The sequence below is a fragment of the Arachis stenosperma genome, chromosome 9 (assembly GCF_014773155.1).
Source record: "Arachis stenosperma cultivar V10309 chromosome 9, arast.V10309.gnm1.PFL2, whole genome shotgun sequence".
NCBI classification, from domain to species: Eukaryota; Viridiplantae; Streptophyta; class Magnoliopsida; order Fabales; family Fabaceae; genus Arachis; species Arachis stenosperma.
In genome coordinates, this window is record NC_080385.1 from 61813681 (window position 1) to 61885769 (window position 72089).

Genomic DNA, 72089 nt, shown 5'->3' on the forward strand with positions numbered 1-72089 from the left:
GTGGGTTCGAGAACGTTAGTGACGATCACCTTTTCCACTAATGTTCCAACCCACTAGTGATCCACGTTAACTTCAACGTTAGTGGCACTAACGTGACCACTAACGTTGCCACCTTGGTCCTTCACAAACGTTATTGGCGTTCACCTTTTTCAATAATGTTGGCTCTTGGGTTTTCTCCCCACGTTAGATTTCACGTTAGTGTAACTAACGTGACCCTTAACATGGGCATGCCTAAGCTTCGAGAGCATTAGTGACACTTACCTTTGTCACTAACGCTACAAACGCCCATCCTTCCCACGTTAGAGTTCACGTTAATTGGATTAACGTGACCCCTAACGTGGTGGTGATTGCCATCTCCAACGTTAGTGACAAAAGTGAGTATCACTAACGTTGGCCCATCATGCTTAGCTCCATGTTAATCTTCACGTTAGTGGTCTTAATGTGACCACTAACGTGGGCACCCTTGGCTTAGTCCAACGTTAGTGACAAAGGTGAGTGTCACTAACGTTGGCGATTGCTTTCTTTTCCCATGTTAGAGTTCACATTAATTAGATTAACGTGGCTCTTAACGTGGCTAAATGTGCCTTGTGGAACGTTAGTGGCATTCACTTTTACCACTAACGTTGGAGCTTCTCTTTTCCTCCACGTTAGCTACCACGTTAATGTACTTAACGTGGCAAATAACGTGGGCTATGATGGCGTCGAAGGTGTTATTGGTGATCACTTTTTCCATTAACGCTACAAGCTTGTCCCCATTCCACATTAGTGGTTACGTTAATTAGCTTAACGTGACAACTAATGTGGCTCCTTCTTGCTTTCTTTGTCCTGAAATCAAGAAATTAAAGTGCATCAAAGTTCTGTACGAAGTCATGAGATTATGCATCATCAATTATATCATTCAATTCTTGCCTAATTCTCATGAAATCATGTAAAGTTCACAATGTTTGCTTGAATCAAGGTGTAAGTGTATTTTCGTCCAAAACTTGCTTATTTACTAAGAAAATGCATGAAACTATCCTAAAACAGTAAAGAAAAGGTCAGTGAAACTGGCCAAGATGCCCTGGCATCACAAGTCTCTTGACCCCTGAAATCTTTACTCTCTTAGTGAGAGTCTGCAATCTAAGTTTGGTTCATTTGCTGTTTGCTTCTTCAAGCAATTTTACTCTTCTGTTTGAGATCTTTTTCAATTCAAGTCATCTTCTATTCTTCTGCTAATTGCTGTTTACTGTCTTTTGTTTAAATTCTGCATTCCCAGCTCCCTGACCCCTTTATGATTCAAGCAATTTACATTTCTTGCGATCTAAGTCACTGTCATTTACTTTACTTGTTCTTTAAGATTCAACTCTTTAATTCTTCTGCACTTTAAATTCTTGTCAATTTTTCCTCTCCCTTTACATTTCATGCAATTTAGCTTCTGTCAGATACAAATCACTCAAACCAACTTCTGTCTGCTTGACTAAATTAACCACTAAACTAAAATTGCTCACTCCTTCAATCCATGTGGGATCGACCTCACTCACGTGAGTTATTATTACTTGATGCGACCCGGTACACTTGCCGGTGAGTTATGTGTGTTGGAAATCTAATTTTCTAAAAATACAGTTGTAGCTGAGGGTTATATACTCTTGGAGTTGAATGCGACTCTGCATGGATTACCGACGGTTGAACAAAGTGACTGTGAAAAATAAGTATTCATTGTTGAGGATAGATGACTTAATGGATCAGTTGCAAGGAGATGGAATGTTTTCCAATAATTAATTTAAGATCCAATTACCATCAAATAAGGGTGAAGGAGGATGGCAATGGGAGTCCTAATACGAGAGAGATTACCAACGAATGCGTGAGAGCCGATCTGTTTTTCTTTTGTAACCCAAAGTGAAGTACTTTTTCCATGATCCTTTTTTATAATTAATTTGAATATTCCCTAATCCTATCCTTTGCTCACATGTATCCTCGCCCGAAATTAGTAGCCCTTGACATGAGCCTAAACCTGCTTTGACCCAATAAAGTGTGAGGGAGATTACTGTTGAGATAAATCATCTATATTCACGGAATTGTGATTTTTGTTTTAATCATCAACACAGACATATTTTGATTTAATGTGCTTTAGTGTTTCCACCAAAAATTATTAATTTGAAATTTCTTCCTTGAGGTGCACTCTAATTCTCTTTTTAGTGCATTTTCTTATTTTCTACAACCTTGTTTGATCACAACCCAGTATATCTTTTCAATTTCTTACGGATACCATTTGAAATTGTTTGCTTTCTTTTAAGTTTAGTATCCCTACAGATAACTTGAACTCATTTCGACATCGCATGCAATTCTTAGACACAACCATCGATACATTATTTTCCTTAGGACACGAAATATGAACACGGAGGACAAAACTTGTAAGCATGCGACATCACGAGAAATTATGAAGCCTTGTTTTTGTAAATGGCGTTACCTATGAATGAATTGCCGCACAAGGATATCTCGTTGGTACGGATGTCAATTATGGGAAAAATTTTGAAAGAAAGATTAACCACAGAGCTAATGTTTGTGTTGCTGGAACCCCATGAACCAGTTGGAATCTACGGTGATGCTTCGTGGGAAATGTTAGAGTGCGTTCCAATATAACATCTGGTACCTAGTGAATTATTTAAGTGTAGAGAGGTACATAGAAAAGGAGAAAAATAAGTGGGTATGAATTTAGGCTTGAATTTTGATTGGGTTTGACATTGAGTGGAATTTGATTTAGTTATGATAAGTGAAAATTCATTGGTTGTTTAGTATGTTGGGTTGTAGTATTGCACTTAAAGTAAAGATGAATAACCGAAATAGATACTCTATTTGTTATTGAGGTCCTAGGTTATACAAGTATTGAGATTGAGGATTTAATGAGACTTTGAATTAGGCATAGGGATGCTATAAGGCCCTAAGTTATGACTTAGTCTTAGGATGAGCGTAAAATCCTATTTGGATCAAGTTGAGGAAGTTCAAAAGTAAGACTAGGTTTTGTAATCTGATAATGATATATGACTTGATTGAATAATTGGATTAGTTAATTAATTAGTGGTAGAAAAAAAATCAGAGTGGCACATCAGAAGCTTGTGGAATGCAATAGTACATGATAGTTGTGAATAGAAGTAGTAGAATGGTGACTGAAAATATTTTAGCCTTGAATACCGGAAGAGTTTGGTGGGTTAATGTAAATAATGATTACCTAGAGACTAAGTTTGATTGTGGCTATAAAATTAGAATGATTTGGGATAGGTTGTGGACATGAGGGTAGGTGAATAAACTAGATTTGGGTGATAAGTGACTGTAATTGTCGAGTTTGGAAGATAAGGATTGCGATAATTGATCATAGTGACTTTGGGTTTAGATTGAAATGGGAAATGATTTATTTAAGAGATGGATTTGGAATATATTGAGTTGAAATACTGATGTAGTATTGAATTTGAATTGAGGAAAGCTACGAGTAAGAAGGTTGAGTACAACATAGGCTTGAATTCGGTTAAAATAGGGCGTTTATAAATGAGAATAAAGGATGTAGCTAGGAATTTAAGCTGACATGGATGAATGGAAAGATGAATGGTGAGAGGTAGGTTAAAGTTAAGAGAGCATTTAATAAAGATGATGGGTGAACTAAATTTTGAGGGCAAATTTTCTTATTTAGTAGGGAGAATGTAACAACCAGAAATAATTAACCGATTAATTAACGTAAAATAGTAATAGATTAATGGTCCCAAAATAGGTTCCAAAATTTTAGAATATTAATTAGAAAAAATAAATATGATAATTGCACTCAGTAGATTTTTTTGAGTTGGAAAATGTAATTTTCTTCAAAAAATTACATAAAAATGCGTACCAGTAAATTAATTGGCAGTACTGGCTTAAATCTGTCTGGTACTGTGCGAGAATAATAAAAATAGTAGAAAAAATTAGGAAAACATTTAGAATTGAAATCTGGGCATTAATATTAAAGGTTTTGCCCAAGGTTGGATCAAACGGGCCAAAAATGTTAATGGGTTAGACTGGGCACAAGCTGGGCCAAAGCCCAACATATATAAGTTCATTAATGAAGGCCATTCAGCCTCATTCATCATCAAACACAGCCATAGCAGCGGCAAGTAAGAAGACAGGAGAAGAGAGAAAAGCACTCTTCACATATAACTTCCGGTGGCTATAACTCGAGCTACGGTGCTCCGATTCGCGTGCTGTCAGCGGTTACACGAATCTCTCGCCGAGCCCGTTAGTTCTATCTAACTTGTGTAGGTAAGATTTTAAAATTTTTTCTTCTTTCCTTTGTCCTAAGAAATTCAAAAATTTAGGTTTTAGTTTTGAGTAAATTTTTGTGTTTTGATTGATTAGGTGGTATTTAAGGTTGGGCTATTGGTAATTTGTGCCCCAAATACCATCAGGAAAGGTAAGAAAACTCTTTGTCTTGTGAAATTGTGATTTGGTAACTCTAGGTTGATTTATGGTAATTGATATGGCTTTAGTTGAGTTCTTGCAATTGTTGGAGTTGATTTGGAGATTTGAAGGTGAGATTGGTGATTTGTTGGTGATTGAAAGCTTGTTTGGACTCAAAGTGGTGTTTTGTGCATATTGAGAATCGGCCAAGGTACGGTTTCAGTTTTCTCTATGCAATATGTAATGTTTCTGGACGCTTAGGCTAGTAGACCATAGGATTGGGTTGAAATTGATTGTTGATAATTGTGATGTATAATGATTTTGATGTTTGTGATGATTATGGTGGATGATGATGTTGAATTATGAAGTTGGGTGGAACAATGATAATTGTGTGGGAGGATAATAAAATATTATGTTTGTTGATGTTGAGATAGGATAAGCGATGCTTATGAGTAGTGAGATTATGTAAAGTTGTTGATATTGGAATATTGATATACAAATTGTGAAATTGTTGAGTTTTTGAAGGAGGAATTGATTGATATAGATGTTGAATTTGTTGAATTGTGATGAAGAGGTAAAGTATAGCATTTGGTAATGTTATATGGTGAAATTAAATCGGCTTTGAATTCGTTTGATTGTGAATTTTGAAGTTTTGAGAACTTAGTGAACTTTTGGTAAAAACTAGTTTTTTGTGAACTTTGATGGATCATATCTTGAGCTACGATTTTTAAAATTAAGTGAATCTTATATCAAATTAAAGATAATTCAAAGAGATTTAAAAGAGTATAGATTTTGTATAAACCTGAATTTTGTAGAGAAAGATATGATCGTTGGAAGTTAGTGTCAAAAATTTGAATTCTGTGATGTTGCAAAATTTATGATTTCTGGTTTTTGTGCACATGCACACTTCTATGCGCGTGCTCTGAACATTGGATACATTTTGATTTCTGCTTACACATAACCTTGTGCGTATGCACTCCCTGTGATTTTCAAAAAACGTGCATACGCACAACATCGTGCACACGCACACGATGGAAAGTGCATTCTGTTGAGGGCGTTTACACGTATCTATGCGTGCATTTAAAATGAAAACTTTTATCTTCTGTGCGTATGCACACTTCTATACATACACACACTTTGTGGAAATTCTTCTAGGAGCGCATACGCACAACCCTATGCGTACATACACTGCCCTATTTTTCAATGAAAACCTTGTTTTAACTGTTTTACCTTCCCGGCAAGCTTGTAAACTCTCGTAGCACTTCTCTAAGATTCTTTAGCTTGTTTTTACATGTCAAAAACTAGAAAGTTCTTTAGGTAAGTTTAATTAAGAATTTTCTAGCAGAAAGCTTAGAATACGGAGGCTTAGGTTTTTGAAGCTTGCGAGTGGACCGTTGGAGTATTATGTTGATGATGATTATGGTTAGCTGTGGAAGTAAGAATTAATGATGGTTGAGAGGAGTCTAGAACTCGGAGTGGACTGAATAATAAAAATGATTTCTGAAAACTACTAAATTACTGTTTTATACTTAGACTATTGAGACGCTATGCGCCTGGCAGGGACGGAAGGATAATCCTGCCTGTCGAGGTCGCAGTGGCAGCGTAAGGGTGGTGGTTAGTCACGCTTACGTTAAGATGTGAGGTCTGTGGCAAGAGTATCTTGCTCGCTTCCTTTCAGAATCAGTAGAGTTTGCAGGCACTATATCCTGGACCATGTTCTGGGCACGATATCTCGGGGGTTTGCATTTTGGGACCGAAAGGCAACATCTCCATAGGGATGTGGCAGATTGGCAGTTGAACCGATGATGTGATATCACAGCCAATAGGGCAGGCATTCATCATGTTCATTTTCTATGTGGTTGCTTGCTTTGTCTACTTGCATACTATGCCTAATTGTATAACATGCCTAATTGCTTCTTGATTTACTTGCTATACTTGATTATTTCTTGTGTATTACTTGTATGTAATTATTTGTGCTTTCTACTAAGATTGAGGAGGCTCGGTAGGCGGTGGCGATGGGATCGTATGGCAGTTAGTCTAGTGAAGGCTGTGGAACAGCGGTGTGAATGTTAGTTTAGAAATTCCCTAAGTTAGATTACCCCTTTTTACCATGGTTTTAAAGTTGTGGTCTTAAATTTTAGTTATGCTTTAAGCTTGAATCCCATGATTGATATGAAGCTCTAGGATTGCCTCTGGCGTCCAAGAGTCTTATATCTTATATTATTGGGCACTGTTACCATATTGAGAACCTCCGGCTCTCATTCCTTACTTTGTTGCTGTTTTTCATATGCAGGTCGCAACCCACCTGGGTGAGTTGCTTGATGGTGACAGAGCGGAGGACCTATATTTTGGAATCTTTTGGTTATTTTGATTTAGTTCTATCACTTTTGTATTTATATTGGCTTAGAGGCTTACTTTGAGAGAGATATTTTGTATAAATTATTTTACTTTCAAAACTCTATATGTCGGTATATACTAGTCAGCTTAAACTCCGCGGGCTGTGGCTAGTTCTCTATGTCTAATATACTCATATATATATATATTGAATCTTGGGAGCTGAAATTCAATTGGTGAGGAGTTGGAGCTTTGGAGCTTAAGGAGCGGTGGATAACTGATGTGTTCTGAGCTTAAGGATGAATGGCCATTGTATGGTTTTGATTTCTCGTAGTTAATGTTTAATGTCATGTGAAAACTTAGGCTAGAAGGCCTTAAGATAGGAATGAACTGAATGAATTATTGATGGATTGTGATGTGTGATTCAATTTTGTAAATGGTTTGCTATTAGAGTTGGTTGGTTTTTTGGAAAAAAATTAATATTGAAATTAGTTTGATTTTGAAATAATTTGATACTGAAAATGATTTGAATGACCGAGAGGTGTTTGGTTTGGTGGTTGAGACCCTTGAGGGGTGGCAAAAGTTCAAGTTTTAGAGGAGATGCTGTCGAAATTTTTATGAAAATAGGAGGCTTCATTTGAGGTGATTATTTAGAAAGATTTGGATTTGGATTATTCGGAAAAGGATTACGTTCTGAGTTTAATTTATTTAAAAATGAATAAATTGTGTTTTGAGTATGAGTTATTGATAAACGAAATGGGAGGTGTGATAATAAGGAATGAAGGATGATGAGAATTAATTTTTAAGTCTACTATTGCATGAATATGAATAAATTATAATGATAATGAGATATGTGTGACAGGGTAAGAGGTAGTGGCGTTGTCCATTTACTCTGGAAAAGAGATGAGGAAGAAGAATGATGAGAACTGAGTTTGATTATAAAAGTGAATGAATATGAATGAATTGTAATGATAATGAGAATGAATTTTTGAATGTGACTCTGGGTAAAATACAATGGTGTTATCCACTTGCTCCAGGTAAGAGTTCAATAAGTCGGGTAAGATGTAATGGTATTATGCACTTGCTTCATGTAAGAGTTTGAGACTTTGGGTAAGATGCAAAGGTTGAATTCTATTTCCTTTTGCTCCGAATTGAGAATTGTAACACCACCTGGGTAAGAGACAAGGGTGATGTTGTCCCCTGCTCTGGGTACGCGGGTAAGATGCAAGGGTTGCAGCATTGTCTCACTTGCTCCATGTTAGGTATTCTCTCCAGGGTTAATTACCGAACATGTCAGGTTTGGCTTTATAACCAACAGATGAGACTCGTCAGCCATAGGACAGGCATATATCATATGCATATGTGTGTTTTGTTTGATTATGTATTAATTGAGCTTGACTAAGTGATTATTATGCTTACTTGCTATATTTGCTATTTACTGTATCTGTTATCCTACTTGTATTTGCTTTGTCTGTATTGCTTGTCAGTGCACTAGAGTTTTGGGGGAATAGAGGAAATGAAAAGTGAAGGATTGGATCACAATTAGATTGGAGGAGACAAAGAGTGAATTGTAGGGTTAGAGTTTAATGAGACGGAAAGTGAATTATAGAATTAAAGTTAGGTTAAGACTTGGATACCTTAGACAGTTTTTACCAAATTTATGGTTTAATTTATTCCTTTAAGTTTAATTCTCAGTGGAATTTCTAGGAATGCCTTTGACTTTTCCGGGACCTTATATATTAACTACATGGGCACCTTTACCATTCTGAGAACCTTCAATTCTCATTCCATACATATATTATTGTTTTTAGATGTAGGACGCTAAGCACCGTACTGAGCATTCTAGATACTCTTGGGAGCGAAGTACTATCTTGGGACTTGGTGTTTGTATTTGATTTTTGTTTATATATGTGTATAGATTCTACATCTTGTATATATTATGTTTTGACCCTCTTAGAGGTTGACTTGGAGAAACAGGATTTATATTTATCTGTTGGATTATTTTTTTGGGGTTGTATATATATATATATATAACCTTTGCTTCACAGGTCAAGTCTAGATCTTGATTATATAACTATCATTTGGAACTATACTTTTATATATCTATCTTTTGGTTTTCTGTATAAGCTTTCCATTTTTCCATTTTCTCGTCAGCGTTGTACCTTCGATTTTATTTTTGTCGTACCCCTTTTCTCTCAAGGCTCCTAGATATATTATCCTTTTTATGTATATATTTTTACTTTTAGAGGTTGTAGCGCCTCGCTACCTCTGTTTTACATCTTAGGCGTAAAGCTCTGTATGGTAGGGTGTTACACTCCCTATGAGTTTCCCTTGTCCTGGCTTCACCCGAATGCTTTAGGCCACCCTTTTCTCAACAAACCTGGATATTCATTCGTAGCCCAGCCACTGAACCTGGCGGCACCTAAGCCTGAGTACCTGAAGAGCCAGTATTTATTCATGACTACATCCCTGTGATTCCTCCAGAGCAGGACTTTCCTTCTGAGACGATAGTTCTAACAGGTCAGCCAGATGATAAGTCGATACTTCCCGAGGATAGAGCTCCCATATCCTTGCGAACGGACCTGTGCTCGCTAACAGATTTGTGAGTAGTGATAATAGTGCTACTAGTGGTTCAGGGGATATTAATGTGGTTCCTGATGATGAGGAGGAGGAGGACCCTGACATGGAGTTCGAGTAGGAGGAATTACTCTTTTCAGGCAGTGATTAGTTGATGGCCGAGCCTCACGACGACTTGTCTAATGGTGATGTTTGACGACAAATAGTCAGTTTTAAGAGCATTCTCTTAATGACACTCCAGCTTAGCATTAACTTTTGGTTAGTGATGAATCCATATGTTACGATATATTTTGGTTTGATTTGAGTGGATTTCATCACATAAACCCACATTTATTCATCTAAATAGCATAGTTTTGGAATTCTCCCTAAATTTGTGCTTAATTGTAAAAATATGATTTTTAGTCCTTAAAATAGCTAAAATTAATTCACTTTAATCCCATTTGGTGCCTTGATGTATTTGTTGAGTGATTTTAGATTTCCAAGGCAAGTATGGGATGGAAGAACTGAAGAGAAAAGCATGCAAAAGGGAGAAATCATGAAGAAAATGGAGTTTGGAAGCTGCTGCAAAGATGCGTACGTACAGTGACGCATGTGTACGCACAACGGTGACTTCGTGCAAGGATGCGTACTACCCAAATGTTGTGCGTACACACGATGGAATTTTTGTGCGAAGATGCGTACGCACCATAGGTCCTGCGTACGCACGACTGCATGCACGTGAGCTCATTAATGCAAATCGTTGGGGGAAAATTCTGGGCCTCCAAAACCCAATCCAACTCATTTTCCGAAGCTATTTATGGCCAAATTGAAGATGGATGAAGGGGGAGCACTTAGGTTTAGGTTTTTACATGTTTTTGTTAGTTTTCTAGAGAGAGAAGCTCCCCCTTCTCTCTAGAAGCTAGGGTTTTTAGTTTAATTTCCTTGTAATTGCTACCTTTAATTCTTGTTTTAATCTAGTTTCTTCTATCTTTCTTTGTTCTATTGTCTTAATTTCTTTACTTTATCTTGTCATTTTCTCCATTTTTTCCACTTTTATGTATTTGCACTCTTGTTACTTTAATTTACATTTAATGCAATTTTATGTTTCATGCCTCTTTTATTGCCTTATTGAGTTGCTATCTTTATTATCCTCGCTTGGTAGTTGTAGCATTTATTATTTCTTGTCATTTACCATGCTTTCTTTTCATACCCACCAAGTGTTTGATAAAATGCTTGGTTAGGTTTTTACATAGTTTTTCTCACTCTTGGTTGAGAAATTGAGTGGTTTGGGTGAATTTGAGTGGTGGATGTCCATTCCACATTGTGTGAGGGTTATTAATTAACTTGGTTTCCACTAACGCTGGCCTTTTACTAACTTAATTAGTGAGTTGGCTAGGACTTGTGAATTGAGGTTAATTATGCCCTTTTGACTTATCCTCGATGTAGGGTTGACTAATTGGGATTAATTCACACACAATTACCATGTTTGTGGTCCACTACTAGGATAGCAAGCCCTAATTACCCAATCCTCACCAAGAGCTCTTTTAGTATTTAAATTCTATTTTCATTGTCTTTACTTGCCTTCATTTAATTTCTTGCATGTTAAGTTACCTTTTTGCCTTTTAATTTTCTTGTCAGTTAGTGATGCGGATTTTATAAAACCACAAACAATCGGTAAGTGCACCGAGTCATACCAAGTAATACCATAGGAGTGGGTTATTGTTCTCATGAGGATTAACGAATTATGTAAGTAATAGTTTCATGATTATTCTATTCAGACAAACACAAACTTAGGATTTCAATAGCAAATAGCATGAAAACAGAGAATTAAACAAGAGTAAACTAAAATTGGTTTAGAAAGTAATATGATTAAAAGAGTTAAGATTTTAGAGATGTTGAGACTTCCGAAAAAATACTTTTCACTTTCTACCTTGATCATGCAAAGATGTATCTATAACAAATCATTAGTAATCAAACTCCAATCCATTGGTAATTCAATTTCTCTTTAACCTAATTAATCTCTAATCTTTTAGTCAATTATTTAAGAAAAAAGGTAAAACACTCCTACTAATTTAAAGACCACATAATTCACAAGAATTATTCCTAGTTGATTCGATGTCACTTATCAAGTCTAGTTTTCAAACTTAAGAATTGTGAGAAGAATTTTTCAAACTTAATTCAATTAATTAACTTTTTCAAGATATTAAAAGAATTCAAGTACGAAAAGAATTGTTTCCCAACACATTTAAATCCTTTGGATGAAGAACGAAAACTTTTTCTTAATAAAACATTAATGCATTAATCAAAGGTAGAAAAGCTATAATATTAGTCCATAGGAATCAGCAGACCTCTTAACCTTAACCGAGGAGATTAGTGGCTCATGCTTTAAGAGAAAACCTAAAAATTCTCAATTGTAAAAACTGTCGAAGAAGAGAAGCTAGTCCAATCATGTGTGTGGCTCCTCTCCTATTTATACTAACCTTAAAAACTACTTCATAATTCAAACTAATTCCAAAAAAAATTAAAATCAAATCTAATCTAATTAATTAAGTTTTAATGACTCTTAGTTAGCTAATGATCTTTCTTGTAATTAAAATTCAAAACTTGGAGCGTTGCTTAGTTGAAATCATGGGCTTGAAACTTCAATCTTGGGCCAATAAAACACTTGAATTTTGAGAGATTAATGAAGGATTATGAAGGATTAGAGAGGTATTGAATGTCCTCAAAGGTGGCCCATTTGTGCGTGGGACACATGGCCTTGGTCGTGCAATGTGTGGCCAAGTTTTGGGGAGTGTGGCCTCTGTTTTAAGCTAGCCGTCCCATGGCTAAGTTTTTTGCCTCAATTGGCCCTCTGTTTGCTTCCAGGCATCCCATGGGTGGATCCCCACGTCTTACGGCAACTTTCGTAGGCTCTAATTTTCTCTCTCTATTTGCTCCCAAGCGTCCCACAGCTAGATTCCCACGTCCCATGGCTGGTGAAATCGTGCATAAGTATGCTAGATGCATATGCATAATGTTCCTTGTGGCGCTAGTCGTGCGTACGCATGTTAGATGCGTATGCATGATACCCTTTGATTACTCCCAATTCTCTCTTCACGTTGCATGGCTAGGTTCCTACATGCAAAGACTAGCGTTATTGTGCATATGCATGCTAGATGCGTACGCATGAAGTGCTTAATGTCGCCAGTTGTGCATACGCATGACACACTCTCTTTGCATCCTTGATTTTTGTTTTTTTTCTTTTGCTTCTCTTTTCCTCCTTGATCTTTCTTATTTTTAACACTTTTCTACACATACCAAAGATCAAAGCAACTCCAAGAAATTTGATTAAAAGTATGAGAATCTTAATAAAAATAACGAAATCACTAACTTTATTCAAAGAAATAATAACTAAAAATAACTAAAGATGCTCATGCATAAGTTAGACTTTCACTTGCGTTAGTACACCAGAGAGGCTAGGAGCTTCAGTGTTGCTAGACTAGCCTGGGAGTCAGTTTGGTGGCCTTTGTATGGGCCAGGACCCAAAATGTTGTGTATTAAATATGTATATATTTTCTATGTAGAGGCTGATAAGGGTGTACACTGACTAGATCTTTTGTATAACACTATAAGTGTTGTATATGATGTACATTAAAAGTTTGGATATATATTTCTTATGTTCTTTATATTCTAGTTCTTGTATGTTTTGTCTATTTTATTCTCTTAAATGTTTAAAAAAATTACCCATAAAAATGATGATGCTCTAACAAGGCTGGTGCACAAAATTGTGATCTCAGGCGCCAACAACTTGGTATGCACAATTGTAATCTCAACTCTTTTTCACAACTTCGCACTACTAACCAGCAAGTGCACTGGGTCGTCCAAGTAATAAACCATACGTGACTAAGGGTCGATCCCACGGAGATTGTTGGCTTGAAGCAAGCTATGGTCATCTTGTAAATCTCAGTCAGGCGGATTCAAAAGGTTATGGAGTTTTAATAATTTAAAATATAAATAAGCATAAAATAAAGATAGAGATACTTATGTAATTCATTGGTGGGAATTTCAGATAAGCGTATGGAGATGCGTTATTCCTTCTGAATCTCTGCTTTTTTATTGCCTTCATCCAATCCTTCATACTCCTTTCCATGGCAAGCTGTATGTTGGGTGTCACCGTTGGCAATGGCTACTTCCCATCTTCTCAGTGAAAATGGTCCTCTACGGTTTCTGTACGGCTAATCAACTGTCAGATTTCTCGTCTCGAATGAAAAATACCATACACAGATATCGTATGGCTAATCAGCTGTTCGTTCTCGATGGTGTAGGAATAGAATTTACTATCCTTTTGCGTCTGTCACTAAGCCTTACATTCGCGAGTTTGAAGCTCGTCACAGTCATTCCATCCCAGATCCTACTCAGAATACCACAAACAAGGTTTAGACTTTCCGGATCTCAAGAATGCTGCTAATGGATTCTAGCTTATACCATAAAGATTCTAATCTCGGATTTAGATGCCCCATTGTCAGAGGGAAGTCAGTGTGAATCGTTGATTAGAAACCCAAGAGATATACATTCAAGCTTGTTTTCATGTAAAACGGAAGTGGTTGTCAATCACGCGTTCATGAGTGAGAATGGTGATGAGTGTCACATAATCATCACATTCATCATGTTCTTATGAGCGAATGAATATCTTAGAATAAGAATAAGCATGAACTGAATAGAAGAACAATAGTACTTTGCATTAATACTCGAGGAACAGCAGAGCTCCACACCTCAATCTTTGGTGTGTAGAAACTCCACCATTGAAAATACATAAGTGATGAAGGTCCAGGCATGGCCGAATGGCCAGCCCCCAAAATGTAATCAAGAGATCAAAAGATGATCAAAGGATCCCAGCATCCAAGATGATAAATTCCAAAAGATCATCCAAAGATGTTTAATACAATAGTAAAAAGTTCTATTTATACTAAACTAGTTACTAGGGTTACAGAAATAAGTAAATGATGCAGAAATCCACTTCCGAGCCCACTTGGTGTGTGCTTGGGCTGAGCATTGAAGCTTTCATGTGTAGAGGCCTTCTTTGGAGTTAAATGCCAATTTGTAACTTGTTTTTGGCGTTTGACTCTAGCTTGCAACTTGTTTCTGGCGTTTAACGCCAGTTTGCATCGTCTAAACTCGGGCAAAGTATGGACTATTATATATTGCTGGAAAGCCCTAAATGTCTACTTTCTAACGCAATTGAGAGCGCACCATTTGGGTTTCTGTAGCTCCACAAAATCCATTTCGAGTGCAGGGAGGTCAGAATCCAACAGCATCAGTAGTCCTTTTTCAGCCTCTGAATCAGATTTTTGCTCAGGTCCCTCAATTTCAGCCAGAAAATATCTGAAATCACAGAAAACACACACAAACTCATAGTAAAGTCTAAAAATTTGAATTTTGCTTAAAAACTAATAAAAATATACTAAAAAGTAGCTAGATCCTACTAAAAACCAAGGTTTTGAAAATCGGACCGGTCATCAAACCGTTCTAGTGACTGGTTCACTGGTTTATTGGTCCAACCGGTCTAACCGGTGGTTCAACTGGAAAAAACGTTTTAGAATAAAATAATAAATAAATTATAAACAATACATAAAATATCTGTTCCTATACTTTGCATTGTTCTGTTCTTGTATGATATGTGCCTTTTTCTTCGCTTGTGGATCATTGCCACTGTGTGTGAGATGATTGTTGTCATCAGAATTATTACAAGAACCATGATTGAAAATACTTCATCGCCCAATACCTACATACATACATAATGAATCGAATCAATAATATGCATGATGGGTATACGTAAATTAATTTATAAAAAGTTAAAACATGCATCATATAAATATACCTTTTGTTCCCAGCCAATGTTAAGCACTATAATTTCAATGAAGCCTTTTGTATTCATAATCACACCAAGAATTACACCTTCCATGACAGGTATTTGTTAGAAGAACCTTGTCATTGACTATCGTTAGCAGCATCATTCGAAATAGGAGGATTGACGGGCAAATTATTATTCACAGATGCACAGATGCATTATTATCAGCAATTGCTTCTTGATTAATATTATTATCCATAACTAAAATTAATAAGCAGATACGAAATCAAAAACAATAGCACAATGAAAAATCAATTTCTTCATCAACAAGACCATATCTAAAATCTACCTACAGCATTCAGCAACAAACAAACCAAAAGTCCAAAACAGAGTAACAAAAAAAGCTTCACCCAAAACATTTCAGCAAAACCAGCAAAACCAGCAACTACAAAACACTAAAATCTTCCTACAGCATTAAGCATTTAGCACATTATGAAACATTCCAAAACACTAAAATGTTCTATACAGTAAAAAACCTAATAAGACACACTAACAAGCTCTTCTCTTTTCCGCCACACAAAAACAAAAAAGAATTCTCAAATGACTTAAATTCGCGTCATGCTATTACAGTAATTGCAGTTATGCATTTTCTCATAATCATTTCCACAGATTCATATTGTATCCACATGCAAAAAATTAACATCACAATCACATGGAAACATAAACCACTTACCTCTATCATCAGAATTTAAATCCCCAGTAGCATTTCCATTGTTTGCATACTCTTATTGTGCCACTGTTTATAGGGGCGGAAAAATGGCAAAATTAAATAAAAAATGAATAAATAGCAAAATCGCATCAAACCGAAAAATAAATGAATAAACATCTGAACAAAAAAATTGAACAAAAAAATTTGGAGCCATCAGCAACTAGTAAACCAGAGTAACAAACTAACAAAGCCATTAGTAAACTAACAGAGCAATCGAGCCATTGAGCAATTATAAAACAGTCACACTAAAACAGAGTAACAAACTAATAGAGGGAACGAGCCATCAGTAAAGAAGAAGAAGAATGAAGAAGAAGACCGAAAACTGAAAACAGTCACACTAAAAATGGAACAAAAATTGAACAAGAAGACCAAAGAAGAAGAGCAAAGAACAACAATTTCAAAACTTCAAAGTTCAAACCATGAAGAAGATCGAACAATCAGTTAAGATGAAGACGAGAAGCCACTAACCTTAGTTCCATGCCGGGAAGCACGTGGAGATGAAGACAACATGCCGCGCTACTAGGTTCCGGACACAGGGGAGAGGAAGCAGCAGCGGCGCTGACGACCTGGGGACGGTGGCGGCGCTGTGGACCTGGGAACGGCGGCGGCGATGAAGGGCTAGGGTTTCCCTTGGCTTGAGAGTTCTCGAGGATTAGGATGATTCACGAATGATTGGGGAAGAAGGGGGGTTGGCTCACGAAGACTTGGGCCTGCTTCAGTTTTTTTTTTAAATAACAAACGACATCGTTTTATTCGAAACTGGTCGGTTACCGGTCCGGTCCAACCGACCGGTTTTTGGCCGGTTTGACGGTTTACAAACGGTTTTTCTTCCAGTGGTTATTGACAGCGGACCAAACCGTTTTTAGTGCCGGTCCCCAGTTGAACCGGTTCGACCGATCGGTCCGGTCCGGTTTTGAGAACCTTGCTAAAAACTACCTATAAACAATGCCAAAAAGCGTATAAATTATCCGCTCATCACAACACCAAACTTAAATTATTGCTTGTCCCCAAGCAACTGAAAATAAAATAGGACAAAAAGAAGAGAATATACAATGAATCTCACAATATCAGTAAAACTTAGTCCCAATTAGATGAGCGAGGCTAGTAGCTTTTTGCTTCTGAACAGTTTTGGCATCTCACTTTATCCTTTGAAATTCAGAACGATTGGCATCTATAGGAATTCAGAATTTAGATAGTGTTATTGATTCTCCTAGTTCAGTATGTTGATTCTTGAACACAGCTACTTTATGAGTCTTGGCCGTGGCCCTAAGCACTTTGTTTTCCAGTATTACCGCCAGATACATAAATGCCACAAACACATAACTGGGTGAACCTTTTCAGATTGTGACTCAGCTTTGCTAAAGTCCCTAATTAGAGGTGTCTAGAGTTCTTAAGCACACTCTTTTGCTTTGGATCACGACTTTAACCACTCAGTCTCAAGCTTTTCACTTGGACCTTCATGACACAAGCACATGGTTAGGGACAGCTTGATTTAGCCGCTTAGGCCTGGATTTTATTTCCTTGGGCCCTCCTATCCATTAATGCTAAAAGCCTTGGATCCTTTTTACCCTTGTCTTTTGGTTTAAAGGGCTATTGGCTTTTTCTGCTAGCTTTTTCTTTTTCTTTCTTTCTCTTTTTTTGCCATTTTTTCGCTAATTTTTTTCACTGCTTTTTCTTGCTTCAAGAATCAATTTCATGATTTTTTAGATTATCAATAACATTTTTCTTTGATCATCATTCTTTCAAAAACCAACAATTTTAACATTCATAAACTTCACTATAAAAAATATGCACTGTTCAAGCATTATTCATTCAGAAAATAAAAAGTATTGCCACCACATCAAAATAATTAGACTAATTTCAAGATAAAATTTGAAATCCAAGTACTTCTTGTTCTTTTGTATTTAGGCACATTTTTTCATTTAAGAGAGGTGAAGGATTCATGGAGTTATTCATAGCTTTAAGACATAGACACTAGATACTAATGATCATGTAATGAAGACACAAACATAGATAGCACATAAAGCATAAAAATCGAAAAACAGAAAAAATAAGAACAAGGCAATTAAAGAACGGGTCCACCTTAGTGATGGCGGCTAGTTCTTCCTCTCGAAGGTCCAATGGAACGCCTAAGCTCCTCTATGTCTCTTCCTTGCCTTGGTTGCTCCTCCCTCATAGCTCTTTGATCTTCTCTAATCTCATGGAAAATGATGGAGTGCTCTTGGTGCTCCACCCTTAGTTGGTCCATGTTGTAACCAAAGCCTTCCAAAGAGGTGTTGAGTTGCTCCCAATAGTTGTGTGGAGGAAATTGCATCCCTTGAGGCATCTCAGGGATTTCAAGAGGAATTTTCTCATGCTCTTGTTGAGGTCCATGAGTGGGCTCTTTTGTTTGCTCCATCCTTTTCTTAGTGATGGGTTTGTCCTCTTCAATGAGGATGTCTCCTTCTATGTCAATCCCAGCCAAATTGCATAGGTGACAAATGAGATGAGCAAAGGCTAACCTTGCCAAGGTGGATGACTTGTCAGCCACCTTGTAGAGTTCTAGAGGTATGATCTCATGAACTTCTACTTCCATCCTAATCATGATACTATGGATCATGATGGCTCGATCCACAGTCACTTCAGATCGGTTGCTAGTAGGAATGATAGAGTGTTGGATGAACTCCAACCATCCTCTAGCCACAGGCTTAAGGTCCGATCTTCTCAATTGAACTGGATTGCCTCTTGAGTCTCTTTTCCATTGAGCTCCTTCCACACATATGTCCATGAGGACTTGGTCCAACCTTTGATCAAAGTTGACCCTTCTAGTGTAGGAGCGTGTGTTTTCTTGCATTATTGGCAAGTGGAACGCCAACCTTACTTTTTTTGGACTGAAATCTAAGTATTTTCCCCGAACCATTATAAGCCAATTCTTTGGATTCGGGTTCATACTTTGATCATGGTTCCTAGTGATCCATGCATTAGCATAGAACTCTTGAACTATTAAGATTCTGACTTGTTGAATGGGGTTGGTGAGAACTTTCCAACCCCTTCTTCGGATCTCACGTCGGATCTCTGGATACTCATTTTTCTTGAGCATGAAAGGGACCTCAGGGATCACCTTTTTCTTGGCCACAACTTCATAGAAGTGGTCTTGATGGACCTTTGAGATGAATCTCTCCATCTCCCATGACTCGGAGGTGGAAGCTTTTGCCTTCCCTTTCCTCTTTCTAGAGGTTTCTTCGGCCTTAGGTGCCATAAATGGTTATAGAAAAACAAAAAACAATACTTTTACCACACCAAACTTAAAAGGTTTGCTTGTCCTCGAGCAAAAGAAGAAAGAAAGAAGGGGAAGAAGTAGAAAATGGAGGAGATGGAGGGAGATAGTGAATTCGACCAAGGGGGTATAAGGTGTTTGTGATGTGTGAAAATGAAGGAGTGAAGAGGGGTATATATAGGGAAAGAAAGGGAGAGTGGCCAAATGAAATTGGGTGGGTTTGGGAGGGAAAAAGTGTTTGAATTTGAAAGTGAGGTAGGTGGGGTTTTTGGGGAAGAGATATGGAGGTGATTGGTGAAGAGAATATAGGGAAGAGGATAGAATTTGATTGGTGAATGGTGTTTTGGGTAGAGTGTTATAGAGATGTGTGAGGGAGAGAGAGAGAGAGGTGGGATAGGTGGGGATCCTGTGGGGTCCACAGATCCTGATAGGTCAAGGATTTCTCATTCCTGCTCCTTTTAGGCGTGCAAAACGCCCCTATTGTGCAATCCTGGCGTTTAACGTCATGCTGTTGCTTGTTTCTAATGTTAAAAGCCAGCTTTTATTCATTTTCTGGCATTAAACGCCAAGCTGCAACCTGTTTCTGGCGTTTAACACCAACTTATTGCTTCTTTCTGGCGTTTAATGCCAGTCTGGTGCTTCTTTCTGGTGTTTAACACCCAGAATGGTGCCTGACTGGGCGTTAAACGCCCATTCTGCTACCTAAGTTTCTCCTCCAGGATGTGCTATTTTTAATGCTGTTTTTTATTTTTCTTGAATTTTTACAGTTGTTTTTGTGACTCCACATGATCATCAACCTAAAAAAAAAGGAAAATAACATAGAAAAATAAAATTGAGTTGCCTCCCAATAAGCGCTTCTTTAATGTCAATAGCTTGACAGTGAGCTCTCATGGAGCTTCACAGGTGTTCAAAGCATTGTTGGGACCTCCCAACACCAAACTTAGAGTTTGAATGTGGGGGTTCAACACCAAACTTAGAGTTTGGTTGTGGCTTCCCAACACCAAACTTAGAGTTTGACTGTGGGGGATTTGTTTCACTCTGCATTGAGAGAAGCTTTTCTTGCTTCCTCTCCATGGTTACAGAGGGAGATCCTTGAGTTTTAAACACAAGGTAGTCCTAATTCAATTGAAGGATCAACTCTCCTCTGTCCACATCAATCACAGCTTTTGTTGTGGCTAGGAAGGGTCTTCCAAGGATGATGGATTCATCCTCATCCTTCCCAGTGTCTAAGATTATGAAATCAGCAGGGATGTAAAGGCCTTTGACCTTTACTAGCACATCCTCTACCTATCTATAAGCCTTTTTCATGGATTTGTCTGCCATCTCTAATGAGAATTTGGCAGCTTGTACCTCAAAGATTCCCAGTTTTTCCATTATAGAGAGTGACATTAAGTTTATGCCTAACCCCAGGTCACACAAAGCCTTCTCAAAGGTCATGGTGCCTATGGTACAGGGAATTAAGAATTTACCAGGATCCTATTTCTTTTGAGGTAATGTCTGCCTAGCCAAGTCATTCAGTTCATTGGTGAGCAAAGAAAGTTCATCCACCCAAGTCTCATTACCAAATAACTTGGCATTCAGCTTCATGATTGCTCCAAGGTACTTAGCAACTTGCTCTTCAGTAATATCTTCATCCTCCTCAGAGGAAGAATACTCATCAGAGCTCATGAATGGCAGAAGTAGGTTCAATAGAATCTCTATGATCTCTAGATGAGTCTCAGATTCCTTAGGTTCCTCAACTGAGAACTCCTTTTTTGTCCAGAGGACGTCCCATAAGGTCTTCCTCACTGGGATTCACGTCCTCCTCCTCTTCTCTAGGTTCAGCCACACCAAGTATGGTTATGGCCTTGCACTCTCTTTTTGGATTTTCTTCTGTATTGCTTGGGAGAGTACTAGGAGGAGTCTCAGTGACTCTTTTACTCAGCTGGCCCATTTGTGCCTCCAAATTTCTAATAAAGGACCTTGTTTCATTCATGAAACTTAGAGTGACCTTTAGATAGATCAGAGACTATATTTGCTAAGCTAGAGGGATTCTGCTCAAAATTCTCTATCTGTTGCTGAGAGGATGATGGAAAAGGCTTGCTATTGCTAAACCTATTTCTTCCACCATTATTAAAGCCTTGTTGAGGCTTTTGTTGATTCTTCCATGAGAAATTTGGATGATTTTTCCATGAGGGATTATAGGTTTTTCCATAGGCTTTACCCATCTAGTTCACCTCTGCCATTGCAGGGTTCTCAGGATCATAAGCTTCTTCTTCAGAAGATGCTTCTTTAGTACTGTTGGATGCATTTTGCAATCCATTCAGACTCTGAGAAATCATATTGACTTGCTGAGTCAACATTTTATTCTGAGCCAATATGGCAATCCGAGCATTAATTTCAAAAACTCCCTTTCTCTGAGGCATCCCATTACTCACAGGATTCCTTTCAGAGGTGTACATGAACTGGTTATTTGCAACCATTTCAATAAATTCCTGAACTTCTGCAGGCATTTTCTTCAGGTGAATAGATCCACCTACAGAATGGTTCAATGACATCTTAGACAATTCAGACAGACCATCATAGTATATATCCAGGATGGTCCATTCTGAGAGCATGTCAGAAGGACACTTTTTGGTTAGTTGATTGTATCTTTTCCAAGCTTCATAGAGGGATTCACCTTCTTTCTGCCTGAAGGTTTAAACATCCACTCTAAGCTTGCTCAGCTTTTGAGGAGGAAAGAACTTGACTAAGAAAGCCGTGACCAGCTTATCCCAAGAGTTCAGGCTATCTCTAGGTTGAGAGTCCAACCATATTCTAGCTTTGTTTCTTACAGCAAAAGGAAAAAGTATAAGCTTATAGACCTCGGGATCAACTCCAATGGTCTTAATAGTATCACAGATCTGCAAGAATTCAGTTAAGAACTGAAAAGGATCTTCTGATGGAAGTCCATGAAACTTGCAATTCTGTTGCATCAGAGAAACTAATTGAGGCTTTAGCTCAAAGTTGATTCCTCCAATGGCAGGGATTGAGATGCTTCTTCCATGGAAGTTGGAATTTGGTGCAGTAAAGTCACCAAGCATCTTCCTTACACCTCCACCATTGTTATTGGGTTCGGCCATCTCTACTTTTTTTTCGAAAAATTCAGTAAAGTCCTCTTCAGAGTGTTGTGTTTTAACTTCTCTTAGCTTCCTCTTCAGAGTCCTTTCAGGTTTCGGATCAGCTTCAATAAGAATGTTCTTATCCTTGCTCCTACTCATGTGAAAAAGAAGAGAACAGAAAAGAAGAGAAATCCTCTATGTCACAGTATAGAGATTCCTTTATGTGAGTAGAAGAAGATAAGAATAGGAGAAGGAGAAGAGAAGAATTCGAACACAGAGAGGAAGAGAGGGTTCGAATTATAAAAAGAAGAGAAGAGTGTTAGTGATTAAACAAATAAATAGAAGAAGATGAGAGAGAGAGAGAGTTTTCGAAAATAATTAAAAAAAGGAAAATATTTTTGTTTTTATTTTAATTATTAGTTAAAATTCGAAAATTAGGAGAAGAAATGAAATTAAAATTAAAATTTAAAATAATTAGTTAATTTAAAAGAATTTTGAAAAAGAGTGAAGAATTTTCAAAAATTAGAGAGAGAAAAAGTGGTTAGGTGGTTTTAAAAAAGATAAGAAATTGTAAAACAAACAAAAAGTCAATTAGTTAGTTGAAAAAGATTTAAAAATCAATTTTGAAAAGATAAGAAGTTAGAAAAGATTTTGAAATTAAAGTTTGAAAAAGATATGATTTGAAAAAGATATGATTAAAAAGGTATGATTGGAATTTATTTTGAAAAAGATTTGAAAAAGAAATAAAAAAAAGATTTGATTTTGAAAATTGAAGTTAATGACTTGACTAACAAGAAACTAAAAGATATGATTCTAAAATTTAAAGATTGAACATTTCTTAACAAGAAAGTAACAAACTTGAAAATTTTTAATCAATCACATTAATTGTTAGTAAAGTTTTTGAAAATTTGAAATAAAGATAAGAAAAAGATTTTGAAAATCAAATTTTTTAAAAAAAATTTCGAAAAACATGAAAAAAATGAAAAAGATTTGATTTTTAAAAAAGATTTTGAAAAGATAAATTTTTGAATTGAAATCTTGAATTGACTAACAAGAAACAACTTATTTAAAAAAATTTTGACTAAGTCAACCTAAAGATTTCGAAAATTATGAGTAAAATAAGGAAAATATATTTTTTGTTTTTGAATTTTAATAAGGAGATAGAAAAACAACTAAAATGACTCAAAACATAAAAATTTTGGATCAAAACCAATGATGCATGCAAGAACACTATGAATGTCAAGATGAACACCAAGAACACTTTGAAGATCATGATGAACATCAAGAACTTATTTTTGAAAAATTTTCAAGAAAAGAAAAACATGCAAAACACCAAACTTAGAAATTTTTAATGCTTAGACACTAACAAACTAAAAATGCATATGAAAAACAAGGTAAGACACAAAACAAGAAAATATGAAGATCAAACAAGGAGACTCATTAAGAACAACTTGAAGATCATGAAAAACATATGCATGAATTTTCGAAAAATGCACAAATTTTAAAAACATGCAATTGATACCAAACTTAAAAATTGACACTAGACTCAAACAAGAAACACAAAATATTTTTGTTTTTATGATTTTATTAAATTTTTTTGCATTTTTTTCGAAAATATCTTTTTGGAAAAACGAAAACAAAGAAAAAATTTTTGAAAGATTTTTGAAAACTTTTTGAAAAGAAAATAATAGTTAAAACAAGAAGAAAATTACCTAATCTAAGCAGCAACAAGATGAACCGTCAGTTGTCTGAATTTGAACAATCCCCGGCAACGGTGCCAAAAACTTGGTGCACGAAATTGTGATATCAATGGCGCCAACAACTTGGTACGCACAATTGTAATCTCAACTCTTTTTCACAACTTCGCACAACTAACCAGCAAGTGCACTGGGTCGTCCAAGTAATAAACCATACGTGACTAAGGGTCGATCCCACGGAGATTGTTGGCTTGAAGCAAGCTATGGTCATCTTGTAAATCTCAGTCAGGCGGATTCAAAAGGTTATGGAGTTTTAATAATTTAAAATATAAATAAGCATAAAATAAAGATAGAGATACTTATGTAATTCATTGGTGGGAATTTCAGATAAGCGTATGGAGATGCGTTATTCCTTCTGAATCTCTGCTTTTTTATTGCCTTCATCCAATCCTTCATACTCCTTTCCATGGAAAGCTGTATGTTGGGTGTCACCGTTGTCAGTGACTACTTCCCATCTTCTCAGTGAAAATGGTCCTCTACGGTTTCTGTACGGCTAATCAACTGTCAGATTTCTCGTCTCGAATGAAAAATACCATGCACAGATATCGTATGGCTAATCAGCTGTTCGTTCTCGATGGTGTAGGAATAGAATTTATTATCCTTTTGCGTCTGTCACTAAGCCTTACATTCGCGAGTTTGAAGCTCGTCACAGTCATTCCATCTCAGATCCTACTCAGAATACCACAAACAAGGTTTAGACTTTCCGGATCTCAAGAATGCTGCTAATGGATTCTAGCTTATACCATGAAGATTCTAATCTCGGATTTAGATGCCCTATTGTCAGAGGGAAGTCAGTGTGAATCGTTGATTAGAAACCCAAGAGATATACATTCAAGCTTGTTTTCATGTAGAATGGAAGTGGTTGTCAATCACGCGTTCATGAGTGAGAATGGTGATGAGTGTCACATAATCATCACATTCATCATGTTCTTATGAGCAAATGAATATCTTAGAATAAGAATAAGCATGAATTGAATAGAAGAACAATAGTACTTGCATTAATACTCGAGGAACAGCAGAGCTCCACACCTCAATCTATGGTGTGTAGAAACTCTACCGTTGAAAATACATAAGTGATGAAGGTCCAGGCATGGCCGATTGGCCAGCCCCCAAAATGTGGTCAAGAGATCAAAAGATGATCAAAATATCCCAGCATCCAAGATGATAAATTCCAAAAGATCATCTAATACAATAGTAAAAAGTTCTATTTATACTAAACTAGTTACTAGGGTTACAAAAATAAGTAAATGATGCAGAAATCCACTTCCGGACCCACTTGGTGTGTGCTTGGGCTGAGCATTGAAGCTTTCACGTGTAGAGGCCTTCTTTGGAGTTAAACGCTAGTTTGTAACTTGTTTCTGGCGTTTAACGCCAAAATAGGGTAGAAAGCTGGCGTTGAACGCCAGTTTGCGTCGTCTAAACTCGGGCAAAGTATGAACTATTAAATATTGCTGGAAAGTACTGGATGTCTACTTTCCAACACAATTAAGAGCATGCCATTTGTGTTTCTGTAGCTCCAAAAAATTCATTTCGAGAGCAGGGAGGTCAGAATCCAACAACATCAGCAGTCATTTTTCAGCCTTTGAATCAGATTTTTGCTCAGGTCTCTCAATATCAGCCAGAAAATACCTGAAATCACAGAAAAATACACAAACTCATAGTAAAGTCCAGAAATATGAATTTTTCTTAAAAACTAATAAAAATATACTAAAAAGTAGCTAGATCTTACTAAAAACTACCTAAAAACAATGCTAAAAAGCGTATAAATTATCCGCTCATCAAAGGCACAGGCTCATATATTAAATACTAGTTATAAATTAAGGAAGCAAGTTGGTGACACTCGACTATCTGGTATGATCATGACATATCAGAAATTGGGTCGTTACATCGCCCATGGAGTCGATTGGAGTCGTCGCTGCTGCTGCTACCATTGTCGTCGCCACTGCCGAAGGCTCCGCAGTTGCTATCGTAAAGAGGGAGGAAGAGATGCGCAAGATAAGAGAAATACAATAGAGGATGAGTTGTTCCTCCACCGCTGCTCATCATTTCAAACTGCTCCGCCACTAATGTGTCCTGTCGTAGCACTGCCATCGATTGGAGCTCGCTGTTGAGCTGCTGCGCTGTCTCTGGGCTATTGCGCTGCCATAGGTGCTGACCAAAGCAACTACTGTTGCTATTCTGCCTTGCCCTAGCTTTGCATTGTTTCTGTTGGTGAGCTAATTTAAGGTAGGAACTTTTTCTTAAACCCATTTTATTTCATAAAATTGTTATAAATTGATATCGATGTGAAAAACATATTTTTAGTGATTGCGTGAGTCTTATAAATTAAATTAGACTATTTTAGAGAAATAAAATGGAATGAAATGGATAATAGATTAAAATGAGATTAAATGTTCTAATAATAAAATTAATTAGTATCAATGCTTAAAGCCTCTTGGTGGGTGGGTGATGAGCGGATATTTTATACGCTTTTTGGGGGTAATTTCATGTAGATTTTAGTATATTTTAATTGGTTTTTAGTAGAATATTATTAGTTTTTAGGCAAAAATCATATTTCTGGACTTTACTATGAGTTTGTATGTTTTTCTGTGATTTCAGGTATTTTCTGGCTGAAATTGAGGGAGCTGAGCAAAAATCTGAGTTAGGCTGAAAAAGGACTGCTCATGCTGTTGGATCCTGACCTCCCTGCACTCGAAATAGATTTTCTGGAGCTACAGGAGTCCAATTGATGCGCTCTCAACGGCGTTGGAAAATAAACATCCAGGGCTTTCCAGCAATATATAATAGTCCATACTTTGCGCGAAGATAGATGACGTAAACTGGCGTTCAACACCAGATTCATACTGCTGTCTGGCGTCCAGCGCCAGAAACAGGTTACAAGTTGGAGTTCAACGCCAGAAACAGGTTACAACTTGGCGTTGAACGCCCAAAACAGCCCCAGGCACGTGAGAAGCTTAAGCCTCATCCCCAGCACACACCAAGTGGGCCGCATAAGTGGATTTCTGCATCATCTATCATAGTTTACTCATTTTCTGTAAACCTAGGTTACTAGTTTACTATTTAAACAACTTTTAGAGACTTATTTTGTACCTCATGACATTTTCAGATCTGAATTATATACACTTTGACGGCATGAGTCTCTAAACTCCATTGTTGGGGGTGAGGAGCTCTGCAGCGTCTCGATGAATTAATGCAATTGTTTCTATTTCACTCAAACGTGTGTGTGTTCCGATCTAAGATGTTTATTCGCGCTTAATTATGAAGGAGGTGATGATCCGTGACACTCATCACCTCCCTCAATCCATGAACGTGTGCCTGACAAACACTTCCGTTCTACATCAGACTGAATGAGCTTCTCTTAGATTCCTTAATCAGAATCTCCGTGGTATAAGCTAGAATTGATGGCGGCCACTCTTGAGAATCCGGAAGGTCTAAACCTTGTCTGTGGTATTCCAAGTAGGATTCAAGGATTGAATGGCTGTGATGAGCTTCAAACGCGCGATTGCTGGGCGTGATGACAAACGCAAAAGGATCAATGGATCCTATTCCAACATGACCGAGAACCAACAGCTGATTAGCCGTGCTGTGACAGAGCATCTGGACCGTTTTCACTGAGAGGATGGGAGGTAGCCACTGACAATGGTGACACCCTACATACAACTTTCCGTAGACGGGCTTTACAAACAATTGAGTTGAATATTACATTGCAGAAATTCAGAGGACAAAGCATCTCCAAAACTCCAACATATTCCCCATTACTGCACAACAAGTAACGATTTTATTCTCTTTTATTTTTTTCCCAATCTAATAATTCCCATTGATAATTTTGATTGATATCCTGACTAAGAATAATAAAATAAACATAGCTTGCTTCAAACCAATAATCTCCGTGGGATCGACCCTTACTCATGTAAGGTATTACTTGGACGACCCAGTGCACTTGCTGGTTAGTTGTGCGAAATCATAAGAAATCTTGATTTTGATATTGAGTTATTAATTTCGTGCACCAAGTTTTTAGCGCCGTTGCCGGGGATTATTCGAGTTTGAACAACTAAAGGTTTATTTTGTTGCTTAGATTAGGAAGAATTTATCCTTTCTTTTTACTAGAATTGCATCTTTTATTATCCCTTTTTTAAAAAATTTTTCAAAAATATTATTTTTCTTTATCAATTTTTAAGTTTTCCGTGAGTTTAGTGTCTTGTTCTAAGTTTGGTGTCAATTACATATTTGATATTTTTCTTTAAAATTTTCGAACTTGTGTTCTTTGTTCTTCATTGATCTTCAAGTTGTTCTTGTTTATTTTTCTTGTTTGATCTTGAGTTTTTCTTGTTCTGTGTCTTTTCTTGTTTTTCTTGTACTATTCCAAAGCATTAGTCTTCCAAAAAGAAATATACCTGTTGGTGCACGAAATTGTGATCACTACAACTTCGCACAACTAACCAGCAAGTGCACTGGGTCGTCCAAGTAATACCTTACGCGAGTAAGGGTCGATCCCACGGAGATTGGTGGTATGAAGCAAGCTATGGTCATCTTGTAAATCTCAGTCAGGCAGACTCAAATGTATAATGGTGATGAACGAAAATAACATAAAAGATAAAGATAGAGATACTTATGTAATTCATTGGTAGGAACTTCAGATAAGCGCATGAAGATGCCTTCCCTTCCGTCTCTCTGCTTTCCTACTGTCTTCATCCAATCCTTCTTACTCCTTTCCATGGCAAGCTCGTGTAGGGTTTCACCGTTGTCAAGGGCTACCTCCCATCCGCGCAGTGAAAGCTAATGCTCATACACTCTGTCACAGTGCGGCCAATCACCGGTTTGGTTCCCTCCCCTACCGGAATAGAATCACTCTTTTGCGTCTGTCACTAACGCCCAGTAGGTTACAGGTTTGAAGCACGTCACAGTCATTCAATCATTGAATCCTACTCAGAATACCACAGACAAGGTTTAGACCTTCCGGATTCTCTTGAATGCCGCCATTAGGTCCTGCCTATACCACGAAGATTCCGATTAAAGAATCCAAGAGATATCCACTAAGCCTCAGATGCTTGTAGAACAAGAATGGTTGTCAGTCACCTTGTTCATGAGTGAGAATGATGATGGGCGTCAATCATCACATTCATCAGGTTGAAGAACAAGTGATATCTTGGAACAAGAACAAGCGGAATTGAATGGAAGAACAATAGTAATTGCATTAATACTCGAGGTACAGCAGAGCTCCACACCTTAATCTATGGTGTGTAGAAACTCCACCATTGAAAATACATAAGCATAAGGTCTAGGCATGGCCGAATGGCCAGCCTCCCAATGATCTAAGATAGCATAAAACTCAAAGATAGCTACCCAGATGTCAAATACAATAGTACAAGGTCCTACTTATAGAAAACTAGTAGCCTAAGGTGTACAGAAATGAGTAAATGACATAAAAATCCACTTTCGGGCCCACTTGGTGTGTGCTTGGGCTGAGCAATGAAGAAATGTCGTGTAGAGACTTTTTCTGGAGTTAAACGCCAGCTTTTAATCCAGTTTGGGCGTTTAACTCCCATTTAGGTGCCAGTTCCGGCGTTTAACGCTGGAATTTCTGTAGGTGACTTTGAGCGCCGGTTTGGGCCATCAAATCTTGGGCAAAGTATGGACTATTATATATTGCTGGAAAGCCCAGGATGTCTACTTTCCAACGCCATTGAGAGCGCGCCAATTTGGCTTCTGTAGCTCCAGAAAATCCACTTCGAGTGCTGGGAGGTCAGAATCCAACAGCATCTGCAGTCCTTTTCAGTCTCTGAATCAGATTTTTGCTCAGGTCCCTCAATTTCAGCCAGAAAATACCTGAAATCACAGAAAAACACACAAACTCATAGTAAAGTCCAGAAAAGTGAATTTTAACTAAAAACTAATAAAAATATAATAAAAACTAACTAAAAGATACTAAAAACATACTAAAAACAATGCCAAAAAGCGTACAAATTATCCGCTCATCACAACACCAAACTTAAATTGTTGCTTGTCCCCAAGCAACTGAAAATCAAATAAGATAAAAAGAAGAGAATATACTATAGACTCCAAATTATCAATGAAACATAGCTCCAAATTAGATGAGCGGGACTAGTAGCTTTTTGCCTCCAAACAGTTTTGGCATCTCACTTTATCCTCTGAGGTTCAGAATGATTGGCTTCTTTAGGAACTCAGAATCCAGATAGTGTTATTGATTCTCTTAGTTAAGTATGATGATTCTTGAACACAGCTACTTATTGAGTCTTGGCCGTGGCCCAAAGCACTCTGTCTTCCAGTATTACCACCGGATACATACATGCCACAGACACATAATTGGGTGAACCTTTTCAGATTGTGACTCAGCTTTGCTAGAGTCCCCAATTAGAGGTGTCCAGGGTTCTTAAGCACACTCTTTTTGCCTTGGATCACAACTTTATTTCTTTCTTTTCCTTTCTTTTTCTCTTTCTCCCTTTTTTTTTTCGTTTTTCTCCTTCTTTTTTTTTTCACTTGCTTTTCTCTTTTTTTTTTTGTATTCACTGCTTTTTCTTGCTTTAAGAATCATTTTTATGATTTTTCAGATCCTCAGTAACATGTCTCCTTTTTCATCATTCTTTCAAGAGCCAACAATTTTAACATTCATGAACAACAAATTCAAAAGACATATGCACTGTTCAAGCATACATTCAGAAAACAAAAGTATTGCCACCACATCAAACTAATTAAGCTAGTTTTAAAGATGAATTTGAAATCCTGTACTTCTTGTTCTTTTGTGATAAAAACAGTTTTCATTTAAGAAAGGTGATGGATTCATATTGATAGCTTTAAGGCATAGTCACTAAGACACTAATGATCATAAGACACAAACATGGATAAACATAAGCACTAAAATTCGAAAAACAGAAGAATAAAGAACAAGGAAATCAAGGAACGGGTCCACCTTAGTGATGGCGGCTCTTCCTTCCTCTTGAAGATCCTATGGAGTGCTTGAGCTCCTCAATGTCTCTTCCTTGCCTTTGTTGCTCCTCTCTCATGATTCTTTGATCTTCTCTAATGATGATGGAGGATAGCATGTGCTTCACCCTTAGTTGTCCCATGTTGGAACTTAATTCTCCTAGGGAGGTGTTTAGTTGCTCCCAATAGTCTTGTGGAGGAAAGTGCATCCCTTGAGGTATCTCAGGGATCTCATGATGAGAGGGGTCTCTTGTTTGCTCCATCTTCTTCTTAGTGATGGGCTTGAGGTCATGCCTTCTCAGTTGAACCGGCTTTGGATGCCATAAATGGTTATGGAAAAGCAAAAAGCAAATGCTTTTACCACACCAAACTTAAAAGGTTTGCTCGTCCTCGAGCAAAAGAAGAAAGAAGAGAGCAGAAGAAGAAGAAATGGAGGAGAGGGAGATGGCCTTGTGGTTCGGCCAAAAAGGGGAAGAAGTGGTGTTTTATGAAGGATGGATGTGAGTGGTGAAGAGAAAGAGATGTTGAGGTGAATGGGTGAAGAAGAAGAGAGAGTGGTGGGGTTGTTTGGGGATCCTGTGGGGTCCACAGATCCTTAGGTGTCAAGGAAAAGTCATCCCTGCACCAAATGGGGCTCAAAAACACGTTTTGAGCCAATTCTGGCGTTAAACGCCGGGCTGATGCCCATTCCTGGCGTTTAACGCCAGGTTCTTGCCCTTTTCTGGCGTTTAACGCCAGTCTGGTGCCCCTTTCTGGCGTTAAACGCCCAGAATGGTGCCAGACTGGGCGTTAAACGCCCAACAGCTAGCATTACTGGCGTTTGAATGCCAGCTTCTTCTCCTCCAGGGTGTGCTGTTTTTCTTCCTATTTTTCATTCTGTTTTTGCTTTTTTCATTGTTTTTGTGACTTCTTATGATCATCAACCTACAAAAGACATAAAATAACAAAAGAAACTATATAAATTATAATCATTGGGTTGCCTCCCAACAAGCGCTTCTTTAATGTCAGTAGCTTGACAGAGGGCTCTCATGGAGCCTCACAGATACTCAGAGCAATGTTGGAACCTCCCAACACCAAACTTAGAGTTTGAATGTGGGGGTTCAACACTAAACTTAGAAGTTGGTTGTGGCCTCCCAACACCAAACTTAGAGTTTGACTGTGGGGGCTCTTCCTGACTCTGATTTGAGAGAAGCTCTTCATGCTTCATCTCCATGGTGACAGAGGGATATCCTTGAGCCTTAAACACAAAGGATTCTTCATTCACTTGAATGATCAGTTCACCTCTATCAACATCAATCACAGCCTTTGCTGTGGCTAGGAAGGGTCTGCCAAGGATGATGGATTCATCCATGCACTTCCCAATCTCTAGGACTATGAAATCAGTAGGGATGTAATGGTCTTCAACTTTTACCAAAACATTCTCTACAAGTCCATGAGCTTGTTTTCTTGAATTGTCTGCCATCTCTAATGAGATTCTTGCAGCTTGCACCTCAAAGATCCCTAATTTCTCCATTACAGAGAGGGGCATGAGGTTTACACTTGACCCTAAGTCACACAAGGCGTTCTTGAAGGTCATGGTGCCTATGGTACAAGGTATAGAAAACTTCCCAGGATCCTGCCTCTTTTGAGGCAGTTTCTGCCTAGACAAGTCATCCAGTTCTTTGGTGAGCAAAGGTGGTTCATCCTCCCAAGTCTCATTTCCAAATAACTTGTCATTTAGCTTCATGATTGCTCCAAGGTATTTAGCAACTTGCTCTTCAGTGACATACTCATCCTCTTCAGAGGAAGAATACTCATCAGAGCTCATGAATGGCAGAAGTAAGTCCAATGGAATCTCTATGGTCTCATTTTGAGCCTCAGATTCCCATTGTTCCTCATTGAGGAACTCAGAGGAGATTGGTACACGCCCACTGAGGTCTTCCTCAGTGGCGTCCTCCTCCTCTCTTTCCTCTCCATATTCGGCCATGTCTATGGCTTTGCACTCTCCTTTTGGATTTTCTTCTGTATTACTTGGGAGAGTGCTAGGAGGGAGTTCAGTAACTTTCTTGCTCAGCTGTCCCACTTGTCCCTCCAAATTTCTGATGGAGGACCTTGTTTCATTCATGAAACTTTGAGTGGTTTTGATTAGATCAGAGACCATTGTTGCTAAGTCAGAGGTATTCTGCTTAGAACTCTCTGTCTGTTGTTGAGAAGATGATGGAAAAGGCTTGTTGCTGCCAAGCCTGTTTCTTCCACCATTATTGTTATTGAAACCTTGTTGAGGTCTCTCTTGATTCTTCCATGAGAAATTTGGGTGATTTCTCCATGAAGAATTATAGGTATTACCGTAGGGTTCTCCTAGGTAATTCACCTCTTCCATTGAAGGGTTCTCAGGATCATAAGCTTCTTCCTCAGATGAAGCCTCCTTAGTACTGCTTGGTGCATTTTGCATTTCAGACAGACTTTGAGAAATCAAAGTGACTTGTTGAGTCAATATTTTATTCTGAGCCAAAATGGCGTTCAGAGTGTCAATCTCAAGAACTCCTTTCTTCTGACTAGTCCCATTGTTCACAGGATTCCTTTCAGAAGTGTACATGAATTGGTTATTTGCAACCATCTCAATGAGCTCTTGAGCCTCTGTAGGCGTCTTCTTCAGATGAAGAGATCCTCCAGCAGAGCTATCCAAAGACATCTTGGATAGTTCAGAAAGACCATCATAGAAAATACCTATGATGCTCCATTCAGAAAGCATGTCAGTAGGACACTTTCTGATTAATTGTTTGTATCTTTCCCAAGCTTCATAGAGGGATTCTCCATCCTTCTGTCTGAAGGTTGGACTTCCACTCTAAGCTTACTCCATCTTTGTGGTGGAAAGAACTTTGCCAAGAAGGCATTGACTAGCTTTTCCCAAGAGTCCAGGCTTTCTTTAGGTTGAGAGTCCAACCATATTCTAGCTCTGTCTCTTACAGCAAAAGGGAATAGCATCAGTCTATAGACCTCAGGGTCAACCCCATTAGTCTTGACTGTGTCACAGATTTGCAAGAATTCAGCTAAGAACTGATGAGGATCTTCCATTGGAAGTCCATGGAACTTGCAATTCTGTTGCATTAGAGAAACTAATTGAGGCTTAAGCTCAAAGTTGTTTGCTCCAATGGCAGGGATAGAGATGCTTCTCCCATAAAAATCAGGAGTAGGTGCAGTAAAGTCACCCAGCACCTTCCTTGCATTGTTTGCATTATTGTTGTTTTCGGCTGCCATGTCTTCTTCTTCTTTGAAGAATTCGGTCAGGTCTTCTAAAGAGAGTTGTGCTTTGGCTTCTCTTAGCTTTCTCTTCACGGTCCTTTCGGGTTCAGGGTCAGCTTCAACAAGAATGCCTTTGTCTCTGCTCCTGCTCATATGAAAGAGAAGAGAACAAGAAAATGTGGAATCCTCTATGTCACAGTATAGAGATTCCTTGAGGTGTCAGAGGAAAAGAAAAGTAGAAGACAGAAGTAGAAAATTCGAACTTATCAAAGAAGATGGAGTTCGAATTTTGCATTAAGGGATAGTGTTAGTCCAAAAGTAGAAGGATGTGAGAAGAAGGGAAGTAATTTTCGAAAATTAAGTAAAAGATTTTGAAAACATTTTGAAAAACACTTAATTGATTTTCGAAAATAAGAGTGAAAAAGAAATCAAGTGGTTTTTGAAAAAGATTTTGAAATTAGAAATCAAAAAGATTTGATTGAAAACCAGTTTGAAAAAGATGTGATTAAAAAGATATGATTTGAAAACAATTTTAAAAAGATATGATTTGAAAACAATTTTTAAAAAGATATGATTTGAAAACAATTTTAAAAAGATATGATTTGAAAACAATTTGAAAAGATATGATTTTAAAAATTAATGACTTGCCTAACAAGAAAAGATATGATTCAAACATAAAACCTTCCTCAACAGAAAAGGCAAAAAATGTTCAATCAAATCATTAATTGTTAGTAAGTATCTTTGAAAAAGGAAAGAAATTAATTTTGAAAACATTTGATTGAGAAGATATGATTTGAAAAAGATTTGATTTTGAAAAACTTTGAAAACTTGAAAAAAATTGATTTTGAAAACAAAATCTTCCCCCTTGTGCCATCCTGGCGTTAAACGCCCAGAATGGTGCACATTCTGGCGTTTAACGCCCAAACTACTACCCTTTTGGGCGTTAAACGCCCAACCAGGCACCCTGGCTGGCGTTTAAACGCCAGTCTGTCTTCTTCACTGGGCATTTTTGAATGCTCAGCTTTTTCTGTGTGATTCCTCTGCAGTATGTTCTGAATCTTCAATTCTTTGTATTATTGACTTGAAAAGACACAAATTAAAAATATTTTTGGATTTTTAATAATAAAAAATGCAACTAAAATCAAATAACAATGCATGCAAGACACCAAACTTAGCAGTTTGTATACTACTGACACTAAAATGAGAATGCATATGAGAAAACAACAAAACACTCAAGTCAATAGAATTCAAAGATCAAAACAAGGAAATCATCAAGAACAACTTGAAGATTAATGAAGACACATGCATAAATTCGAAAATGCAAGAAGAACAGAAACATGCAATTGACACCAAACTTAAAATGAGACTCTATACTCAAACAAGAATATTTTTGGTTTTTATGATTTTGTATTTTTTTGTGCTTTTTCGAAAATTAAGTGAAAAGGAAAATAAAGGTATCAAAATTCTTAATGAGAATTCCAGGAATCATGCAATGTTAGTCTAAAGCTTTAGTCTAAAGGAATTAGACATGGCCGGCTAAGCTTCAGCAGGACATTGCATTCAAGAGCTAAATTGATGAGAATCAATCAGCCTTGGTGATGATAAGAACATCACCTTGAAACACTAGAATTCATTCTTAAGAACTCTGAAAAAAAAAATACCTAATCTAAGCAACAAGATGAACCGTCAGTTGTCCATACACAAGAACAATCCCCGACAACGGCGCCAAAAACTTGGTGCACGAAATTGTGATCACTACAACTTCGCACAACTAACCAGCAAGTGCACTGGGTCGTCCAAGTAATACCTTACGCGAGTAAGGGTCGATCCCACGGAGATTGGTGGTATGAAGCAAGCTATGGTCATCTTGTAAATCTCAGTCAGGCAGACTCAAATGTATAATGGTGATGAACGAAAATAACATAAAAGATAAAGATAGAGATACTTATGTAATTCATTGGTAGGAACTTCAGATAAGCGCATGAAGATGCCTTCCCTTCCGTCTCTCTGCTTTCCTACTGTCTTCATCCAATCCTTCTTACTCCTTTCCATGGCAAGCTCGTGTAGGGTTTCACCGTTGTCAAGGGCTACCTCCCATCCGCGCAGTGAAAGCTAATGCTCATACACTCTGTCACAGTGCGGCCAATCACCGGTTTGGTTCCCTCCCCTACCGGAATAGAATCACTCTTTTGCGTCTGTCACTAACGCCCAGTAGGTTACAGGTTTGAAGCACGTCACAGTCATTCAATCATTGAATCCTACTCAGAATACCACAGACAAGGTTTAGACCTTCCGGATTCTCTTGAATGCCGCCATTAGGTCCTGCCTATACCACGAAGATTCCGATTAAAGAATCCAAGAGATATTCACTAAGCCTCAGATGCTTGTAGAACAAGAATGGTTGTCAGTCACCTTGTTCATGAGTGAGAATGATGATGGGCGTCAATCATCACATTCATCAGGTTGAAGAACAAGTGATATCTTGGAACAAGAACAAGCGGAATTGAATGGAAGAACAATAGTAATTGCATTAATACTCGAGGTACAGCAGAGCTCCACACCTTAATCTATGGTGTGTAGAAACTCCACCGTTGAAAATACATAAGCATAAGGTCTAGGCATGGCCGAATGGCCAGCCTCCCAATGATCTAAGATAGCATAAAACTCAAAGATAGCTACCCAGATGTCAAATACAATAGTACAAGGTCCTACTTATAGAAAACTAGTAGCCTAAGGTGTACAGAAATGAGTAAATGACATAAAAATCCACTTCCGGGCCCACTTGGTGTGTGCTTGGGCTGAGCAATGAAGAAATTTCGTGTAGAGACTTTTTCTGGAGTTAAACGCCAGCTTTTAATCCAGTTTGGGCGTTTAACTCCCATTTAGGTGCCAGTTCCGGCGTTTAACGCTGGAATTTCTGTAGGTGACTTTGAGCGCCGGTTTGGGCCATCCAATCTTGGGCAAAGTATGGACTATTATATATTGCTGGAAAGCCCAGGATGTCTACTTTCCAACGCCGTTGAGAGCGCGCCAATTGGGCTTCTGTAGCTCCAGAAAATCCACTTCGAGTGCTGGGAGGTCAGAATCCAACAGCATCTGCAGTCCTTTTCAGTCTCTGAATCAGATTTTTGCTCAGGTCCCTCAATTTCAGCCAGAAAATACCTGAAATCACAGAAAAACACACAAACTCATAGTAAAGTCTAGAAAAGTGAATTTTAACTAAAAACTAATAAATATATAATAAAAACTAACTAAAAGATACTAAAAACATACTAAAAACAATGCCAAAAAGCGTACAAATTATCCGCTCATCACCTGCTCAGAACAATTGTTACCTTTTCTGCCCAATTGGCTAGAGCGTTAGTTTATGTTCTTGGTAATTGGGTATCTTTATTTCAAAATTTCCTTTAAAAAAATAATTTTTCTTGATTTAATCTTGTGCCAAACTTTAAGTTTGGTGTTTTATTGTTAATTTTTCTTTAATTTTCGAAAATTTAGTGAAGTTTTCTAAAAATTTTAAGTTTGGTGTTCTTTCTTTTGTTCTTGGTGTTCTTGTGAATCTTCAAGGTGTTCTTGAGTCTTTCTTGTGTTTTGATCCTAAAATTTTTACGTTTGGTGTTCTTTGGTGTTTTCCCTCCAAAATTTTCGAAAACAAGGAGCATTAGATCTAAAAACTTTAAGTCTTGTGTCTTCTGTGTGTTTTTCTCTTTCATCATAAAATTCAAAATTCAAAAAAAAATATTTATATTTTCTAACTAATTTTAAACTACATTTTTGAAAATTTTATATAAAAATTCAGATTTCAATTTCAAAATTTTTCAATTCTTATCTTTTTAAAATATATTTTATTATCTTTTTCAAAAATTTTATTCTAACCACTTTCTCCTTTTCCTCAATTTTTTCGAAAATCTTCAAAAAAAATATTTTCATTTTTTTATTTTATTTCGTTTTTACTTGTTCTATTTTTACTTTATTTTATAAAATAAATTTTTATAAAATAAATAATATCAACATCCATACCATCTCTTTTATTCCATCATGGAACTAAGTGGAAATGAACAGTCCAGGAGGACTCTGGGGTCATATGCTAACCCCACTACTGCTTCATATGGGAGTAGTATCTGTATACCCTCCATTGGAGTTAGTAGCTTTGAGTTGAATCCTCAGCTCATTATCATGGTGCAGCAAAACTGCCAGTATTCCGGTCTTCCACAAGAAGAACCTACAGAGTTTCTGGCACAATTTTTGCAAATTGCTGACACAGTACATGATAAGGAAGTAGATCAGGATGTCTACAGATTATTACTGTTTCCATTTGCTGTAAAAGATCAAGCTAAGAAGTGGTTAAATAACCAACCTAAGAACAGCATAAAGACATGGAAACAGCTGTCAGAAAAATTCCTGAATCACTATTTCCCTCCAAAACGGATGACACAGCTAAGGCTAAGCATCCAAGGCTTCAAACAAGGAGATAATGAATCCCTTTATGATGCCTGGGAGAGATACAGAGAGATGCTAAGAAAATGCCCCTCTGAAATATTTTCAGAGTGGGTGCAATTAGACATTTTCTACTATGGGCTTACAGAAAAAGCTCAGATTTCTCTAGACCACTCAGCTGGTGGATCTATACATATGAGAAAAACAATTGAAGAAGCTCAAGAGCTTATTGATATAGTTGCCAGAAATCAGCATCTGTACCTAAGTAGTGAATCTTCTATGAAAGAAGAAGCTAAAACAGTAACTGCTGAGCTCAGTCCTCTAGATCAGGCTAATGAATTCAATCAGCAATTAGACTTTCTAACTCAGCAGCTAGCCGAATTCAAAGAAATACTACAGGAAACAAGAATGGCCAACAGGAATATGGAAGTACAGTTAAAGCAAACAGAAAAGCAACTGTCAAAACAAATAGCAGAAGAATGCCAAGCAGTTCAATTAAGAAGTGGGAAAACATTAAACACTTCACTTCAAAACAGCAGGAAGCCAAGAAATGAACAAATGGCTACTCAAAATCCCTCTGAGGACAATCAGAGCCCAGAGAGGAATAATGCTGGCGCTGAACGCCCAGCCCATGCTCATTCCTGGCGTTCAACGCCAGAAACAAGCATGAATCCGGCGTTGAACGCCCAAAGGGAGCATAGTTCTGGCATTCAGACGCCAGTAACAAATAAGGAGGTGGCGTCTAACGCCACTCCAGCTTCCACCCCTGGCATTCAAATGCCAGTGGGGGATCAGTCACATATAAGTGCTGATAACAACCCTTCTAAAAAGGCTTCCCAACCCACTTCTGTAGGTAATAAACCTACAGCAACTAAGGTTGAGGAATATAAAGCCAAAATGCCTTATCCTCAAAAACTCCGCCAAGTGGAATAGGATAAGCAATTTTCCCGCTTTGTAGACTATCTCAGGACTCTTGAAATAAAGATTTCGTTTGTAGAAGCACTTGAGCAAATACCCTCTTATGCTAAGTTCATGAAAGAGATCTTAAGTCATAAGAAGGATTGGAGAGAAACTGAAAAAGTTTACCTCACTGAAGAATGCAGTGCAGTCATTCTGAAAAGCTTACCTGAGAAGCTTAAAGACCCCGGGAGCTTTATGATACCATGCACATTAGAGGGTAATTGTACCAAGCAAGCTCTATGTGATCTTGGGGCGAGTATCAACCTGATACCTGCATCTATTATCACAAAGCTCGGTTTGACTGAAGAAGTCAAACCAACCCGGATATGTCTTCAACTTGCTGATGGCTCCATTAAATACCCATCAGGCGTGATTGAAGACATGATCGTCAAGGTTGGGCCATTTGCCTTTCCTACTGACTTTGTGGTGCTGGAAATGGAGGAGCACAAGAGTGCAACTCTCATTCTAAGAAGACCTTTCCTAGTAACTGGCCGAACCGTCATTGACGTCCAAAAAGGGGAAGTAACCTTGAGAGTCAATGAGGAGGAGTTCAAGTTGAATGTTGTCAAAGCCATGCAACATCCAGACACCCCAAATGACTGCATGAGTGTTGATATTATTGACTCTCTGGTAAGAGAGGTCAATATGGCTGAGAGTCTCGAATCAGAGCTAGAGGACATCTTTAAAGATGTTCAGCCTGATCTGGAGGAATCAGAGAGAATAGTAGAACCTCTGAAAATCCCTCAGGAAGAGGAGAAACCTCCTAAACCCGAGCTCAAACCATTACCACCATCCCTAAAATATGCATTCCTGGGAGAAGGTGATACCTTTCCTGTAATCATAAGCTCTACCTTAGAGCCACAGGAAGAGGAAGCACTAATTCAAGTGCTAAGGACACACAAGACAGCTCTTGGGTGGTCCATCAGTGATCTCAAGGGCATTAGCCCAGCCAGATGCATGCACAAGATCTTACTGGAGGGTGACGCCAAGCCAGTGGTTCAACCACAAAGGCGGCTGAATCCAGCCATGAAGGAGGTGGTGCAGAAAGAGGTCACTAAGTTACTAGAGGCTGGGATTATTTATCCTATTTCTGATAGCCCCTGGGTAAGCCCTGTCCAAGTCGTCCCTAAGAAAGGTGGCATAACAGTGGTTCATAATGAAAAAAATGAACTGGTTCCTACAAGAACAGTTACTGGGTGGCGTATGTGTATTGATTATAGAAGGCTCAATACAGCTACCAGAAAGGATCATTTTCCTTTATCATTCATAGACCAGATGCTAGAAAGACTGGCAGGTCATGAATACTACTGCTTCCTGGATGGATATTCAGGTTATAATCAAATTGTAGTAGATCCAAAAGATCAAGAGAAAATGGCATTCACATGTCCATCTGGAGTATTTGCATACAGAAGAATGCCATTTGGCCTGTGCAATGCACCTGCAACCTTTCAGAGGTGCATGCTCTCAATTTTCTCTGATATGGTGGAAAAATTTCTGGAAGTCTTCATGGATGACTTTTCAGTATTTGGAGACTCATTCAGCTCCTGTCTTGACCATCTAGCACTTGTTCTAAAGAGATGCCAAGAGACTAACCTGGTTTTAAACTGGGAAAAATGCCACTTCATGGTGACTGAAGGAATTGTCCTTGGGCACAAAATCTCAAACAAGGGAATAGAGGTGGATCAAGCTAAGGTAGAGGTAATTAAAAAATTACCACCACCTACCAATGTTAAGGCAATTAGAAGCTTTCTGGGGCATGCAGGATTCTATAGGAGGTTTATAAAGGATTTTTCAAAAATCGCCAAACCTCTGAGCAACCTGCTAGCTGCTGACACGCCATTTGTCTTTGATAAGGAGTGTCTGCAGGCATTTGAGACTCTGAAAGCTAAATTGGTCACATCACCAATCATCTCTGCACCAAACTGGACATTGCCATTTGAACTAATGTGTGATGCCAGTGACCATGCCATTGGCGCAGTGTTGGGACAAAGGCATGACAAGCTTCTGCACGTCATTTACTATGCCAGCCGTGTTCTAAATGACGCACAGAAGAATTACACAACCACAGAAAAAGAGCTACTTGCAGTGGTTTACGCCATTGACAAATTCAGATCCTATTTAGTAGGATCAAAAGTGATTGTGTACACTGATCATGCTGCTCTTAAATATCTACTCACAAAGCAGGATTCAAAACCCAGACTTATAAGATGGGTGTTGCTTTTACAAGAGTTTGATATAGAAATAAGAGACAGAAAAGGGACAGAGAATCAGGTAGCAGATCACTTGTCCCGAATAGAACCAGTAGAAGGGGCGTCCCTCCCTCTTACTGAGATCTCTGAAAACTTTCCGGATGAGCAACTATTTGCCATCCAGGAAGTGCCATGGTTTGCAGACATTGCAAACTACAAGGTAGTGAGGTTCATACCCAAGGAGTACAGTAGGCATCAATCAAAGAAATTGATCACATATGCAAAATACTATCTTTGGGATGAACCATATCTCTTCAAGAGATGTGCAGACGGAGTAATCCGTAGATGTGTGCCTAAGGAAGAAGCGCAGAAGATCCTATGGCACTGCCATGGATCACAGTATGGAGGACATTTTGGAAGTGAGCGAACAGCCACAAGAGTCCTCCAATGTGGCTTCTACTGGCCTACTCTCTATAAAGATTCCCGAGTGTTTGTACTTAATTGTGACAGTTGCCAAAGATCTGGCAATCTGCCTCACAGTTTTGCCATGCCTCAATAAGGGATCTTGGAGATTGAGTTGTTTGATGTATGGGGTACTGACTTCATGGGACCTTTCCCACCATCATACTCAAACACTTATATTCTGGTGGCAGTGGATTATGTATCCAAATGGGTGGAGGCTATTGCAACACCCACTAATGACACTAAAATAGTGTTAAAATTCCTCCAGAAACACATCTTCAGCAAATTTGGTACCCCTAGAGTATTAATCAGTGATGGGGGGACTCATTTCTGCAATAAACAGCTTTACTCTGCTTTGGTTCGTTATGGAGTTAGCCACAGGGTAGCTACTCCATATCACCCACAGACTAATGGGCAAGCTGAAGTCTCAAATAGAGAACTCAAAAGAATCCTGGAACAGACTGTAATTAATCGTAGAAGGGATTGGGCAAGAAGCTTGGATGATGCTCTGTGGGCATACAGAACAGCATTCAAGACCCCTATAGGGACCTCTCCATACCAGCTTGTGTATGGAAAGGCATGTCACTTGCCAGTGGAACTGGAACACAAGGCCTACTGGACAACCAGATTCCTAAACCTTGATGCTAAGTTAGCTGGAGAAAAAAGATTGCTCCAGTTAAATGAGCTAGAGAAATTTAGACTCAATGCTTTCGAGAATGCAAAAATTTACAAAGAGAAAGCGAAAAGATGGCATGATAAGAAATTGTCATCCAGAGTCTTTGAGCTGGGGCAGAAAGTTCTGCTATTTAATTCTAGGCTCAAATTATTCCCCGGGAAATTAAAATCCCGGTGGAGAGGTCCATATGTGATTACAAGTGTATCACCATATGGATACGTAGAGCTTCAGGATAATGAATCTAACAAAAAGTTCATTGTTAATGGACAAAGAGTTAAACATTATCTTGAAAGCAATTTTGAGCAAGAATGCTCAAAACTGAGACTTGATTAAAAGCTCAGTAATAGTCCAGCTAACGACATTAAAGAAGCGCTTGCTGGGAGGCAACCTAGCCATTCACAAAATTTAATTTTATTTATTTTAGCTAATTAATTGATTTTTACAGATATATGTCAGAGTATCTTCAAAAGGTAAAATAGCAATTGATTGAATTCACAGAGTTGTAGGGAAATTTAGAAGCTCGCTGGCATGAAAAAGCCAGTAAGAAACGTTTTGGGCGTTGAACGCCCAAAAGAAGCACCCACTAGGCGTTCAACGCCAGTAAGGGTAGCCATCTGGGTGTTAAACACCAGAAAGGAGCATCTTCTCGGCGTTGAACGCCAGAAAGAAGCACCTTCTGGGTGTTTAACGCCAGATTGATAGCGTCCTGGGCGTTCAGAAAAATGCCCAGTGACAAAGGACTTCCTGGCGTTCAACGCCAGAAAGAAGCAACAGTTGGGCGTTGAGCGCTTAGGAGAAGCAACAATTGGGCGTTAAACGCCCAAAACATGCAGCAGTTGGGCGTTTAACGCCAGGATGGTGGGGAGGAGGTAAAATTCGTTTTTCTTCAAAAATTTTCTAAATTTTATGTTTCAATTCATGATTTCTTGCATAAACATGTTTCCAAATATCATCCTTCAAATCCAAAAATTGTAATCCTAATTTCTAAAATCCCTAATTTCTGAAATCCCTTTTCCAAAGATTTTACATACATCTTAATCCATAAAGGCAGATGATTTTCAATCCAATCCAACTCTTTTTCCAATCTCTTTTCAAACCTAATTATCTTTTAAAATCTTTTTCAAATTATTAATTTCAAATTTATTTTTAAATATCATTCATATCTTTTTAAATTATATCCTTTTCTTATCATATCTCTTATCTTATATCTCTTTCTTATTTTCGAAAACCCACCCCCTCCCTTTATATCCACTTTCGGCGCCCCTCTCATCATCCACCATTCCACACTTGCTCTCCTCCTATCCCTCTTCTCTCTCTTCTTTTGCTTGAGGACAAGCAAACCTCTAAGTTTGGTGTGCTTATCCGTGATCACAAAAACATACTCACTTTGATCATGGCCCCTAAAGGAAAACAACCCAACCCAAGAGGCAAGAAAAAGAATACTCCAAAGCCACTTTGGAATCAAGGGAAGTTCTTAACTAAAGAACATTCAGACCATTACTACAAAATAATGAGTCTAAGATCAGTGATCCCGGAAGTCAAGTTCGACCTGAAAGAAGATGAATATCCGGAGATCCAAGAACAAATTCGAAACAGGAACTGGGAAATCCTAGCTAATCCTGAAACGAAAGTGGGAAGGAACATGGTTCAGGAGTTCTATGCTAATCTATGGCAGACAGACAGGCAAAGAATAATTGGAGCTGCCCTTTATGACCATCAGACCTTAGTCAGAGGAAAGATTGTTCATACCCATCCTGACAAAATCAGGGAGATCTTTAAGCTTCCTCAACTGAAAGATGACCCAGACTCCTTTAATAGGATAATGATGAGGGTAAATAAAGGCTTGGACAAGATTCTAGAGGATATATGCATCCCTGAAGCCAGGTGGACCACCAGCACGACTGGCATCCCAAATCAACTCAAAAGAGAAGATCTCAAACCAGTAGCCAGAGGCTGGCTGGATTTTATTGGGCGTTCTATATTGTCCACCAGCAACCGTTCTGAAGTTACTATTAAAAGAGCAGTGATGATTCACTACATCATGTTGGGAAAAGAAGTAGAAGTCCATCAACTGATCTCGTGTGAATTATACAAAATAGCAAACAGGAATTTCAAGGACGCCAGATTGGCCTATCCAAGCTTAATTTCTATGCTCTGCAAAGATGCCGGAGTGAAGATGGGAATAACAGAGTATATCTCAGTTAAGAGGCCAATCACTAGAATATCAATGGACAGACAACAGCTGCAGGATGATCCAATCAAGAGGAGAGCACAGGAAGTCCTCCCAGAACTCCCTCAATTCGAATATTGGGAACATCTTGAAGCATCTATTTCCAAATTGCAAGAAGCTATGGACCAAATAAAAGAAGAACAGAACAATCAAAGTAGCATGCTTTGCAAACTGCTTAAGGAACAAGAAGAGCAAGGGCGTGATTTAAGGGAGCTGAAGCACTAGAAATTAATCCTTGAAGGACCAAGTACCCCACAGATCAAAGGAACATCTACTTCTCAGAACACAGGTTGTTGAGTTCTAAATTTAGCTTTAACTCTGTGATAATGTTATTATAGAAATTTACCTTAGGAGATATATATAGTAGTAGTAGTAGTAATTAGTATATCTATTCTGGTTTTATTCCCAATTAAGTTATAATTTATTTTTCTCATCATCATCAGACATCAATAAAATAGTAGATAATTAGAATAAAGAAGTAATTTATTTTTCAAGTTCTTAATAATAAAAATTATAATTAACTATATATGGTGGCAATACTTTTTGTTCTCTGAATGAATGCTTGAATAGTGCATAATTTTTATCTTGAATTTTATGAATATTGGCTCCTGAAAGAATGAGGAACATGAAAAATACTATTGATGATATGAAAAATCATGAATTTGATTCTTGAAGCAAGAAAAAGCAGTGAAAAAAAAATTTACAAGAAATCATTGGATTAAGAAAAGGATCCAAGGCTTTGAGCATCAGTGGATAGGAGGGCCCAAGGAAGTAGTTCCAGGCCTAAGCGGCTAAATCAAGCTGTCCCTAACCATGTGCTTGTGGCATGCAGGTTCAAGTGAAAAGCTTGAGACTGAGTGGTTAAAGTCGTGATCCAAAGCAAAAGAGTGTGCTTAAGAGCTCTGGATACCTCTAATTGGGGACTCTAGCAAAGCTGAGTCACAATCTGAAAAGGTTCACCCAGTCATGTGTCTGTGGCATTTATGTATCCGGTGGTAATACTGGAAAACAAAGTGCTTAGGGCCACGGCCAAGACTCATAAAGTAACTGTGTTCAAGAATCAACACACTACACTAGGAGAATCAATAATACTATCTGAATTCTGAGTTCCTATGGATGCCAATCATTCTGAATTTCAAAGGATAAAGGGAGATGCCAAAACTGTTCAGAAACAAAAAGCTACAAGCCCCGCTCATCTAATAAGAATCTGAGCTCCATTTAAAACTCTTAGATATTATTACTTCTTAATGTCTTTTCATCCTATTTTATTTATCTATTTGCTTGAGGACAAGCAACAGTTTAAGTTTGGTGTTGTGATGAGCGGATATTTTATACGCTTTTTGGGGGTAATTTCATGTAGATTTTAGTATATTTTAATTGGTTTTTAGTAGAATATTATTAGGTTTTAGGCAAAAATCATATTTCTAGATTTTACTATGAGTTTGTGTGTTTTTCTGTGATTTCAGGTATTTTCTGGCTGAAATTGAGGGAGCTGAGCAAAAATCTGAGTTAGGCTGAAAAAGGACTGCTGATGTTGTTGGATCCTGACCTCCCTGCACTCGAAATGGATTTTCTGGAGCTACAGGAGTCCAATTGGCGCGCTCTCAACGGCGTTGGAAGATAGACATCTAGGGCTTTCCAGCAATATATAATAGTCCATACTTTGCGCGAAGATAGACGACGTAAACTGGCGTTCAACGCCAGTTTCATACTGCTGTCTGGCTTCCAGCGCCAGAAACAGGTTACAAGTTGGAGTTCAACGCCAGAAACAGGTTACAACCTGGCGTTGAACGCCTAAAATAGCCCCAGGCACGTGAGAAGCTTAAGCCTCAGCCCCAGCACACACCAAGTGGGCCCCAGAAGTGGATTTCTGCATCATCTATCATAGTTTACTCATTTTCTGTAAACCTAGGTTACTAGTTTACTATTTAAACAACTTTTAGAGACTTATTTTGTACCTCATGACATTTTCAGATCTGAATTATATACACTTTGATGGCATGAGTCTCTAAACTCCATTGTTGGGGGTGAGGAGCTCTGCAGCGTCTCGATGAATTAATGCAATTGTTTCTATTTCACTCAAACGTGTGTGTGTTCCGATCTAAGATGTTTATTCGCGCTTAATTATGAAGGAGGTGATGATCCGTGACACTCATCACCTCCCTCAATCCATGAACGTGTGCTTGACAAACACCTCCGTTCTACATCAGACTGAATGAACTTCTCTTAGATTCCTTAATCAGAATCTCCGTGGTATAAGCTAGAATTGATGGCGGCCACTCTTGAGAATCCGGAAGGTCTAAACCTTGTCTGTGGTATTCCAAGTAGGATTCAAGGATTGAATGGCTGTGACGAGCTTCAAACTCGCGATTGCTGGGCGTGATGACAAACGCAAAAGGATCAATGGATCCTATTCCAACATGATCGAGAACCAACAGCTGATTAGCCGTGCTGTGACAGAGCATCTGGACCGTTTTCACTGAGAGGATGAGAGGTAGCCACTGACAATGGTGACACCCTACATACAGCTTGCCGTAGACGGGCTTTACAAACAATTGAGTTGAATATTACATTGCAGGAATTCAGAGGACAAAGCATCTCCAAAACTCCAACATATTCCCCATTACTGCACAACAAGTAACGATTTTATTCTCTTTTATTTTTTTTTCCAATCTAATAATTCCCATTGATAATTTTGATTGATATCCTGACTAAGAATAATAAAATAAACATAGCTTGCTTCAAACCAATAATCTCCGTGGGATCGACCCTTACTCACATAAGGTATTACTTGGACGACCCAGTGCACTTGCTGGTTAGTTGTGCGAAATCATAAGAAATCTTGATTTTGATATTGAGATATCAATTTCGTGCACCAGTGGGTTAGGATTTGAATAACTTGTTTGCTATCCTAATGTTTGAAGATTTAGTAACTTAAAGACCATTAAAGATAACAAGCCAATAATATTTATGTTGAGAATTGTTGGGTGTTTTGAAAGATTGAGAAAGGCTTGGGAGATGTTTGGTTTGGATGGAACACTTGAAGGGTGGAAAAGTCCGAATTTTAGGGGAGGTTCCGCCAAAAATTTTATAAGAGTTTGAGTGAAATTAAATAATGAAAAATTATTGTTACTTGCATAAAGGTTCTTATCATGAAGTTTAATTCGATTAATTCTAATTAAAAATTATTGTTTGGGCAGTTTTAGTGAATTTACAGTAATTGTCTAAGAATAAATGATTATGTTTCATTAAGATTATGATTGGGAAAATAAAATAATTTTTAAGTCTTTTTGGTGAAATGAATTAGAGAATTTTCAAATGGCGTAGAAAAATCTGCTCTTTGGCAAATTTTTAGCCCAATTTTGGAGAGTCATAACTTGGTATTTAAGAATTGAAAATTTATGAAACTTATCTTAAAATAAAATTGGGGATGTCTATTTGATTGTCTTTGAAGAACGGAAGCAAAACAAATTTTGTACTAAAAGTTATGGTCTTTTGAAGTTTAGAAGTTGAAAGTATGATTCTACAAAAAGTGCACCAATGGCAGGTTCTGCACGTACGCACTTAGCCTGCGTATGTATCATTCACGAATCCTCAAGGAATCGAGTCAGGTTCTGCGTATACGCACGAAGGCTACATACGCACCAATGTGCAGATTTTTCAAAAATGTCAATTTTGAACTGTTAAGCCTTTTCGACGAGCTTGTAACCCTCTGTAACCTCCATATGGAATCTAATAACCATTTTAAAGGCTTTGAATATGTTGGGAGTGGGTATAATGAGTTTTATTGAACCTTTTCTCAATAAAAAACTTGTTAAATGAGATATAAATATTGTGGAGGTGGTAGTTAATCTCATCCACGGTGAGGATGGTGGTTTTATCCCTCTCACGGCTCGAGGATAATTATTCTTGTGATAAATATGACTATGATTGAAATGTGAGTATTGATTTGCAAGGATCTGGATTTTGTCTCATTTGCTCGGAGTTGCGGTGTGAATACATGGAAAGTGGTAGAGTACTCTCCCTCGATATTATTCCCCCACGTTCTCTCTCTATTTGTAAAGTGAAAAGGCATTCTCCTTTGTTTTATATGGCATGGCCTCACAAGAAAAGGTGGTAGGACACTCTCTCTCGATTTATTCTCCCTGGTGATACCTCCAGGAGAAGGTGCTATGATACACTCCCTCAATTATATTTCTCTTGGGGATATATAACAGAGGGACCATATCTGAGTTAGCTACTAGATGTGTTGGATTCTGACAATGTATATGACACGTGAGCACATAACCAATAAGACAGGCATGCATCATACTGTATTTGTTTGTATTTGTTTGTCTATTTGTTGGTACTTGTGTAATTAAAATGTGTATAATTTTTGTTTGACTGTTTGATTGTTTGTGATTGTGATTATTGATTCGAAATTATAGTGAAGTGTTGTAGTTTTAAAAGATTGACTGAATGGTAAATTTTAGAAGGAATAGAAAATGAGGATATGTCCCATGATTGAAATTAAGAAAAATAACCGACAGAAAAATTGAATTGGTTAATTTTGTGAAAAGACTAGTTTAGAGAAAAGGATAGTATTGAGGAGAGAGTTTGGAAAGATTTGAAAGATAAGGAATTTTCCAAAAAAATAAGACAAGTAATGATCTTTGTCATAAAACAAAATTTTTTTATATATCTTTTTTTGACAATTTTAAAACTTCTCTACTAAGATCTTTAGGTTAAGTTCTCACCTTTCTAATCCTATAGTTTTTAGAAAATAGACGAACAAGTCTATGAAAAATTTACTAAGTATTTAGACGTGCATTAATTCATTTGTAAAGCAAATTTATTTTATTATTTTAGATGTTTTACCTTGTCTTTGTTATCATTATTTATGTTTTGTAAAAAAAAATAAAAATTGTGATTTTATAATATATGTTTGTATGTTATATGTATAAATTATTCTTGTAAATATAAAAATATAATAATTTGCATGTATGTATATACGTATAAAAAAAATATTACCAATTTTTTTAAAAATCAAGTCACTAAAACTTTTTAAGTAAAAATTTTACTTATTATAATTATATATAATTAAATGTTTCTCACTACGAAAATGATACAATAAAAAATATAACATTCTAGCAATAAGAATGTTATACTTAATACCTAGCTTCAACACCTAATACCTAAAGAAAAGAACACCCTTTAGCACAATATAATCTCCCCAGTCCCCACCATATAGGACCTGATTAGTAGAAAAAATCGAATTTTTTTTTCCACGGTCCATTACTACGTGTCACTGTTTCCACTATTCCTCTCAAATCTCCATTTTCTATCCTCCTAGACTAATTTCTAATTAGAAATCATAGAAGTGATCCACTAGTGCTTCTCCGAAACTTTTTTTTCCTCTTTTTTTTTTTCTACCCAGTTTGCTCAATTATTTCTCCTTTCTCCCTCCAAAATTGCTTGGATCTCTTCTCAAGCACAATTTTTTTTTCCACCAACTATTCAATTTCTCTCTCACTTTCCTTCATTTTCCGTCCCCAGATCACCGTCACGGTATTTTATATCAATTCACACTGCTAATTGACTAATTGATTTGATTCCGATTTCCAACGCCACAAAGATCTAGGGTTTCCGCTGAATCCCGCAGCTCCTCAACCGCATTCAATCATCCAATTGTTTACACGTTCTTCGATTCAAAGCCATTGAAATTCAGCTCGCTACAGTCTCGAAAGAATTGTAAAAGAAGAATTTTGATTGAAAGAATCGGTGTGATTTTGATCTATCTTTGTGGTGTGACAGTTTTATGTTCTGGTGAATGAGAGATGAGCATGGAGGTGGTCGTCGATGCGGCGTCGTTGGACGTCGAGCTGTTGCAGCTACCGGAGCTTTCCGGATTGGCACTCAAGTCTAACCTCAATTTCGTCGAGAAGCTCTTCGACCAGTGGCTTTCTCTTCCAGACAGCAATCGACTGGTATGCGCCTTTATCAGTTTCCGAATTGGCGTCTTTGCTGCATTGCCGGGTTTCTTGAATTAGTCTCTTAGCTTTTGTTCTGTCCCTTTTTTTGGGTTATATGTGTTATATATTTTCATGAATGGGGTGAAGAATGAATGATCTGATTTAATAGTTCTTTACTGATGGTTGTTTGGTTGGCGAAGGATTGTGAGAAAGATGAGGTGCTTGAGTGATTGGGATTAACCAAAAAGGGGAATGATGTTGCCACTTGACCGCTTCAGCCTAAAATTTCTGCCATTAAAGATAAACCAAAGGTTTTTATAGCGTTGCACAGATCCTACCCTGTGAGAATCATATCATTTTTTATATGCTTGTTTGTTCCTATTGACGTGGTAGGATTTACCATCTCCTAAGCTATATGAGTAAGCTCATGTTGGTAATCCAAATATACAATACAAACTACTAATTGACAATGATACACTTGACAACCTTTTAGTTCTTGAAAGATTTTGTGACATCAATTTAATCCTTAAAAATACATGTGACGTCAGTTTGGTCCATAAAAGATTTGTGACATCTTCGTTCCCTGAAAGATACATGTAACATCTTGAGTCCTTGATAGATATATGTGACGTCAAATAAGTGATAAGTTCATGCATCTTTCAAGGATAAAATTGATGTCCAATGTATATTTTAAGGGCCAAATGAATGTCACATATATCCTTGAGGGACTAAGTTGATGCCACAAATTTCTTCTAGGGACTAAACCGATATCTTGCTTATCCTTTTAAGATTAAACTGATGTCACAAATCTTTCTGGGGCTGAATTGCTATTTTAGTCTATGGTTTAAGTATTTCTCCTTGAAGACTCTACACAATATAACTAGTGTAGGTTTTATATTGCAATCACGTCTGGGTTGCTAAATGTGTAGGTAACATCACTGCTCAATGAAGCAAAGTCAGGTGCTCCTTTGAACGTCACTGGAAATTGCTCTAGTCCAAATGCTTCAAGTAATTCGTTGCCTTCCATGTTCCCTGCTGGCACTGCTCCGCCTCTTTCACCAAGAAGTTCATCTGGTTCCCCTCGCATAGTGAAACAAAGAGCTGGCCCTTCCAATTTGAGCTCTCCTTTGAAAGTTGTCAGTGAGCCAGTTAAAGAAGTGATACCTCAGGTCTGGCAAATCTAATACATTTTCTTAAGTAAAATATATTAGAAACAGAGGAAACGAGAGTACATCTAAAACAGGATAGGATTTGGATCCTGTGAAGTGAGCATGCTTGTAAAGGGAAGTGGGATCTAACTACCATTGGATCGTTTACTAGAACCTATACACAATGGAAGTTATTGATCCAAGGATAGTTAATCCGTTGCTTTTCTGTGCTATAAGAATGGTCACTTTAAATGATCTAAATTCCAGAGGATATGATGTCCTCCTAAAATGAAAATATCACATGGAATAATAAGGGAAAAAATGCAGGCCAAGTTGCCCTATCCCATTTCTTATGCAACATGGCAACTTTCTGCAACAACCATTATCAGAACCACAAATAGAGGCCATACGTACAGTCTTATCCCATAGTCCCCTAGCAAATTGATGGACAGACAGACACCTTTAAATAAAGGAGCATTGCATTCTAACCAAACCCTAAAGGATTGCATAAACTACACATTGCCACAAAACTCGGGCCTCATTATTGTTATAAAGCCTGTTACTTATTTGTATGAAGCTGTTCCAAAGTTGGGAAATACCCAATACTTCCCAAAAACCCTGTGAATACACAGCAAGTAATATAATTAGTCATTTAAAGATGCACTGTTGAGTTCTGTTAATATTTTAGTTGGTGCTACATTTCTGTTGCATGTGATCGGCTCATTTATTATTTTCTTTTTTCCTTCTGTGTTTATGCTTGTAACATAAGTATATGCTTGCAGTTCTACTTTCAACATGGACGTCCTCCTCCAAATGAACTGAAAGAACAATGCATGTTAAGAATTGATCAGTTATTCCATGATCACTTGGATGGCCTGCAGATGCATGGTGAGATATCATGTTTATAAGTAGAAGATAGCCTGAAGGGAGCAGTGTGCTGTAACTGGGAAAAACCGAAAAAGTTTTGAAATAAGTTTGACATTCTGGTTTCCTAAGTAATCACACTCACCTCACTTGAAGTTGATCAAAAATTAACTTAATTTAATTGTTATACTTGCCATGCCAGAATTCAAATTACTTACCAAGGAAGTATGCAAGCTGCCATCTTTCTTTTCAACTTCACTTTTCAGAAAGATTGACAATGGAACTGGTGTTGTGACAAGGTCTGTACTTCATTAATCTGGAAACACTAGTTGTGGCCGTAAATTTTGTTGTGCATTGTATGGTGAATCTTGTTTGAGCTGTTGGTCACTTCATTGATTGTTGTCTAGATCCTGAGTAGCTTTAGAATCATTGGGTCATTCAGAAAGATTATTCATAATTGTGCTCTAGATTATTGCATTATTTCTTTTTGTAAAAGCATTTGTCGGACTTTCTTTCACTGGTATATCAATCGGAGAGTTCAACCATTTGCTTGCTTCTTGACTACATTATCCAATCCCCAGTTTTCTTTTCAAAAAATGAAATTGTTCCCTATGTATTGAGATTTGCATTTGAAATTGTTATCGAAGTATTGTCAAAATTTCCATCAACATATGAAGATTGAATTATGATTTCTTTCTCCATATCTTTGATTGCTGATTGCTTTTGTTTCTAGTACTAAATTGGGTCATATAGAACTTATTTCTTTTTCCTAAATCATCTCCTGCTTAATATTCCGGATTTTTTATCCTTTATTTATATATATTATGTAAAATGCATTATGCATCTGACATCGCACTGTCAAGGGCTCAAAGGAGGAACCAAAATTAAGGAGACACCAAGGGGAAGAGATGAAAAAGTCAACAATGAGATCATACGCTAAAAAAGTTAATACAGTATTTGTCTGAAAAGTGCTAGTCATTATTTTTGTCACTAAACAAGAAATCTACTTGTCAAACTGTCATTTATAGTGGGGCAGTATGTTTTGTGGTGTCCTGCTCATGTGTTAAGAATGCTTCCTGCAGAATCTTTTCTCCTTTCGCAAACATAACTCTTCATGTTTTGGCACCAGATCCTGTGCTGATTAAATTTGTGTGAAATGTTGCCTTATTGAAGTATTAAATATGGGTTGGATTCTCTCCTTGCTCTTCACGTAGGGAGTTATTGGTGAATTACTGGTTTTCGTTTATTATTATTTTGTAGTATGTCCTAGTACTTGTTTAATTCCTTGATTTTATATTCCTGTAGGGAAACATTTATTGATTATTGGATTAATGGCAACTTGTTGACAATGGATATAGCAGCTCAAATATTCACAATTTTAAAGCAACCACATCTGAAATACCTTACTCAGGTTTTTGATTCTATCTATTTTTGTCTACTTATCATTTCATTTAGTATCATTTACCTCCTCCATACAGTGATTCAGTCTTTAGATATTTATCAGAATGTTATTTGTTCGTTCCATGTATAATGCTTGAATATTTTTTTATGATCCACACTTCGTTTCCTTCACTAGAACATCTTTAAACCTGTCAGGATGATTTTAAGCCTGTACTACGTGAGCTTTTAGCAACTCATCCAGGACTGGAGTTCCTACAAAGCACACCGGAGTTTCAAGAGAGATATGGTTTGTATTATTTTTGCATACTTTGTTCCTGAAAAACATAATTTTCACATGGAAATCTATTTCACTTGCTATTCATTAATATCATTATTCATTAAGAGAAATGTCAAGGATGTGATCTCTCTGATTCTAGATGGTATTTTGTGGCACATTCCTCATTTCTGACAATTAGATCATTGGATGTCCCCTAAGGGGGCATATTCTAGCTTGGAAATGAAAATCGGAGACCATATGTTGCGAAACATCACATGCTTTAGGGTCTAGGTCCCCCAGAGAAAATGATGGGGAAATTAAAGATGATGTAAATGATACTATCATAGTATTCATGCTAACTGGAAAAATGGAGCACTCCATGTCATGTGTCATTTGCGGAAAAAAGTCCTAAAGTTTAACTACAATTTAGACCACACTACCACAATAATAAGACCAGCAACTACTAAAGTTTAAGGACAGATTTTACAGCTTCACTACAGTCTACAGTAATAAGACTGGCAGAGGTGTATGGAAAGAATGCCAGGATGGTGAACAACCAACAAAAGATAAGATCAGTATCGTAGATTTGAGAATGTTGCATTAGATGAGTCCACAGATTAGACAAGATAGGGTTAAGAATGATGCTATTTCTGAAAATTTGGGGAAGGTAATTTGGTCATGCGGAGAAGGCTTCTAGAAGTCCTAGTAAAGAGAGTAGAACGCTTGAAAGGTACTTAATTGCTATAGGTTGAGGGAGACCAAGAAAAACAAATAGGAAATCATGAAAAAAATGTTTAGTTTTTGATGATTCAACTAACTAAATGCTACAAGATAAGATAGGATACTATAAGTATAATGTTGTTTGATTGATATAATTGTTGAATTTCTAGTTGTTAAGGCTAAATAAGTGTGTAGTTGTGTGTTTAGAAATAAGAGGAAACAGCTTTCAATATAAAGGAATAATATTTGGTGTAATGTGTAGATGATTCAGAGCAATGGTGAGAGTGGATTTGGAAGTGAATCTTCAGTCTACAGCTGTTGGACAATTGATTGGTGGTGATCTCCTTGTTTGTGTTTATAAAACTATTATTGCTAGAGAGGGAGAGAGTTCGTATATTAGGTGCTTTTATGATTATCTGGTCTGGTTTGTTTGTTTTTCTTTTTGTTTTCATCAATTAAAAGCTGTGGGCATTATCGTGCTGTATAATTATACCAAATGATCCTCTGTTCATCCCGCAAAATCTTATGTCCTCTTGAATTACTTGACTTAATCTATGTTTGTGTGTATTGGATATCCTAACATTTGCTTTTCTCCAACAATATCAGTCCAATTCTGCGAAATTTTAATTTGAGTTTTTCAATGAATTGCTCACTAACTAATAAATTTATGTAATGTGATAAATGCATGTGCATGTATTTTTCACTTTTTCCTACATTTTGATATTTTAGTTTCACTAATAAGTGCTATTATAGAATTATAATGTTAACTTATTTCATTAAAACAGTAATAATGTGTTTTGGCTGGACTTCTATTGAGGTTGATTTGTAGAAATTAATGCATTCAATATTGTGTTCAATATTCTTAACTTTCTCGATTTTGTTGTGTTCAATATTCTTAACTTCTTGTCTTTCCATTGCCCAGCTGAAACTGTAATATACAGAATATATTATTACATTAATAGATCTGGAAATGGCCGTCTTACCCTGAGGGAGTTGAAGCGTGGAAACATAATTGATGCGATGCTACATGCAGATGAAGAGGAGGACATCAACAAGGTTTTGAGGTAGGTATACTGAATGAAGTATCAGTTACCATTAGCTACAGAAATGCTTTTTTATGCCGAAGCACATTATTCTGTTCAACAATTTCTAATAATTTTTGGCAGATACTTCTCGTACGAGCATTTTTATGTTATATACTGCAAGTTTTGGGAGCTGGATACAGATCATGATTTCTTGATAGACAAAGAGAATCTTATCAGATATGGCAACCATGCACTTACCTATCGAATTGTTGATAGAATATTTTCTCAGGTTTGTGTAGATCCATTTTGCTTGTCTCAAGTGTTTTTGTCAGTGTATGAAGCATTGATACTTCATTGAGCTGTCATTTTCACATGGTAGACACATTACGGGCACCAACACTCAATGACACTTGTCCAACATGCATGTCTTCTATGTCTTAACAAAAGAATACAAAAAAGCTTCTCTAAACATGCTTGGGTACACCGAAATACCGTCACATGGTGTGTTCAACCTTATTCTTGGCCTATACTTAAAATGAGTTCAGAAACAATATGTATTATTGATTATTAATACAAAGAATTACCTAAAATACTTTATATAATTAAAAGAGGCATAAAAACATTAAAAAATTATTAGTTTGTAGTTTAAAATATCAACAAAATATCAAGATATTTTTATAATCTATCCAATTCTCTTTTATATAGTTTATATATATGCCTTGTCCAAAGGGAAGCCTAAGAGCAAGAAAATATCAACAAATGAATTTATCACATAGGCTACGTCCATGACACGCTTTGGATGCGACCCTTTCTCAAACCCTGCATAATGTAGAATGATTGTACTTCGGGCTTCCCTTTTAAATGTATGTCGTGTCTCCTTGTCTAACAAAAATTTGACATTAGTGTGTCAGTTGTCCCATGTTAGTGCTTCATAGGTCACAGGCCTGTGCTCTCTGTCGAAGGAAATCTTTGGCTCACTGTCTGAGTTTGTGTTTCTCTGCTTTTGTTAACATGATTGATCACATCATTTATGTAAGATGCAGATTTTGACCTGCTTCAATTATCTCAGGTTGCAAGAAAGTTTACCAGCAAGGTTGAGGGAAAGATGGGATATGAAGATTTTGTTTACTTCATACTGGCAGAAGAGGATAAACCATCTGAGCCAAGCCTTGAATATTGGTATTTTTTTTTCCATTTACCATTAATTTTAATTCTTATTTTCTCCTGAAAGAAGTCATCAGATTAGTTGCAGAGCAGTGCACTAGACTGATGAAAATTTGGGCCGTGTTGACTGTTGTCTGGGAAATAAAATGCAGGACATTTGATAGTTAAATGCTTCTTTCTCTTCGATTTATTAGTTAAATGCTTTACACTTAACTGTGTGCTGGACAAAACTCTAGATATGTGACCACTTGTGGATGACTTGTTTCTACGTATGTGTCTGAGAGTCACTATGAGCTGACTTGAATATGTGCTAATTAGGTTCAAGTGCATAGATTTGGATGGAAATGGAGTTCTTACACGGAATGAATTGCAATTTTTTTATGAGGAGCAATTGCATCGAATGGAATGTATGGCCCAAGAGCCTGTGCAATTTGAGGATATATTGTGCCAGATGATTGATATGATTAAACCTGAGGTATTGCCTTTCCATCTTTCTTCTGTCAATTTTATTGTTTTATTGTCTTGTGTAATCTCTTTATTTATTAACTGGGTCAAGATATAAAATTATCCATATACCTCTATCCAAAAGCTTAAGCTTGTGGGAGAGTTCAAACATACTATCGAAGTTTCTATATCAGGTCTAGAGTTTATTGTATCTTCTAGATAAGAAATTAAATTTCATGACTAGGTGGAATGAGCCTGTGCACTTTCCGTGCTTAAAGCCCAATAAAGTCTCTTATATGTGGAGGTGTGTTAAAATATAAAACCATTCAAATTTTATGACAAGCTGGTAAAGTGAGTGCTAATATAGTGAGTAATTTATAAATTGAATTTTGTGCTAGAACATGCCATATCCCAAACTTGGTTTACTTTGTCACCCCTAATCCTGCCTATCTTTGATTGATATGCATATATATACACTGCTTTTACTGCATACTTTTCTGAGATCTTTTCTAAATTTGAATTTCAACCTGCAGAATGAACACTTTATAACTCTGCGCGACCTGAAAGGTGGTAAACTCTCAGGAAGTATTTTCAATATTCTGTTCAATCTAAACAAGTTCATGGCCTTGGAAACTCGGGATGCATTTTTAATTCGTCAGGTACATATAATATAGTTTATTGCATTGTTTAGTTTTTATGCTTGACCACTGTTGATGACTTTGGTAATTGGTATGTGCTTCTCTATAAATAGGAGCGCGAGAATCCGACATTAACAGAGTGGGATCGATTTGCTCATAGAGAATATATTAGGCTTTCAATGGAAGAAGACGTTGAAGATGCCTCTAATGGAAGTGCAGAAGTCTGGGATGAATCACTTGAGGCTCCCTTCTAGGATTTTATGTGTAAGTGCATAAGTTGAAATTTGATTCTTTCGAGCCTGGTAAGTGCTCAGCAAGTCCAAATTATGTCACCTAATTCTTTTACAAGTTGAATTCAGAGATCAAATGTTTCTTTGTATGCAGTATTATCTATACCATTTCCTTTCATCATTTCTTAAGAAGGACGAAGCTGGACACTTTAATGATGATGCCTTCACATGAAGATTACAGTGTGAACCATTAGATGGATTAATATATTTGACTGAACCACCTAACAGTTTACAATGTGATCTTCATGTGAAGGTATCATCGTTGAAGTATCCACCTCTTAGAAAATATCCAGTCCATCTATGCTGTATTTTAATTTTCTCCATGTCTATCTCTTTTTTTTATTATATATTAATATAGGGGACGAAAAGAAATTAATGCCCCAGATTTAATCGAGTGGCCGTTGCTCAGAGACATTGGACTCAGTATCATCTCAAACTTTTGCTACCTTAAATGGGAAATTCCAAGGTTCTTATTCTGGAATATGTTTTTTTGGATGGGCAAGCTGCAACAATATTCAGATCTTTCTGGGGGGAGTGATGTACATTGGGGCCATTGGTCATGGAAATTTTGTTGCTTTGTGTACAAATATATCCATGCAAAGTGCTGAGAAGTGACTAGCCCGGTGCTTGAATTATATTGAAATTGATATATCGTTTTCAGTATGCTTGTTATTTGGGGTCACCTAAGTTGTTCCAAGGAAAATTAATTGAAAGATTTTCTCACTTTTGGACCTTTTTTGTTGTTTTGCTTCAGTGCTCGAGTCACTTTGCCCTCGGATCTCTCTCCAAGAGTACATTTTAGTTTTTTGTCTTGTTTTTTTCCCATCTTGTTAAGCCCATTAAAGAATTTAACAGTAATGATACAATAATTGTATTATTTCCCCTACACAATTAGATATCTTTCTAAGAGCTTTTCCTTTCCATACTTGACCGCAGAGATTAACACTATTGTTTCAGTTGTATTATTTGGACAGTTAAACGGTATTCGCGAATATGCAGTTCAATCTAACAGTAGGAGAGAAACAAAAAGTTTGGATGTTGAAGTGGCGATTGTATTAAAATTTAAGGGTCATAAAAGTGGGTATTATAAGGAAATATAAAAGTTACGTGTTTGAGAGTATATATCTTTTTTGGGCATTACCAATTTGGTAGCTTTGTACATTGGATTTTTCCCTCCTTGTTTTTGTTTAGTGTTATTAGTAATATTATTCTATCAGTAGAAGATATTGCATCTTTCTTTCTTTATAACCTAAATATATACGTGCATGTGTGTGAGCGATGCTTGGTATAGGATTTAGAATTCCCACGGCTTAATCGGCAAGTGCATCGGGTCATCCAAGTAATACTTCAGGTGAGTGAGAGTCGATCTCACAAGAATTGTCGGACTGGGTAACAGTGGTTATCCAATTAGCTTAGTTAGAAGTTAGGCGAACAAAAAGGGGTTTTTGATGGTTGAAAATGCATAAAGCAATAATCAAAAGGGTAAAGAAAGCAAATAAAAGGTTTGGTGTGAAAACAGTAAGAAAAAAAAACAGTTAAATCTTCGGAGATGTTTACTTTTTTCGGATTAAAAGTTTTTACCAACTATCTTAACAATGCCAAAAAGTTGGTGCGGGATTTAGAATTTCCATAGCTTAATCGGCAGGTGCACCGGGTCATCTATGTAATACCTCAGGTAAGTAAGGGTCGATCCCACAAGGATGTTAGATTGAGCAACAATGGTTATCCAATTGGCTTAGTTAGGCAAACAAAAAATGTTTTGTTGGTTGAATTCGCATAAAACAGTGAATAAGAGAGTAAAGAAAGCAATAAAAGGTTTGGTGTAAAAACAGTGAGAGAAACCGTTAAGGTTTTAGAGATGTTTACTTTTTCGGATTAACAGTTCTTACCAATTATTTTACAATGCATGATTCATTCCATGGCAAACTGTAAATGTCTAAATCTTAATCTCTTAGTGATTTAGCCTCCTCTAATCTTCATTAACCGCTACTTTTGTGGTCACTTAATTCCGATTAGAGGGTTAAGTTCAAAAACTAGTTTATGGCCAAAAATTCTAATTACCCAAAGCTAACAGGATTATGTGTCACATATCCCAATTAATTCACGTAATTAGCAATTTAGGAGGAATTTATTTTCAAGCTGTTATTCAAGCAAGATAACTCTTTCGAGAATCACAAGAACTCATGTAGAATAAGGGTCATACTCTCGTTCCACCTAGATTCATAAGATTAAGAACGAAAATAATCCTTGAAACTGAACCAGTAAATTAATTAAAATAGAAAAGCAGTAGTATTAATCCATAGAAATAAACAGAGCTCCTAACCGTAACCAAGGAGGTTTAGTTGCTCATGACTTATAGAAAAAACTAGAGTTCTCAAAAGTGAAACGTGCAGAAGAGAAAAGATCCCAGATACAAGAGATCTTTTTCCCTTTATACTAACCTAATTTGATTCGGAAAATAAAATAAAATAATAAATCTTAAAACTAAAAGATATTGTTTGTAAATAAAAATTACAACAAGAAAATAAAATACATCTAATACTAAATGCTAAATTTACTAGGGATACTCCAAAGAGAGAGTGAATTCGGTCTGCACTGCTGGCACTAAATGTCAGATGGGAGTTTAGCGCCCTAAAGGGGGTAGCACATTGTTGGCTTGTGTCCTTTACTGTGCGTTTAGCGCCCACGAAGGGGGGGTGGGGTAGGGGTGCTGTGACTCATTTCATGGCAAACTGTAAATGTCTAAATCCTAATCTCTATGTGATTCAGTCTCCTCTAACCTTCATTAACCGCCACTCTTGTGGTCACTCAATTTTGATTAGATGATTAAGTTCAAAACTAGTTGATAGCCACAAAAACCCTAATTACCCAAAGCTAACAGAATTATATGTCACATATCCTAATTAGTTGATGCAGTTAGCAATTTAGGATGGATTTGTTCTCAAGCTGTTGTTCAAGCGAGATAACTCTCTTGAGAATCACAAGAAATCATGTAGAATAAAAGTCATACTCTCATTTCACCCAAATTCATAAGATTAAGAATGAAAACAATACTTGAAACTGAATCAGTACATTAATTAAAATAGAAAAGCAATAGTCTTAATCCATAGAAGATAAATAGAGCTCCTAACCTTAACCGAGGAGGTTTACTAGCTCATGACTTACAAAGAAAACTAGGGTCCTAAAAAGTGAAACATGCGGAAGAGAGAAGATCCTAGATGCAAGAGATCTTTTCCCTTTTATACTAACCTAATTTGATTTGGAAAAATAAAATAACAAATCCTAAGACTAAAAGATATTGTTTGTAAATAAAAATTACAAAAGAAAATAAAATATAACTAATAAATACTAAATTCACTTGGGAAACCCAAAGAGAGAATGAATTCGGTCAGCATTGCTGGCGCTAAATGCCAAATGGGCGTTGGTGGACGAAATTGTGATCCATGCTCTTTGTACTTGTATAAAATTTAATAATTGGCTCTATTTGAATTCACAACTCCGTTCAACTAACCAGCAAGTGTACTGGGTCGTCCAAGTAATAAACCTTACGCGAGTAAGGGTCGATCCCACAGAGATTGTTGGTATGAAGCAAGCTATGGTCACCTTGTAAATCTCAGTTAGGCAGATTAAATTATTTTATGGATTTTCGAATAATTAATAATAAAATAGAAGATAAAAAGGGATAGAATTACTCATGTAAATCAATAGTGGGAGTTTCAGATAAGTGCATGGAGATGTTGTGCTCCTCTTGAATCTCTACTTTCTCATTGCTTTCATCCAATCCTTCTTACTCCTTTCTATGGCAAGCTGTATGTAGGGCATCACCATCATCAATGGCTACTTTCAATCCTCTCGGGAAAATGGTCCTATGCGCTGTCACTGCACGGCTAATCGTCTGGAGGCATCACCCTTGGTTGATAGCTACATCCCATCCTCTCAGTGAAAATGGTCCAAATGCTCTGTCACAGCACGGCTAATCATCTGTCGGTTCTCAATCAGGTTGGAGTAGAATCCATTGATTCTTTTGCGTCTGTCACTAACGCCCAGCCTTCAGGAGTTTGAAGCTCGTCACAGTCATTCAATACCGGAATCCTACTCGGAATACCACAGACAAGGTTAGACTTTCCGGATTCCCAGGATCCTACTCGGAATACCACAGACAAGGTTAGACTTTCCGGATCCCCATGAATGCCGCCATCTATCTAGCTTATACCACGGAGATTCTGTTGGGGAATCTAAGAGATATGCGCCCGGCCTAAGGTAGAACGGAAGTGGTTGTCAATCACGCGCGTTCATAGGTGAGAATGATGATGAGTGTCACGGATCATCACATTCATCAAAGTGTTGTGCAACGTATATGTTGGAATAAGAATAAAAGAGAATTGAATAAAAAGTAATAGTAATTGTATTGAAGCTTGAGGTACAGCAGAGCTCCACACCCTTAATCTATGGTGTGCAAAAACTCCACCGTTGAAAATACATAAGTGAAAGGTTCAGGCATGACCGAATGGCCAGCCCCCAAAACGTGATCACAGGACTCAAATTACAATCCAGGATCCCCTGTGGTCAAAAGACATCTAATACAATAGTTAAATGTTCTATTTATAATAAACTAGCTCCTAGGGTTTACATGAGTAAGTAATTGATGCATAAATTCACTTCCGGGGCCCACTTGGTGTATGCTTGGGCTGAGCTTGATCTATCCACGAGCTGAGGCTTCTCTTGGAGTTGAACTCCAAGTTATGACGTGTTTTGGGCGTTCAACTCCGGATCATGACGTTTTTCTGGCGTTTAACTCCAGACAACAGCATGTACTTGGCATTCAACGCCAAGTTACGTCGTCAATTCCCGAATAAAGTATGGACTATTATATATTGCTGGAAATCTCTGGATGTCTACTTTCCAACGCCGTTAAGAGCGCGCCAATTGGAGTTCTGTAGCTCCAGAAAATCCATTTCGAGTGCAGGGAGGTCAGATTCCAACAGCATCAGCAGTCCTTTTGTCAGCCTTTTTCAGAGTTTTGCTCAAGTCCCTCAATTTCAGCCAGAAATTACCTGAAATCACAGAAAAACACACAAACTCATAGTAAATTCCAGAAATGTAAATTTAACATAAAAACTAATGAAAAAATCCCTAAAAGTAGCTTGAACTTACTAAAAACTACCTAAAAACAATGCCAAAAAGCGTATAAATTATCCGCTCATCACAACACCAAACTTAAATTGTTGCTTGTCCCCAAGCAACTGAAAATCAAATAGGATAAAAAGAAGAGAATATACTATAAATTCCAAAATATCAATGAATATTAATTATAATCAGATGAGCGGGACTTGTAGCTTTTTGCTTCTGAACAGTTTTGGCATCTCACTTTTTCCTTTGAAGTTTCTGAATGATTGGCTTCTCTAGGAACTTAGAATTTTGGATAGTGTTATTGACTTTCCTAGTTAAGCATGTTGATTCTTGAACACAGCTACTTATGAGTCTTGGCCGTGGCCCTAAGCACTTTGTTTTCCAGTATTACCACCAGATACATAAATACCACAGACACATAACTGGGTGAACCTTTTCAGATTGTGACTCTGCTTTGCTAGAGTCCCCAGTTAGAGGTGTCCAGAGCTCTTAAGCACACTCTTTTTGCTTTGGATCACGACTTTAACCACTTAGTCTCAAGCTTTTTACTTGGACCTTCATGACACAAGCACATGGTTAGGGACAGCTTGATTTAGCCGCTTAGACCTGGATTTAATTTCCTTGGGCCCTCCTATCCATTGATGCTCAAAGCCTTGGATCCTTTTTACCCTTGCCTTTTGGTTTTAAGGGCTATTGGCTTTTTCTTTTTCTTTCTAATTTTTTTTCGCAAGCTTTTGCTATTCACTGCTTTTTCTTGCTTCAAGAATCAATTTCATGATTTTTCAGATCATTAATATCATTTCTCTTTGTTCATCATTCTTTCAAGAGCCAACAATTTTAACATTCATAAACAACAAGATCAAAAGACATATGCACTGTTCAAGCATTCATTTAGAGAACAAAAAGTATTGTCACCACATCAATATAATTAAACTAAATTCAAGGATAAATTCGAAATTCATGTACTTCTTGTTCTTTTGAATTAAAACATTTTTCTTTTAAGAGAGGTGAAGGATTAATGGAATTTATTCATAGCTTTAAGACATAGTTACTACATACTAATGATCATGAAATAAAGACACAAAACATAGATAAACACAACATTAAAAACCGAAAACAGAAAGAAATAAAGAACAAGGAATGAATCCACCTTTAGTGGTGTCTTCTTCTTGAAGGACCAATGATGTTCTTAAGCTCTTCTATGTCCCTTCCTTGCCTTTGTTGCTCCTCCCTCATTGCTCTTTGGTCTTCTCTTATTTCTTGGAGAATGATGGAGTGCTCATGATGTTCCACCCTTAGTTGTTCAACATTGTGGCTCAAATCTTCTAAGGAAGTGTTGAGTTGTTCCCAATAGTTGTTGGGAGGAAAGTGCATCCCTTGAGGCATCTCAGGGATTTCTTGATGATGAGCTTCCTCATGCATCTTTTGAGAACCGTGAAGGGTCTCTCTTGCTTGTTCCATCCTCTTCTTGGTGATGGGCTTATCCTCTTCAATGAGGATGTCTCCTTCTATGATAACTCCAGCTGAGTAACATAGATGGCAAATAAGGTGAGGAAAAGCTAGCCTTGCCATGGGTGAGGGCTTGTCGGCTATTTTGTAGATTTCATTAGAGATGACCTCATGAACTTCTACTTCCTCTCCTATCATGATGCCATGAATCATGATAGCCCAATCCACAGTAACTTCAGATCGGTTGCTAGTGGGAATGATGGAGTGTTGAATGAACTCCAACCATCCTCTAGCTATAGGCTTGAGATCCAGTCTTCTTAGTTGGACTGGCTTGCCTTTGGAGTCTCTCTTCCATTGAGCTCCTTCCACACATATGTCCATTAGGACTTGGTCCAACCTTTGATTAAAGTTGACCCTTCTAGTGTATGGGTGTTCATCTCCTTGCATCATGGGCAAGTGGAATGCCAACCTCACATTTTCCGGACTAAAATCTAAGTATTTCCCCCGAACCATTGTGAGATAAGTCTTTGGACTCGGGTTCATACTTTGATCATGGTTCCTAGTGATCCATGCATTGGCATAGAACTCTTGAACCATTAAGATTCTGACTTGTTGCATGGGGTTGGTTAGGACTTCCCAACCTCTTCTTCGGATTTCATGTCGGATTTCCGGATACTCATTTTTCTTGAGCTTGAAAGGGACCTCAGGGATCACCTTCTTCTTTGCCACAACATCATAGAAGTGGTCTTAATGACTCTTGGAGATGAATCTTTCCATCTCCCATGACTCGGAGGTGGAAGCTTTTGTCTTCCCTTTTCCTTTTCTAGAGGATTCTCCGGCCTTAGGTGCCATTGATGGTAATGGAAAAACAAAAAGTTTATGCTTTTACCACACCAAACTTAAAATATTGCTCGCCCTCGAGCAATAGAAGAAAGAAGAGAAGAAGAAGAAGAAGAGAATATGGTAGAGAGGGAGAGATGTAGGTTCGGCCAAGTGGGAGAAGAGGGGTTTGTGTTGTGTGAAAATGAAGGAGAATGGAAGGGTATTTATAGGGAGAGGGAGGGTGTATGTTCGGCCAATTTGGGTGGGAATGGGTGGGAAAATGGTTTTGAATTTTTGAAGGTAGGTGGGGTTTATGGGGAAGAGTGGATGAATGTGAGTGGTGAAGGTGGTGATTGGGAAGAGAAATTGAGGTGATTGGTGAAGGGTGTTGGGAAGTGTGACATGGGGAAGAGTAATCACAAAAACTAGGATTAGAAGGTAAGGTGGGAATATGGTAGGTGGGGATCCTGTGGGGTCCACAGATCCTGAGGTGATCCTGTGGGGTCCACAGATCCTAAGGTGTCAAGGAATTCCATCCCTGCACCAAATAGGCATGTAAATTACCTTTGCACACCATTCTGGGGTTTAAACGCCGTGTGGTGCACATTCTGGGCGTTCAACGCCCATGTAAAGCATGTTTCTGGCGTTGAACGCCAGTTTCATGCTTGTTACTGGCGTTCAGCGCCAGCTTTTCTTCTCCGGGCACATCCTTGGCGTTCAGCGCCAGAATGTTGCTTGTTTCTGGCGTTCAGCGCCAGAATGATGCTCTGTTCTGGCGTTGAACGCCGGCCAGATGCATCTTACTGGCGTTGAACACCAGCCTGTGCGTCCTCCAGGGTGCGAATTTTTTTCTTCTGCTGTTTTTGATTCTATTTTTAATTTTTATGATTTTTTCGTGACTCCTCATGATCATGTACCTAATAAAACACAAAATAACAATAATATAGAATAAAATAAAAATTAGATAAATAAAATTGGGTTGCCTCCCAACAAGCGCTTCTTGAATGTCAATAGCTTGACAGTGGCTCTCATGGAGCCACAAGGTGATCAGGTCAATGTTGTATAGTCCCAACACCAAACTTAGAGTTTGGATATGGGGTCTTAACACCAAACTTAGAGTTTGGTTGTGGCCTCACGACACCAAACTTAGAGTTTGACTGTGTGGGCTCTTCTTGACTCTGAACTGAGAGAAGCTCTTCATGCTTACTCTCTTTTGTCACAGAGGGATGGCCATGTGCCTTAAACACAAGGTAGTCCCCATTCAATTGAAGGACTAATTCTCCTCTGTTGACATCTATCACAGCTCCTGCTGTGGCTAGGAAAGGTCTTCCAAGGATGATGCAATCATCCTCTTCCTTCCTAGTGTCTAAGATTATGAAATCAGCAGGGATGTAAAGGCCTTCAACCTTTACTAACACGTCCTCTACTATTCCATAAGCTTGTCTCAATGACTTGTCTGCCAATTGTAATGAGAACAAGGCAGGTTGTACCTCAATGATCCCCAGCTTCTCCATTACAGAGAGTGGCATAAGATTTATCCCTGACCCCAGATCACATAGAGCTTTTTCAAAGCTCATGGTGCCTATGGTGCAAGGTATTAAGAACTTGCCAGGATCCTGTTTCTTTTAAGGTAGAATTTTCTGAATCCAAGTATCTAGTTCATTAATGAGCAAGGGAGGTTCACTTTCCCAAGTCTCATTACCAAATAACTTGGCATTCAGCTTCATAATAGCTCCTAAATATTGAGCAACTTGCTCTCCAGTCACATCTTCATCCTCTTCAGAGGAAGAATAGTCTTCAAAGCTCATGAATGGCAGAAGAAGATTTAATGGAATCTCTATGGTCTCTATATGAGCTTCAGATTCCTCTGGATCTTTAATAGGAAACTCCTTCTTGCTTGAGGGACGTCCCAGGAGGTCTTCCTTACTAGGATTTTCGTCCTCCTCCTCCCTTGTGCATTCGGCCATATTGACTATGTCAATGGCCTTGCACTCTCCTTTTGGATTCTCTTCTGTATTGCTTGGGAGAATACTGGGAGGAGTTTCAATGACTTTCTTACTCAGCTGGCCCACTTGTGCCTCCAGATTTCTGATGGAGGATCTTGTTTCACTCATGAAACTGAAAGTGGCTTTTGACAGATCAGAGACTAGATTGGCTAAATTAGAGGTGTTTGGTTCAGAATTCTCTGTCTGTTGCTGAGAAGATGATGGATATGGCTTGCTATTGCTCAGCCTATTGCGTCCACCATTGTTAAAGCCTTGTTGAGGCTTCTGTTGATCCTTCCATGAGAAATTTGGATGATTTCTCCATGATGAGTTATAGGTGTTTCCATAAGGTTCACCCATGTAATTAACCTCTGCCATGGCAGGGTTCTCAGGATCATAAGCTTCTTCAGAAGCTGCCTCTCTAGTACTGTTTGATGCATGTTGCCATCCATTCAGATTTTGGGAGATCATGTTGACCTGTTGAGTCAACACTTTGTTCTGAGCCAATATGGCATTCAGAGCATCAATTTCAAGAACTCCTTTCTTCTGAGGTATCCCATTATTTACGGCATTCCTCTCAGAAGTGTACATGAATTGGTTGTTTGCAACCATATCAATGAGTTCTTGAGCCTCTTTAGGCGTTTTCTTTAGGTGAATAGATCCACCTGCAGAATGGTCCAATGACATTTTCGAAAATTCAGATAGACCATAATAGAATATATCTAATATAGTCCATTCTGAAAACATGTCAGATGGACATCTTTTGGTCAGCTGCTTGTATCTTTCCCAAGCTTCATAGAGGGATTCACCATCTTTTTGTTTGAAGGTTTGAACATCCACTCTCAGCTTGCTCAGCTTTTGAGGAGGAAATAATTTATCCAAGAAGGCAGTGACCAGCTTATCCCAGGAGTCCAGGCTATCCTTGGGCTGTGAATCCAACCATATTCTAGTTGTGTCTCTTACAGCAAAAGGGAAAAGCATGAGTCTGTAGACTTCAGGATCAACTCCATTCGTCTTTACAGTCTCACAGATCTGCAAGAACTCAGTTAAAAACTGATAAGGATCTTCAGATGGAAGTCCATAAAACTTGCAGTTTTGTTGCATTAATGCAACTAGCTGAGGTTTTAGCTCAAAGTTATTGGCTCCAATGGCAGGAATGGAGATGCTTCTTCCATCAAATTTGGACGTTGGTTTTGTGAAGTCACCAAGCATTCTCCTTGCATTATTATTGTTTTCGGCTGCCATCTCCTTCTCTTGTTCGAAAATTTCTGAAAGGTTACTTTTGGATTGTTGTAATTTAGTTTCTCTTAATTTTCTCTTCAGAGTCCTTTCAGGTTCTGGATCAATTTCAACAAGAGTGCCTTTTTCCCTGTTCCTGCTCATATGAAAGAGAAGAAAACAAGAAAAGAAAGAGGAATCCTCTATGTCACAGTATAGAGATTCCTTTATGTTAGTAGAAGAAGAAAGGGGAGAAGAATGTGGAAGAGGTGATTCGGATAATTAGATGGAGAGAGGTGAAGAGAAGTGTTAGTAATTAAATAGAAGAAGAAAAGAGAAGGGAGATTTCGAAAATAATTTTGAAAAAGGGGTTAGTAATTTTTGAAAATTAGAGATAAGATGTAATTGAAATTAAAATTTAAAATAATTAATTAAAAATAATTTTGGAAAAAGAGAGAGGTATTTTCGAAAATTGAAGAGGGAAAAGTAGTTAGGGTGTTTTGAAAAAGATAAGAAACAAACAAAAAGTTAGTTAGTTGATTGAAAAAGATTTGAAATTAAATTTTAAAAAAATAAGAAGATAAGAAGTTAGATAAGATATTTTGAAATCAAATTTTTTTAAAAAGATAAAATTTTGAAAAAGATAAGATAAGAGATAAAAAGATTTAATTTAAAAATTTGAAATTACTTACTTCACTAACAAGAAACTACAAGATAAGATTCTAGAACTTAAAGATTGAACATTTCTTAACAAGAAAGTAATAAACTTCAAATTTTTGAATCAATCACATTAATTATTAGTGAATTTTCGAAAATATGATATAAAGATAAGAAAAAGATTTTGAAAATATTTTGAAAAAGGTTTTTGAAATTTTCAAAAATGATAAAAAAAGAATGAAAAAGATATGATTTTTGAAAAAGATTTTAAAAAGATAAGATTTTTAAAATTGAAATTTTGACTTGACTTGTAAGAAACAACTAAATTTAAAATTTTTTTGACCAAGTCAACCCAAAATTTCGAAAATTTGGAGGAAAATATGGAAAAGATATTTTTTTTTATTTTTGAATTTTTAAAGATGAGAGAGAAAAACAACAAAAATACTCAATGCATGAAATTTTTAGATCAAAACAATGAATGTATGCAAGAATGCTATGAATGTCAAGATGAACACCAAGAACACTTTGAAGATCATGATGAACATCAAGAACATATTATTGAAAAATTTTTGATGCAAAGAAAATATGCAAGACACCAAACTTAGAAATTTTTAATGCTTGGAAAATATGAATGCAAAGATGCACATGAAAAACAAGAAAAGACACAAAACAAGAAAACATCAAGATCAAACAAGAAGACTTATCAAGAACAACTTGAAGATCATGAAGAACACTATGAATGCATGGAATTTTCGAAAAAATGCAAGGAAAAATTTTTAAAGCATGCAATTCACACCAAACTTAAAAATTGACTCAAGACTCAAACAAGAAACACAAAATATTTTTGATTTTTATGATTTTCAAAATATTTTTGGATTTTTTATTAATTTTTTTGAAAATAAAGTTTAGAAAAACGAAAAATAAAAGAAAAATTTTAAAAAAGATTTTTGAAAAGAAAATTACCTAATCTGAGCAACAAGATGAACCGTCAGTTGTCCATACTCGAACAATCCCCGGCAACGGCGCCAAAAACTTGGTGGACGAAATTGTGATCCATGCTCTTTGTACTTGTATAAAATTTAATAATTGGCTCTATTTGAATTCACAACTCCGTTCAACTAACCAGCAAGTGTACTGGGTCGTCCAAGTAATAAACCTTACGCGAGTAAGGGTCGATCCCACAGAGATTGTTGGTATGAAGCAAGCTATGGTCACCTTGTAAATCTCAGTTAGGCAGATTAAATTGATTTATGGATTTTTGAATAATTAATAATAAAATAGAAGATAAAAAGGGATAGAATTACTCATGTAAATCAATAGTGGGAGTTTCAGATAAGTGCATGGAGATGCTGTGCTCCTCTTGAATCTCTACTTTCTCATTGCTTTCATCTAATCCTTCTTACTCCTTTCCATGGCAAGCTGTATGTAGGGCATCACCATCATCAATGGCTACTTTCAATCCTCTCGGGAAAATGGTCCTATGCGCTGTCACTGCACGGCTAATCGTCTAGATGCATCAATCAGGTTGGAGTAGAATCCATTGATTCTTTTGCGTCTGTCACTAACGCCCAGCCTTCAGGAGTTTGAAGCTCGTCACAGTCATTCAATACCGGAATCCTACTCGGAATACCACAGACAAGGTTAGACTTTCCGGATCCCCATGAATGCCGCCATCTATCTAGCTTATACCATGAAGATTCTGTTGGGGAATCTAAGAAATATGCGCCCGGCCTAAGGTAGAACGGAAGTGGTTGTCAATCACGCGCGTTCATATGTGAGAATGATGATGAGTGTCACGGATCATCACATTCATCAAAGTGTTGTGCAACGTA

General features: G+C 37.4%; 1 protein-coding gene and 1 non-coding gene across 2 annotated transcripts; both read left to right on the forward strand.

Moving 5' to 3' along the window:
• The first annotated feature begins 33644 nt into the window (after positions 1-33644).
• LOC130952815 (small nucleolar RNA R71) lies at positions 33645-33751 on the forward strand. Its single transcript, XR_009074991.1, has one exon. It is a non-coding gene; the product is annotated as a small nucleolar RNA R71 (small nucleolar RNA).
• A 16709-nt stretch (positions 33752-50460) lies between these two features.
• Positions 50461-59917, forward strand: LOC130948429 (probable serine/threonine protein phosphatase 2A regulatory subunit B''delta). The gene is made up of 13 exons (XM_057877152.1): positions 50461-51061; positions 51976-52215; positions 52977-53082; positions 53261-53357; positions 54364-54469; positions 54655-54745; positions 56358-56499; positions 56602-56749; positions 57530-57639; positions 57943-58099; positions 58602-58727; positions 58820-58970; positions 59355-59917. The coding sequence occupies exons 1-12, from the start codon at positions 50912-50914 to the stop codon at positions 58958-58960; spliced, it is 1614 nt and encodes a 537-aa protein (XP_057733135.1). The 5' UTR covers positions 50461-50911; the 3' UTR covers positions 58961-58970; positions 59355-59917.
• The last annotated feature ends 12172 nt before the right edge of the window (positions 59918-72089 follow it).

Excerpts from the sequence above, each read along its gene's own strand:
- LOC130948429 (XM_057877152.1), top strand. The coding sequence starts at position 50,912 with ATGAGCATGGAGGTGGTCGTCGATGCGGCGTCGTTGGACGTCGAGCTG. Across the intron at positions 52,216-52,976 it reads TTAAAGAAGTGATACCTCAG|TTCTACTTTCAACATGGACG; the intron begins GTCTGGCAAATC and ends ATATGCTTGCAG. Across the intron at positions 56,750-57,529 it reads TTGATAGAATATTTTCTCAG|GTTGCAAGAAAGTTTACCAG; the intron begins GTTTGTGTAGAT and ends CAATTATCTCAG.